Source organism: Psammomys obesus, unplaced genomic scaffold, assembly GCF_907164565.1.
Source record: "Psammomys obesus unplaced genomic scaffold, mPsaObe1.curated_primary_1811, whole genome shotgun sequence".
In the NCBI taxonomy this organism is placed as follows: domain Eukaryota; kingdom Metazoa; phylum Chordata; class Mammalia; order Rodentia; family Muridae; genus Psammomys; species Psammomys obesus.
This window is the reverse complement of record NW_026588752.1, coordinates 10,306,768-10,376,875: the sequence shown is the minus strand read 5'-3', so window position 1 is coordinate 10,376,875 and position 70,108 is coordinate 10,306,768. Positions and strand designations below refer to the sequence as shown.

The 70,108-nt window shown below is 47.9% G+C and overlaps 2 protein-coding genes and 1 non-coding gene across 4 annotated transcripts; 2 read left to right on the top strand and 1 right to left on the bottom strand.

Annotated features, from left to right (window-relative positions):
• Window positions 1–10,491: 10,491 nt before the first annotated feature.
• LOC129674723 (U6 spliceosomal RNA) lies at window positions 10,492–10,598 on the bottom strand. Its single transcript, XR_008719827.1, has one exon. It is a non-coding gene; the product is annotated as a U6 spliceosomal RNA (small nuclear RNA).
• Window positions 10,599–19,085: 8,487 nt separating this feature from the next.
• On the top strand, window positions 19,086–29,769 carry Npm1 (nucleophosmin 1). Of its 2 annotated transcripts, XM_055604728.1 has the most exons (11): window positions 19,086–19,258; window positions 20,740–20,819; window positions 21,314–21,433; window positions 21,630–21,723; window positions 22,130–22,236; window positions 22,341–22,402; window positions 25,633–25,690; window positions 25,929–26,012; window positions 26,589–26,690; window positions 28,519–28,593; window positions 29,416–29,769. In XM_055604728.1, exons 1-11 carry the CDS (start codon window positions 19,201–19,203, stop codon window positions 29,452–29,454), a joined length of 879 nt encoding a protein of 292 aa, XP_055460703.1. In that variant the 5' UTR covers window positions 19,086–19,200; the 3' UTR covers window positions 29,455–29,769. The 2 variants fall into 2 exon arrangements, with proteins under 2 accessions (XP_055460703.1, XP_055460705.1); XM_055604730.1 differs by lacking the exons at window positions 28,519–28,593; window positions 29,416–29,769 and adding an exon at window positions 27,505–27,852.
• Window positions 29,770–35,498: 5,729 nt separating this feature from the next.
• Fgf18 (fibroblast growth factor 18) lies at window positions 35,499–64,947 on the top strand. The gene is made up of 5 exons (XM_055604689.1): window positions 35,499–35,556; window positions 35,730–35,766; window positions 48,713–48,893; window positions 57,379–57,485; window positions 64,295–64,947. The coding sequence occupies exons 1-5, from the start codon at window positions 35,525–35,527 to the stop codon at window positions 64,559–64,561; spliced, it is 624 nt and encodes a 207-aa protein (XP_055460664.1). The 5' UTR covers window positions 35,499–35,524; the 3' UTR covers window positions 64,562–64,947.
• Window positions 64,948–70,108: the final 5,161 nt, after the last annotated feature.

Sequence of the window (70,108 nt, the reverse complement as noted above, 5' to 3'; positions counted from 1 at the left end):
CATGGAACATAGCAAAGCCAGGACAAAAATGGCTGTGTAGTTACCCTGATGTACCTGAGACCAGCTCTCAGAGCTCCCTGCACCATGAACCATGTAAGGTGACTCCCATAAACCAAGGAAGAAGGCCTGGAATTGCTCGAGTCTCGTTCTAAAAATGAGGACCACTTAGTAGCATCCTTCATCTTTGGTCCAAGGCCTGGGTGAGATGGTGGTCATCACCCAGACTCCAGCCCACATAGACAGTGGTAAGAGAACAAGTGTCAGGCAGGTCCCAGAATTTAGATCAACTCTGAGAATCCATAGCTAGATTGAGGTGAGCAAGTTACTATGTAAACCAAAGGAACTGAGTTGCCCTGTAGAGAAAGACAGATCTCATAAACCCGAGTTTTCAAGTGTTGTTACAGCAAAACCCTCAGTGGAGTAGAATGGACCAGAATGTAGCATTAGATCAAACAGGAGTCTTATCCTGAAAAGGGACCATTTCTGGAACCTTCTGCAGGAGAATGTCCTAGGACATACTGTCCCCTTGGGAGCCCCATCTGTGGACTCTCCGCCAAGGGCAAAATCTCATGTTTGAGACACAGCTAGAACAAAGGCCTTCTGCATCAGCCAGCAGGATCTGGTTCTGACAGGGTGAAGCTGGGAAGCTTCTCTCTCGCTGCTGGAGAGAAGCAATGCTAGGAGCAGACTCTTCAGATTTTCTTCAGTGTCTTTGGAGTAACAGGTGACTAATGCTCTGGCCTGGAAGCTTCTGCTAGCCGGGCTGGGAGCTTTCTGTCACTGAAGGAGACTGCTTTTGTCATCTGCCCCAGGTTGTCTCACCAGTCTGACCGTTTCTTTACCTGTCTTTCAAATGAGCATAAGAATAATTTCTTCATGGGGGACTGATGCTGAACAGATGTTCGCAAAACCCCCTCAGGATCGCCATGACAGGTCCCTCAGTAGGACTGAGATCGTGGTTATGTAATAATTTCTCCTTCTGGTTTTGATTAAAAAAATGATACATGCGCATCTATGTGCATGAATGTGTCAGGGCTAATGGGGACATGCGCAGTGGAACTAGCTGCGTACATATGGAGTAGAAGGACGGTGTCCCCAAAGCAATAGCTCAGAAAAATCACATCACACCAGGAAAAATGGTCGGGAGAGACTGTCATTTTGAAAAGTTGAGATGTTTGCGACTTATGGGTACCAGACATTCGCGGTGAAAGAGACCTGTGGCCAGGACAATCAGAGGCTGCGGAGCTTCAGGAACCCTAGAGCATGGTCATGCGATAGTCTCTACTGCCCTCTGCTGTAATTCGGCAAACAAACGCTCCTTCAGGGAGCCGTAAACACTGCGGCTAGGAAGCAAACAGAATCTTCCTCTCTCCTCTCAAGTTTCTACCTGGCTTATTTCACTTACCATGATACCTACCCTTACAGCATAGCAGGGCGACGACTGCTTACAATTTATATATTTCATGAAGACTAAGAGGCAGTTGTTTGACCGCTCCCAGTGCCAGGGACCACCATTGGGCATCATACTGGGCATTGGGTTATTCACTGAATCGTACGATTGTGTATGTGGAATTACTACATGTCAATTTAAAATTTTCTCCGCACGGACAGGCTTGACTTTACTACTGCTCTCAGTTCTGTGGGTCTGGAGCTGTCTTTCTTGCCATCACACAGATGGAGCCAAATAAGAAAAGGATCAAATACTACCACCGAATAGGTTAGGACTTCCGGCCACGCCAACGAAGGCAATCAGGGTCACTTTGTATGCTCCCACACTGCCTGTTCTGGGGTTTTATTCTAAAAATGTCTTTTCCTTCGTTTCCTTTTATTTTCTCACCAAGCCGCAGCGTGCCTGCCTTTGGTCCTACATGGAGCATTCTTAGCTGGCTTTGTCCCTCTGCCTGTGTCTTTCTGTCACACCTGGGTATGGCTCCAAAGACGGAGTGCTTATTTAGCCTGCAAGTGAAAAGGATATTTGCCCATTAATTTCAACTCCAGCACTCCAAACCCCATATAAGGCACAGTTAATATAATCTCACTTCAGATGACACTCGGAGGAGCGGGAAGACAATTTGTGGGGGGAAAGGAATAAGAGGCAGCGCACATTTACCACGAATGTTAATATTTACTCCTGCACACTCGGTATCCGGGAGACCGTACAGTCACTAAGTGGGGATTACATCGTCAATTAAGTAGTGGCAGCTGGGGACCCAGTGATGTTTCACAGAGGGAAACTGCCGAAATCATACTTTAAGGAGAATAATTTTTTTAAAAGCTACAAAAAAATTGAAAGAGAAGCCCCAGGGAAAAAAATAGAGGGAACATTTCTGTTTAGGGAATCTTAATATTTTGGCTGAACACATTATGTAAAATTAAATACTATTTTAAACCAAGGAGATATGATATCTAATTAAGTTTTTGTGGTTGATGAGCTTAGAGAGGATTGTGAGCGTTACATCCATTGAAGTGCAAGAAGTGGAAAAATTAAATAACACTGTTCTGTACTGACTTCAGCCAGACACGCAGGCAGACTTCCGTGTTCCGCCTTCAGTCTGGCCCTCCTTATGGCTCACTGAAGACAAGGAAGATGGGCGTGAGAATGTGCACAGTGAGCGCACGAGACCTCAGGACAACCCAGTGGACATCCAGGTTGTCAGCCTCATTTCCGAGCTGTGACTATAGACTTCAGGGGCCAAGGGACTGTCATCCCACGTCATGCCAGAAGAAGAACATCAAAAGAACAAAACCACGGGCTCCCAGATGTTTTGTCGCTCCTGCCCAGAATGTTGTTGGCAGGACGGTACCAAGGGAAACCAACTTCTTTTGTGATGAATCAGTTGCCAGACAGTACTAAGGTTAAAGGCTCTTGGGGTTGTAGACCTTTAATGGGGAGGGGGGAGTGTTATGCAAACACCAAAGGTATAGTTAAAAGAGGTGTTGGCTTTTTAAAAATTATTTATTGAGATGTTGTCTTTCAAAAAGGAATGATCTCATCAATGCACGCTTAGTCACTTTATACAATAACTTTTGAAGAGTAGAAATCAAGGCCGGGTGGTGATGGCATGTGCCTTTAATCCCAGCACTGGTAAGGCAGAGACAGGCAGATCTCTGGGAGTTCAAGGCCAGCCTGGTCTACAGAGCTGAGCTCTAGGACAGCCAGGACTACACAGAGAAATCCTGTCTGTAAAACAAAACAAAAAGAGTAGAGATCAAGAAACTAGCATGAGGGGCTGGAAAAACGGCTTGAAGGTTAAGAACGTTTTCTGTTCTTACAGAGGACCAGGGTTCACATATGGTGAACCCACATGGTGGCTCACAGCCATGCATAACTCCAGGCAACCCAAAACCCTCTTCTGACCTTCTTGAGCACCAAGTACATATATGGTACATATACATACACGTGGGCAAAATGTTCATGCACATTAAAACAAATGAAGATAATTTTTTTTTTAAATAGGGAGAGAAATCACCATGCACCAGCCCCATAGGACTTACCCGTTCTTTCAGATGCTTAGAAGGCTAAGGCAGGAGGACAACTCGAGCCCAGCAGCTTTATACCAGCCTGCGGCCGCAGCACCGTGGCTCACACTTCTAATCCTAGCCTCCGGGAGAGAGGCAGGTGGATATCTGTGAGTTCCAAGCCGTCCAGGACTGTAAAGAGAGACTCTTTCAAAACAAATCAAGAACAAAAAGATCAGAAAAGAAAGAAGGGTGGGAGGGAGAGAGAGAAGGGGGAAGGAAGGGAAGACGGGGAATTACTACACACTTTGAAGTAATTTTTACCTTGAACAGTAAACTGAGTAAAACTGAAGTACCAACACAGACGAGACACTGCTCTGTGGACGCACAGTAAATATTCTGATGATAGCTCATTCACTTTTCCCTTTGGCACCATTGTACAGGAAGCATAATAAAAGAGCTAACTCATCTTTTAAAAGTTTTAACTTGGGGCCTAGAAAAACGGCTCAGCAATCAAGAGCACTAGCTGTTCTTGTAGAAGACCCTGGTTTGATTTCCAGCACCAATATGGCTGCTCACAATCACCTGTAACTCCAATCTCAGGGCATCTGATCCCTTCTTCCGACCTTCGAAAGTACCAAACACTCACATGGTGCAATATGGACATGCAGACAAAAACCCATACATATAAAATGAAAATAGTCCTTTTAAAAAAAATTAGCATCCGGGTGAGGTGGTGCACGCCTGTAATCCCAGCACACAGGGAGGCAGAGGCAGGAGGAGCTCTGTGAGTTCTAGGCCAGCCTGGTCTGCAAAGCGAGTTCCAGGACAGCCGAGGCCACACAGTGAAACCTTGTCTCAAAATCACCCACACACACACACACCAAAAAACAAAACAAAACAAACACAACAACAACCAAAATTTGCTCTCTAGCTCCTAATGTAAAAAAGCAGGGCCATCCATATTTAATATTTGAGGGAAAAGAGGAATTCTCAGAACATGATTCACACGTGGACTTAAAAGAAATTATCTGAAATTAGTATATTCAAATTATATCTTGACAGTGAGGAAGTTGTTTGAGCAGTTACAAATGAGGAGTGAGCCCCGGGCAGCCCCCGGCTCATTCGTGGCCCATTTTATCCCAAAATTGCCGTGTGTGAGAAGGGGTGTAAGAATAGATGGCCAGGGCAGGCAAGTATCTCTGCCAGGCACTCAGAAGTAGGACTCTAGAAATGCCAGTCACTTAACAAATTGCACCATTAAAAGTCATAATAGGTCTAAAAGCCATTCTTGAAAGAACTTACAAAGTAATTTGACCTACATAATCGCCTTGTTAAATTCATTTGATATCATGAGACAGTTGGTGAAATATGCATGGTGCATTATATTAAAGAGAAGAGTACCCTTCAATTGGTATCTGATGTGCACTTTGCAAACGTAGCTATTAGTTGCCTATAAAACTCCTAGACATGATTTGATTTGATTTGATTTGATTACCGTTGGATCATTTTACTTTGTAACGTATAGGGGGAGGGACGTTGCAGGCCTGGCGCTGCTTACTAGGAAATATTTAACGAAGAATGTTTTATTTATTAGCATAAAGAGACACTGTGGGTTCCTGGGTGATCAAAGTGATGATACAGCTGCCACACTCGTCAAAAATACAGCTGTAATCCAATAGCAAGGCGACAGTCAGTCTCCGAGTTGAGCTATGCCTCGGCCAACCGGCTCTGAAAGCAGGACGTTGCCTCCTTAAAGCGATCTTCACAGATCTCTCTAATTGCACATTATCAAAAACAAACAGCCACAGCAGTGAGCCCGCGGAGCGGCTTCCCAGTCATGAACTTACTTTCTATTTGCAGGGACACACACCCCTAGCTTTTTATCTTTGTATTTCCAACATTCCACATCAATATCCAAGAGTGGTATTTAATGTCTCTAATCTACGTGGACCACACATTTTTTCTTTTTCTTACTTGAAGAGCAGAGAAAAGAGATTCAGGCGATGTGGTACATGAGAAGAATTGATGGGGGGGGGGGGATCCAGCGGCCACGCGTCCGTCGCGGGGGCCCTGACGTGAGCTGCAGGTTTAAGTTAGGGAAGAACAAGGGCAGGAAGAGGACTGCACAGGAAAACAGCTGATGGGGGGTAGGGTGGGGAGATGGGGAGTGAGGGGGGGACAGTGTTTATCTAAGGAGGATAGCTAACGGACTGGAGGGGCCGAGGCCAGAGGGTTGGGCATCTGCTGTCGCACGGCACTACACGGTATGGCCTTGTCTCGGGAACCAAAAGAGGACGAAAAAATTAGGAAAGGAAATTAAGGGGGAAATTCAATAAAGGGGCCAAAGACAGACAGGAGGCACTTAGCTGCGTCGCTAAGTGCAGTGTTTGGCAAATACGGCCATCCCATTTAAGACAGAAAGCCAAAAGGTGAAAGAAGAAAAGGAACCTGTTTTTAAATGTCGACTTGAACGTGATCGTTAGTTTGTACTCTGTGCTCCTTTGCTTTGGGCCAATCAAGTCCCACGAGTAACCTGCATGCTGGGTGGGACGTGAAATTTGCTGTTCTCGGTGGCTAAAGAAAGCCTTTAGTGTGTATTTTCATCTATTTTTAAGAATTTTATCAGCACTTGGGAGGCAGAGGCAAGCGGATCTGGGTTCCAGGCCAGCCTGGTCTACAGGGTGAGTTCCAGGACAGTTAGGGTTACACAGAGAAACCCTGTCTTACAAAACAGCAACAAAAACCCAACAACAACAAATCACCTTTTAGAAGAGTGTATCTGACCATAGTTTCACACGGAGATAGGAAACGTCCACTGCATAAAACAGCAGTTTGTTGCTCGCTCCTTTAAATAACGGGTTTGTAAGCATGAGCCACAAAGTAAGTAATTTGTTCTTTACCCTTCTCTACTGTGTTCTTTGCCGTTTAGGATAAAGCTAGTGCTATTTCAAGGGGAAGCACTGTCGGTCCCGATTTACTTTAATTCCGCGGCAGGATATGCTTCAGACCCCTTCTCAATTACCTGAATACTGGAACGCGTCCGGCTGGTCAAAAAAACCTTTGCGGGCTCAGAAGCCGGTTAGCTCTACAGCGCCCTCTGCTGTGAGTCCCGGACTTTACCTCTTTTTCTAACAGTGTGGCCCGCAGAAGGGCAGGCCGTCATCTTTTTAGGATGCAGAACCTGAACCCTGACAGGGAACCCACGTCCAAGCCAAATTGGAGGTCCCCTGACTGAGCCCCCAGGATTTTCTATCCTCCCTTCCGTCTGCCTGCTTCCGACATGTACTGGGCCTTTTACATGTAAGGCTTCCAGATCTGATCCCCAGCCCAGTCAGGACTTCCATCTCCTGGATGTCCAGTCTCTATGAGGGGATCACCATCGTTCCGTTGTTCAGCCCACACCTCGGAGCTGTGATTCCTCTCTTTCATGTGACAGGAAGAAGACATTTCCCAAATCGGTATGAAGGACTGAAGAAGCAGGAAGGGAAGGCAGGATGCATTTACTGCTGAGACGCGCTGATTAAAAAGAGCGCGAGCATGCTCTCTCCGGTGGGTACACGGAGGGCCTAGGACGAGCTTGTACTGTCCCAGACTCTCTTGGAGGGGTGGGATAAATCGCCTTTTGACGACCCTCAGCCTCTATCTGTCAGATCACACTCCTCCGACACACTCCCCCTCCTTCCCCACGCTCTGGCCTGAGTACTTCATGGCTCTGCAATAGAGAAGGATTGCTCTCTGTCCTCCAACCTGCCTTTGTAGGGCATTTCATGGTGTGACCCACCGCTTCAGAAGGGGCATCTGTGCTGTAACTCTATAGTATCACTCACCATCGGCAAATTTTCCCTTGTTCTTGGAGACCCTAATCTCCATCCATTAAACATGCTAATTAAAAAAAAAAAAAGTGACATACACAAGCTGGGTGGTGGCACACGCCTTTAATCCCTGCACTTGGGAGGCAGAGGCAGGCAAATCTCTGAGTTCAAGGACAGCCTGGTCTACAGAATGAGTTCCAGGACAGCCAGGGCTACAGAGAGAAACTCTGTCTTGAAAAACCAAAAAAGAAAAAAGAAGAAAAAAGAAGAAAAAAGAAGAAAGAAGAAGAAGAAGAAGAAGAAGAAGAAGAAGAAGAAGAAGAAGAAGAAGAAGAAGAAGAAATGGCGTTTGCAATTTTCTAAACAACCTTGGCTACATCAGTGAAAGCAGATATTCTAACTTAAAATACAAAGACACACATTTGAGTGGGCGCGGTGGTGCAAGCCTGTAATGCCAGCATCAGGGAAACAGAGCCAGGCTGATCACTGTGAAAATAAAATGAAAATAAAATGAAAATAGTCCTTTTAAAAAAAATTAGCATCCGGGTGAGGTGGTGCACGCCTGTAATCCCAGCACACAGGGAGGCAGAGGCAGGAGGAGCTCTGTGAGTTCTAGGCCAGCCTGGTCTACAAAGCAAGTCCTGGACAGCCAAGGTTGCACAGAGAAACCCTGTCTCGAAAATACAAACCAAACAAAATAAAACAACAACAAACAAACAAAAAAACCAATTCATTTATCAGGACCCGTTTATTGGGTTACTCCTAGCTCAGTCCCACCCACCTTGGAGAGATTGTGTTGTACTTCCTAGTTAAGTTTTAATACACGGAAGAAGTAAGCTACAGTCGCAGAGGACGGCAGCCTACCAGACACAGCCCTACGTATACACCCCCTGGGTACCAGCATCCCAGTGGCCCGTTGATAGTCACCACAGACAAACCCATTGTGCCCGAGAAAAGGGCAGAAGGAGGTTGACAGGTGCCATGCCAGTGTGGCAACCAAGATTCGTGAAAACCCAAGAATGCAAATAGGAACAGTGGAAGTCAGAAGAGGCGCTCTTTGCTTCCTGTTTCCTCTTGAACTGCGGCTGTGACTCTCAGTGATTCCACTGAGCCTTGGGATCCAGGAGCGCAAGATAGGTTAAGGACCAAAGTTCAGATGGTAGGAATCCTGGTTACATACTGGCCATTGCTCTGTGCGATCTTAGAGGACGCTGCTCTAGCTCATGGAGACACTATTGCCTAGCTGGAAATGTAAATGAATCTTCCAAAGCCATTTCAAATTCTGTGAAGGCACACGATTTAACCAGTGAATTCTGTGGCAGGAATCCATACCTATAAAGGCAGAGGCAATGCATTGTGGACTACTGAGAGTGAAATCCATGGAGGGAGAGGTTTGCAGACATACAGTGGGTAAGGAAGGCAACTCTAGCCACAAAGTATCTGCTGCAATCAGAACGGGTCACCATCTCCTCTGATGTGGAAGTGATCCTCTGAAAACAGTCACCTTTGGGCTGGTTGAGCCCCTGGGCTGTCCTGGAGGCCTGTGGTTGATCTTTGGGCTGGCCTGTGTGAGTTCATATTGCTAAGTTTTGCAAATCTTCCATTTCTGCCACTGTACTTTTTTTTTTCTTTTCAAGAATTTTGGAGGCAGGCCGGGCTTAGTGATGCACACCTGTAATCCCAGCACTCAGGAGGCAGAGGCAGGCAGATCTCTGTGAGTTCAAGGTCAGCCTGGTCTACAAAGTCCAAAGCAGCCAGGGCTTGTTACACAGAGAAATACTGTCTTGAAAAACAAAACAAAGAGCAACAATCAATAAATGGGACCTCATGAAACTAAAAAGCTTCTGTAAAGCAAAAGATAGTCATCAGAACAAACGACAGCCTACAGACTGGGAAAGGATCTTCACCAACCCTATATCTGACAGATATAGGGTTATAGGCTAATATCCAGAATATATAAAGAACTAAAGAAGTTAAAAAGCAATAAATCAAGTAATCCAATTAAAAAATGGGATACAGAGCTAAACAGAGAATTCTCTGTAGAGGAATATAGAATGGTAGAGAAACACTTAAAGAGATGCTCAACTTCCTTAGCCATCAGGGAGATGCAAATCAAAACGACCCTGAGATTTCACCTTACACCCATCAAAATAGCTAAAATCAAAAACTCAAATGACAACACATGCTGGAGAGGTTGTGGAGAAAGGGGAACCCTCTTCCATTGCTGGTGGGAATGCAAACTTGTACAACCACTTTGGAAATCAGTCTGCCGCTTTCTCAGACAATTAGGAATAGTGCCACCTCAAGATCCAGCCATACCACTCCTAGTCATATACCCAAAATTTGCTCAAGTACACAACAAGGACATTTGCTCAACCATGTTTGTAGCAGCTTTATTCATAATAACCAGAACCTGGAAACAACCCAGATGCCCATCAATGGAGGAATGGATACAGAAATTGTGGTACTTTTACACAGTGGAATACTACTAAGCAATTAAAAAGAAGGAAATCATGAAATTTGCAGGCAAATGGTGGCATCTAGAAAAGATCATTCTGAGTGAGGTATCCCAGAAGGAGAAAGACAGACACGGTATATACTCACTTATAAGTGGGTAGTATACCTAGGATAAACATACTGAAATCTGTACTCTAAAGAAGATAAACAAAAAGGAGGACCCGGGGTAAGATGATCAATTGTCACGTAGATAGACAAATGGGATGGGCATTGTATGTAGGAGAAAACAAGTAACAGGACAGGAGCCTACTCCAGAGGGCCTCTGAAAGATTCTACAGTGTATCAAAGCAGATACTAAGACTCATAACCAAACCTTCAGCAGAGTGCAGGGAAGCATATGAAAGAAGGGGGAGTTAGTATGACCTGGAGAGGACAGGAGCTCCACAAGGACCAAATATATCTGGGCACAGGGGTCTTTTCTGAGACTGACGTCAAAGGAGGTCACATGATGATTAAGATTCTTTTCTGCTGATTCTGCTCTTTGGTAAGCAGTCACACAAAATGCAAGGACCTTCATATTCTGCATCTGCTCAGAGGGGTCTGTTACAGACTCATTACCCAGAGTTCCTTGGTACCTATTTTCTAGTGATGTGTGTTCCAGGTCCTGCACATTGGGCAACTAATTAGTAGCCATGAATCACTCACTTTTTGGTTTTTGTTTTTAATTATTTTTATTTATTAATTTTACACACAGGTCATAACAAATATGGAATGCGTCACGAATTTGCGTGTCATCCCTGCGCAGGAGCCATGCTAATCTTCTCTGTATCGTTCCAATTTTAGTATTTGTGCTGCCGAAGCGAGCACTCACTTTTTGTTGGCAGAATGAATATCCATCATGGTGCTCAGAGTTCTGTCACTGAGAGTGTGTCCCTTTGCGTGGTCCCTTGGGATAACAGTGAGATGTAACAGTTATCTATTGCTAGACAGTCACTGCAAACTTAGTAGCTCAAAGTAGCAATGGTGTGTTTTGCCTGTGCGTTTGTCTCTGTGGCAGAGACAGCACAACTCTGTTCTATGTGGTGTCTGCTGGGAAACATGATCCAGGGGCTGAAGGATGGACTTTCAGATGGTTTCAATTATTTTGGCTCATGATTTGAGGGTAGAGTCCCTCATGATAGGAAAGGCGTGTGGAAGGGGAGGTTCATGGCTGTGATGGTAGGAGGGAGGCTGTTTGCTCATGCGTGGGTAGACCAGAAAGCAAAGTTGGAACACACGTGAGGCTGGGAAAAGAAGCCACAGAATCATCCCCGCAGCTCACACAGGACTGACAAGAGCCGGTAACCCCACAGTCAGAATGGGTACACCTTATCCCAAGCAGAGAGCTCAGAAGGGTTCAACAGAACAGTAGGGCATGGAATTGTCTCCGGATTATTGGCTGCTTTAAATCTATCCTCAAAGTACGACTCACTCCAAATTTCTAATTCATGTGTTAGAACAAAACCTAAGAGCAGGAGATGGAGAAGATAACTCAGCTCTCACTGAGGACCCGGGTTCACTTCCCAGCACCCATAGTCTGTATCTTCAGTTCCAGCGGACATGTCGCCCTCTTCTGGTCTTCACAGGAACTGCACGCACATGGTGCACAGTCATAAATGCCTGCAAAACTCCCACACCCATAAAACATACATTAAAAAAAAAAAAAAAAGCTCCACTAGCAGTTTTGAAACATAAGACTATTAAGAACAAATAATCTAGGGGCTGGGGAGATGGCTTAGCACTGTCTGCTCTTCCAGAAGTCCTGAGTTCAATTTCAGGTAACCACATGGTGGCTCATAACCATTTATAATGTGATCTGATGCCCTCTTCTGGCATGCAGGTGTACTTGCAGATAGAGCACTCATCTACGTACAATAACTAAATAAACCTTAAAAAAAAAAAAAAAAGAACTGATACTCTAGCATTCAATAACCAACCTCTCTCTTTTCGGTACAAGAGACTGACCCAGGGCCTCACACATGCTACGCAAATGCTTTACCTCTGAAGTAGAGCTCCAGCTCAAGTCCCTCTCTTTCTCTTTCTGAGCCAGGGTTTCTCTGTGTAGCACTAGTTGTCCCGAAAACCCAGTCTGTAGACCAGGGAGTAAAAGCACGTAGCACCATGCCCAGCTCTGAGCCTAAATCTTTAGAAAAAAAAAAAATCTCTAATGAAAGGAAACAAAAGAAAGGATAAAACCATATTTCAGATAATAGCCATATTTTTGTAAACTTGATGAGATTGAATATCCAAGCTCCAGGAAACTCTGAGACAGAAGAACCAGGAAGGGAAGTATAAAGTCTATTGGCATCTACTTCTTAAAGTCGGGTGAAGAAAAATTCCTTTCCTTCCTCCCTGTCCTCCTGGTCCCCACCTCTTTCGACAAGGTCTCATAGCCCAGGCTTATCCTGAATTCTGATTCTTCTGCCTCCATTTTCTCAAGAACTGAGATTATAGGCACATCAACCACATTAGTCTAGGTGAGAAAAACAAACAAACAAAACCTTACCTTAAACCCGGAAACCGTGTCTGATCCCAGGACTCCAGGGGCAGGAGGATTGTGCTAAGCAGAGAGTCGGGTCTCAACAGCCATGGGGGAGGGCATGAAGGATACAATGTAAAGAGAAGATGCAGGCTGGGAGCGTGGGTCCCTGCAGAGCCCGTGTTTGCCTGACCTGTGGGGCCAGGCCTGGGGTGAATACCCAACGCAGGAAAAATAAAACCAAACAGAAGCAAACCGCAAGCAAAAACTCCAAAACTTCCAAATCAAAGCAGACTTCCTGCTTGAAAATAAAAGCAAAAGCAAACTCTGGGGATAGTGTAGTGACTTTAAAGAAAAATTTTCGCTTTTTTTTTTTTTTTTTTAAAAAAAAAGAGAAATTTTTTATTCTTTATTTTTTATCTTATTTATTTTATTTTTTTTTGTCTTTTGGTTTAGCAAAGATATGTTGGTTGTGACATTAAAAGCATCGTCCATCAGAAGGTTATACTGTGAGACTCACTACAGCTTCTACAAGATGTTTTTTTCTGCTTTGTTTTTTTTATTTTCATTTTTATTTTCTTTTGAGGGGGAGGTTGCAAGGGCAGAGGGTGTTAGTATTTATTTAAAAATGATGCCATGCACACAACAGATATTGTATGAAAGAGACTTTTATTGGATGGAGGTGGAAGAAGAGAGAGGAAAAGGAGACATGGGGGGGCTCCCAGGAAAGAAAGGGAGGCAGAGAGAACAGAGAGCAAGAGAGAGGCAAGGTGGCGGGTTGGTCCTTTTATAGCTTGTGTGTGAGCAACTCAACCTGGTGGGCTACACATGAAGACACTGAAGAGTTTAAGTTAGCCTGGGTATAACTCCATTTTGAAATGAGGAGCCATCTTGACCGGGAGCTGAACTCAGGTACCAGGAAATATAACAGAATATGCACTTGGCAGAAAACAAAGCTAACTCTCCTAGCAACAGCCTTCAGGAAATATCACAGAATAAATACTTCATAGAAAATAGAGACAATCTCCCTGGCAATAATCAATGAGAATTGGTTGGGAATCGGCTGGGGAAATTCTCCCCAATGTTTCAGATATAGTTTAGAAGAATAGCAGTTGTGATCTTATGCTTTAGGCAATTGTGATTATGTGCCTCAGAGAAGGTCACTTCACCCCTCTAATTTTTATCTAATCTTGTAAGGTAAAGGCACGTGATCCCCCTGCTTGCTGTCATGGAAACCCCATGCTCACAGACTTTCCCTTTAAAAACCCTACTCACTCAGAGTTCAGGGTCCCACTTCTCTACTGCTGTGTCAGTGAGACTTGTGTCCCAAGTTCAAGTTCGATCGCTCTCGTAATAAAGCTCTCTTGCTCTTTCATTGAGTCCTCTCCTGGTGGTCTCTGAGGGTCCGGTGAATCTGGCATTACAACACCATAGGTTACTAGGCAACCCAGAAGCAGGCTGCCTATACACTAACAGAGGGTGGATACAAAGGGAGGGGGAGAGAGTGGGATTGGGGTGCATGATGTGACACTCATGAAGAAGCAATAGAAAGATTAAAAAAATAAAGCATGGTCCATTTAGTACGAAATGATAAGTAGGGCTTGAGCACAAAGTTTCCAAGACTAGGCATAGTAGCACAAATCTGAAGTTCCAATACTGGGAGGCAGAGATAGGAGGGTCAAGGCCATTTCAAGTCTAGCAGGAGCTACACAGAGAATTCCAGGCCAGTCAGGACTATATACCCTATCTCAAACAAGATGAAAGAAACCCCAGCCAGGGGGTTTCTTTAATCCTTTAATCCCAGCCCTCAGGAGGCAAAGGCAGGTGGATCTCTGTGAGTTCCAGGCCAGCCTGGTCTATGGAGGGAGATCCAGGCCAGCCAAGGCTACACACAGAAACCCTATTTTGAAAAGCCAACCTGGACTCAATTTGTAGACCAAGATGGCCTCAAATTCACAAAGATCCGCCTGCCTCTGCCTCCTAGGGCTGGGATTAAAGGTGTGCACCACCATGCCTGAGCTTTTTTTTTTTTTTTTTTTTAATACAGGATCTTTCTACGTAGCCCAGGCTCACCATCTTGAAACACGGAGCCTGCCTGTGTCCTGAGCGCTGGGGTTAAAGGTGTGCACCACCACACCTTGCTCTTTACAAGGTATTGTTAATAAAAAGAAGAAAGACAAAAGATGGCAAAAGGATAAAATGAAGCTGGGTGTGGTGGCACACGCCTATAGTCCCAGGGTGTCAGAGGCAGGCGGATCCCTGTGAGTTCAGGCCTGGCATACAAAGCAAGTTCAGGACAGCCAAGGCTACACAGAGAAACCCTAGCTTGAAAAACCAAAATAAATGAATAAATAAATAAATAAAATGACAAGTTACAGGCTGGGAGAGAGTACTTACAAACTACAGAAATGAAAAAAGACTTGACCCAGAATAGGTAAATTCCTCCCCTAATTTAGCATAAGATGAAAAAAATAAAACAGGGTTGTGGGGGGTTGGGGAGGTGGAGACAGCGGCAGGCCTGCTGGAACACACTTCACCAAGCAGACTATGGGAGGTTGGGGGCTGGCTGGCTGTGCCAGCAGGAGCACCTGTGACTGACTCCCCAGTAGCTTGGGCATGAGCAGCTGAACATAAAACCTCATGTGTACCTCTTACCCCAGTACTGTGGGGGTGTAGTTCCAGTTAGTGAAAGACTTTGTCTCAAGAGGATAAGGGAGAAGGTAAAAGAGTGGGACACTGAGAGTCCTCCTTTGGCCACATCTGTGCATGTACCACACACGCACACACACCACTCACTTTTTAGAAGAATGTGATCTATACAGACAGTAAAAAAGCAGTGGAAGAGTCCAACCAGAGTCAGTGATCAAAAACGTATGAATTAGAGCACACCCAGGAGCTTTTCCAGAATAAGACTGCTCCTCTTCCTCCTCCTCCTCCTCCTCCTCCTCTTCCTCCTCCTCCTCCTCCTCTTCATCTTGTTTTTTTTTTTGAGACAGGGTTTCTGGCTATCCTGGTGCTCACTCTGTAGAGCAGGCTGGCCTCACACTCACAGAGATCCCCCTGCCTCTGCCTCCTGAGTGCCACCTCAGACACTCGTTTCCAGTAGGATTCCCAACTGTCTCTGCTCTGTTAACTGTGTGCCCTTTGCTGTGCAGAACCTTTTTATTTTGATGCAAACTCATTTGTCAATTATGTACAATTCTGTTTTTGAGATTACAGCATTTGAATCTGTGTTCAGATATGCATAAGGACGAGTGAACAAAAATACTAAGGCACAATTTTTTTTTTTTTTTTTTTTTGAGACAAGATCTCACTATGTAGCCTTGGCTGGCCTGGAACTATGTAGAACAGGCTGGCCTCAAACTCATAAAGCTCTGAGGAGCTCTAATAGGAGAAAAACTATTTTTTAGGCCAATTTTAGGCCACTAACAGAGACATGAACAATTGAATTATAGCGTGACCATATTGGTTACAAATGTGTGATAAATGCCCAGAACAACATACTGAGTTGTGGTGGTGCAAACCTGTAATTCTAGCACATGGGAGGGGATGGCAGGCTCAAGGTCATCTTCTATGACACAGGAAGTTAGAGGCCAGCCTGGGATTCAGGACACCTTGTTGCAACAATCCAACCAAGAATAAAATGAGAGGTTCAAAAACTTAAGAGTTAGTTCCTGGGACTGGGGCAAAATCACCAGACCACAGTGCTTTCAAAGCAGGGGTCCAGCAGTCCCCCGCCCAGATTAACCTTAGGGTTTGACTAGGGTCAAGTTGCCCCTAAGAAAGCCCCTGGAATGTGTTAACTCCTCCTCCCCCTTGCTACAGCCTAACCTGCACGTAACAGGGCAGTACAGGGGTGGGGGAGAGGGTCAGGTGTCCCCCAGGTAGCCAGATCTGACCATTTGCCGTTTTTTTTGGCGCCTAAAAACAAACCAATCATTTTAAAGGTCAGCTCCCCTGGAGACCCTTTTACCCAATCCTGTAACGCAGAGACTTGCACTTTGCTGCTTGCGTGGTTTTTTTTTGTTTTTTTTTTCCTTTTAAAAACCCTGTTCTCCCGGAGTTGGGGATCGCTTGCCCCTTTTTCTTGTAAAGGGCAGCCACCCAGCTCGAGTTTTTATAATAAAGGACCCTCGTGTGTTTTACATCTGACTCAAAGTCTGTCTGTCTTTTGGGGGGACTCACGATCTGGGTATTTAAAAAATCTAAAGTAAATAAATAGTAAGAGCAAGCTGAACAGTACTCAACCATATTAAGACACACACACAAAGCTTCTAACCCTCTTTTTCTATACCTTACACCTCTTAAAAAGAAGTCTGGGAGAATATTTCCACAATTATTTATTGTGGTCAGTCCTAGGGAATGAAAATGAGGAGACAGGAAGGAGTGGATTTTTTTTTTTTCAATTTGCAAGGCCTATATAATTTCAATGAAAAGGACAGTAAACATACATTTATGGTTTTCTTAAAAAAATACAGGTTTTTAAGCCTGTAGGTGGTGAACGCCTATAATCTCAGCACTCAGCAGAGGCAGGCGGGTCTCTGTGAGTCTGAGGGAAGTCTGGTTTACAAAGTGAGTTCAGGACAGCCAAGGCTATACAGAGAAACCCTATCTCAAAAACCAAACCAACCAATCAACCAACCAAAACAATGCAAGGGACAAGTAAGTATCAAAGCTGGGTGTGGAGTGCACACCTTTAATCCCAGCACTTGGGAGGCAGAGGCTGGCAGATCTCTCTGAGTTTGAGGCCAGCCTGGTCTAGAAAGCAAATCCAGGACAGCCAAGTCTACACAGGGAAACCCTGTCTCGAAAAAACAAAACCATACCAAACCAAACCAAAAAAAAAAAAAAAAAAAAAAACAAACCAAAAACCCCAAACCAAACCAAACAATCTTTTATTGTAATATAGTGTATGGGGTCTTGATTAGGTTGATTTTCTCTGCCAGTTAAAGAATTAAAGGCAGGAAAAGGTTGAAGCAAAAAAGGTAGAGCAGAGAAATCTCAGGCACCACAGACACAATCAGCAGTAGGAAGGCATATACTGGGATGGGGGAGCACACACACACAACGAAAAAACCCTCTGCAAAGCCAGAAACTCTAGCCTCTTCTCAAAGGCTCTGGTTTTAAAAATCCTCTGCAGAGTTTTCCTCTTGGTCAGTTTGAATACAGGATGGTGACAATCCTGAGCAGGCCTTGAACTTGCAGAGCCATCCATCAGTGGGAGGCCTTTTGTTTCAAGTTCAGAGGTTGAAGAAAACTGGAGATTTGCCACCTTTATTATCTAGCCTTGGCCCCTCTCCCTATCTATCTGCCAAACAGGGAGAGTCTGTAACTTCTAATCTCTTAGTCCCACAAGTTTTTATTTAGGCAAGATGCCTGAAATGCTACAACAAATGAGTTTATGTTAGTGATAGCTCCCGAGTGGCTGTCTCCCCACGAGCTGCATTTATCTATTTATTTTGACAGGGTTTATCTGTGTTGCCCTGGGTGTCCGGGCACAGTGGCCTTGAACTCAGAGAACCACCCGACTCTCCCTCCAGAGTGCTGGGATTAAACTCGCACAAGGTGCATTTAAATAAAATCTAGAATCTAGAAAGAAGCACTTCCAATTTTGACCTGCACAAGCTCAAGGAACATCACCACCACTTCCTCCTGCACCGAGTCTCAATGCTTTCTCATCTTGAATGGCATTCTGTTCACCTGTGGTTTTCCTTGCTCTTTTCCACTGTAAACCCTCCACTCCCACCAAATCCATCTATGTTTTTTGTTTTTTGGGTTTTTTTTTACACAGACAAAACTTCCAAGTTTCAAGATTTTCTCTAGCACTGGGCCCCATTCACAAATCAACGCTGATTTTTTTTTTTTTTCCAAATTTAGGATTTGATTAAAACTGGCTCACGTGCATTATCCAATTGTCTTTACAATCGGACAGTCTTTGGAGTAGAGTCTAGGAGCGCCGGTAGCACCATTACTTACGTTCCTCCCAATAATCCTTAAATTTGCTAGCTATGTTGAGATAAAAATGTTTAGGGCTGCTCTCCAAAAGCACTCTACGAGGAGCGGTGTTTGTCAGGATGCAGTCTAAAACGCTCCTTTCCAGCCAAAGGTTCGTATTAAGGCTCATGTGTTTCTTACAAGTCATAAGCCTTCGTTTGGAATAAAGATGGCCTGCGTTTTCTCAACTCTGCACTCCCTAAACCTTTTGAAAGATGCGTTTTGGAGGTGACTGCCTCGGTCCCCCTCTGGTCCCCAAATGACGTAAAGCTGAAATTTTTGACTTTGGAAATGCTGCCTCAGAAAAAGAGGTATAAAAGCACGGACAAGTGGCCTGGTAACCTGTTCCTCTACTTAATGACCCATCCACTCTGCCTTTGGCTCCCGAAGCTCTACAGGAAAAGGATCAGGCCTTTGAGCTAGTCAAATTCTGAGGCTCCGGGCCTGCAGGAAAGCGGAGGGTGGAGAAAAGCAAAAGCGGCTGCTCCCTGGTTCCCTGCCCGCAGCCGCCATCTTTTAGGGTGGGCTGCGCAGGCACGGGGCCGGCGGGCAGAGGCCGAGAAGACGTGGAAGCGTTGTTGGGCAGGATTCCGGTTACAAAGAGAAAGCGCGCCTGCGCTCGGGAGACCGCGGCGAAGGAGCGGGGCCCTGGTGGTGGGCGCGTGCGCAGTGAGAGCCCGCCAAGCACCTGGAGGAGGTGGGGGCGAGGTAGAGCGGCGTGGTGTGGCAGAGCGCTTGCGCAAGAACGCGACGGTGCGGGAAGTAGGGGGCGATCCGGAGGATGCTCGCGGAGTCGGAACTGGACGAGATCTCGCGAGATCTCCTGCGGCCATATATACGTGCGGCGAGCCCGCGTCCTTTCCTTGGCGTGATTCCGTCCTGCGTGTCTGTTCCGGGGAGCAGTACGTGGTTTTCTCCGTCCGACTTCTCCTACACCGAAGTGCGCGCCTCCGCCTCATGGAAGACTCGATGGACATGGACATGAGCCCTCTTAGGCCTCAGAACTACCTTTTCGGTAACTGCCTGGCAGGGAGGGGTTGGCCCGGGCCTGGTGGTTTGCGGGGGGGGGGGAGTCTAGCCAAGGCCTGTTGTGTGGAGAACGCGGCGTGGGTGGAGGCCGGGGGACTGGGAGGACCCTTCTGGGCCGCCGAAGCCGGGAGGAAGGAGCGGCCCGAAGGCTGGAGAGCCGCCGTAACTTGGGGCGGGAGCGGCCCAGCCTCGAGCCTCGGGCGTTGGTGGATCCATCGGCCGAGGGTGCGACCTTGCTTGCGGCGCGAGGTGGGGCTGCGGCGACACTTGCTCCTCGGGGTGAAAGAGTCCACAGGGTCTGGTTCCAGGCAGCTGTTTTTTTCAGCGTTGATTACCAAGGCGGCTGGCCCAAAAGAATGGGGCCTGCAGAGCAAGGCCTGCATCGCCCTACTGGGGTGATACAAATGTAGTCCGTAGGGCTCTCCAGGTACTGCGGAGCACACACCTTTGGGCATCCGAGGAGTTAATCCAGTAATGCAGCCAGGGCCGAGCAGGCCCCCTAAGGAGGTAGCCGCAACCTCTGGGAGCACGTGGTTGCCACGTGGTTGGGGGGTAGGGAGGGGGTGTGGGCTCTACATCCGGGCTCTACTTGTCTTGTCAACCCTGAGCCTTGGGGTCCTGTGGCTTAGATAAGAGTGCTGGGTGGGTAATACTGACGGAAGCGGGGGGTGCCATCCCGGTTTGGAATGTCCTTTGTTCAGATTTTTGAACATCCACCGGGATGGTAGGGATTTTAGAACCCCTCTTCAGCCTCTGGTAGGTGGAGTCAGCCCACGCTGCGGATGACCGTGCTGATGGTCCATGCGACTTAATGTTAAGAGTACCACTAAATCTAAATCGTCTGTGTCTCTAGAACTACTTTTGTTGTTAGGACAGGGAGAGGAGGATTTAGCAGGCTGAGGGCTCACATTGGCACCAAAGCATCTGGTAATCCCCAGCTAACGTCTTGGTCCCACAAACTCAGGTGTTTGGCATTCAGTGACTCAAGTTTCAGATTATTAACCATGCTGAGGTTTGTTAAATCAGTAGTGGACTCTGGAGTAACTGTTCAGTGGTTATTAAATGAATCGCATAAATGGTAGTTTAAAGGAATTTCCCCGTCAATAGAGTTCTTACTAAACATGAAGGCTTTGTATCTACATAGATAACATACTAAGCTATGTCTATTGATGTGAACATTCTCATTTGCATTACTTCCCTTTGAAACATGGGTTTGGGTTGGCTTTTATTTAAAAGACATAATTTGTATGTTGGATTTAGCTTCAGCCACTAGGTTTGGTTCCAGTGTTAAGTCATTTGAGTTTGTTGTGAAAATGGCAATGGTGCCTAATTGTAGTTGGTAATGAAATATGAGAAAATGGAAACATTTATGGGTTTTATTTTAATTATATAGAACTGATTCCACAGAAAGAATGTAAATTTGGGGTCTTGATGTACCTCTTGCTAGGTTTGCTTTTTCTTTTACAGGTTGTGAACTAAAGGCTGACAAAGATTATCACTTTAAAGTGGATAATGATGAAAATGAACACCAGCTATCATTAAGAACGGTAATTTTCAAAGTACTAACATTAAAAGTTTTAGCCCTGTAGCTCAGCAGTTAAGAGTTCTTCTTCCAGAGGTCCTGAGTTTAATTCTCAGTAACCACATGATGGCTCACAACCATCTATATTGGGATCTGATGCCCCCTTCTGGCATGCAGGTGTACATTCATGCAGATAGAGCACTCATGTAAAATCGTTAGAAAAAATTTCAGCCATTTAGTTGTTAACTGAATTAGGAGTTACAGATAGTATGTACATGCTGGTTAAAAAGAAGTGGGCATCTTTGCGTACCTGGTCACTGTATTTGAAGCTGTGCGGGACTGATCTTTCGAGTCTGCCGGCTTTCTTCATTTACTGAATTGTATTTTTTTAGGAACATACATTTCTATGCATTTCTCAAGGTTAAGTATGAGGTGGTTAAGTTTTCCATCAGTAGTGGTGAAATGCTAATTAAATTTTAAGTGATGTTCATAAAGGCTGAGCATTATCTTTGTTTTCAGGTCAGTTTAGGGGCAGGGGCAAAAGACGAATTACACATCGTAGAGGCAGAAGCAATGAACTACGAAGGCAGTCCAATTAAAGTAACACTGGCAACTTTGAAAATGTCTGTACAACCAACAGTAAGTATTTTTCTAAACATTTTGTGTTGGTAACTTAGGTTACACAGAAGTGTCTCAAAGGTACATCTGTTGCTAAATTGATTATTTCTGCTGTTTACCTAAATGGGTTTGTTGTTTATTGTATAACTTTGGTGATAACTAGTGTGAAACAAAACTCATAGCAATGCTTAGTGATTTAAAATTGCTTTATTTATAGGTTTCCCTTGGGGGCTTTGAAATTACACCACCTGTGGTCTTAAGGTTGAAGTGTGGATCAGGACCTGTGCACATTAGTGGGCAGCACCTCGTAGGTATGTGGTTTTCATTTTAGTTTCCTATGTCTTTGGCTTAGTTCCCCGTATAGGCTGGACCTTGATTTTTAACATTTAGGTGTTGGCACATGTGCCACGGTGTGTATCCAGGTCAGATCGGTGCCTGCCACCGTGTGGGTCTTGATTCCAGCGCTGATGTGGTTTATTCAGAAGAGCCTCAGGATGGCTCCTTCTGGACCTCCAATCTGGACTTGATAAAGCATGTTTTACTACGAATTGTATTGTACTGAAATGAGACTCCAGTAATGTGGACCTAGAAAGGTGTAATTTTTTTGTTCTTAAAACAGCAAACATTCTTAAGTTCTTCATTTGCTGCCTTTAATAAAATCTTAAAAATACTACTTTTGAGTGCTTGTCAACAGTAGTATATCCTATTTTATGTTAGCTGTAGAGGAAGATGCAGAGTCAGAAGATGAAGATGAGGAAGACGTAAAACTCCTAAGTATGTCTGGAAAGCGATCTGCGCCTGGAGGTGGTAACAAGGTTCCACAGGTAAGTATGTGGTTTTTATTGTAAATTGTATTTTCTGGCTTGTAGTTTGGTTGGTCACCGAGGGTTGGCTGTTGTTCATGAATGTATATTTTTCTTTCCTTAAGAAAAAAGTAAAACTTGATGAAGAAGATGAGGATGATGATGAGGATGATGAGGATGATGAAGAGTAAGTATTAAGTATGATTTTATAAATTTGCTATTAGATGTACTACAAAGGGATTTAGGATTTAATTTGCCAGTGGGCTCTGGCAAAAGTGATTAAAGGATAGTAGTTGATTAAAAGATTTTGGCCTGTGATGCATTTTCCTTACATTACTGTTCTAACTGGGGCATTGATTTAAAATATGGTTAGAGATAATTTTATGTGTTTATTTGAGCAAGATGCATCAGTAAACAAATGTGAATTGTGGAATTATTCTGACTTAACAGGCCCTTATCTTGTTAGTTGTGGGATTGTTCATCTGTATTGAAAAAGCATGTTACAGGAGGGAGGGTGGTACTGAGGAGACAAGGGAGGGGCTTATAATTGGAATGTAAAGTGAATATAAGTTAAAGAAAACATTAGGAAATAAGGGAAACTTCCAGGAAATCAAACTTGGGAATTGATCTTGATATGTTGATCACTTCATACATAATAGTAAGGGACAGATAGTAGATTTGAAAAATTTCAGTTTGTTTCCACTGGTGAGATAATGTTCAACATTAGACTTTCCATGAAAGTAATGGCTGAGGGTTTATTAGTTAAGTTGGAGAGTTAGACCATGATAGAGCTGGACTAGATAGAGGTGATGTCCCACACCTGTAATCCCAGCACCTCAGGAGGCAGACAGAGCTCTGAGGTCAAGGCTAGCCTGGTCTACAAAGCAAGTCAAGGACTGCCAAGAGAAACTGTCTCAAAAGAAATGAAAAACCATTGCCAGAAGTTCTGGAACTCAGTGAAATCAGTGGTGTTAGACATGGATTCAGTGAAGTTGGGCATGAATTCAAATCCTGGGTCAGATACTCAAATTGTATTGAAGATTGACTTCCTTATATTAATACAGTTATAAATTTGGGGAGTGGCAATATCATTAGCAGATAACAAATGGTTATATTACAAATAATTTGCCATTTATAGAAAGGATTTTGACTATTTTGCTATTGGAGGAGGATCTAGAGCAGTCCCCTGTGGAATTATTTATAAACTAATAACATACTGTTATGAACTGGGTAATGAATGCTACATTATTTACTAAATGACAGGTAATACTTAAATTTCCTAGTGATAGAGCTTTCTTAGTCTTCAGAATAAATAATTTTTAGGTACTACATGGCTATTTTAATATTACATAGTTAAGGATAGAGGAAAAGATAGCAGAAAAGAAATATAAAAATTGGCATTGTTTCTGGTACAGAGAAAGTTAAGTATTCATGGAATGGGTTGTAAGGCTAGTATTATACTAGCAGATAGTGTTAAAAATCAAGTGCACTGGGTTTGTATGGGTCTTTGACATGATATAAATCCTGACAAGACAGTTTTCCCCATGGAATTTGTAGTTTCTTTGCGAGACTAGTGTGGAAAATACTGTGGCCACTGTTGGTTGACTTTGGGTTAAACTCAGTATGAATAGTTAAACTTCATGTGCTTTATATATATATATATATATATTTAATGTAAGCACACAATGCCTGAAGAATATTTTGTCCTTTGTATTGCTCTTAAAGCAAGTGCCATGTGTCTCCAGATCATAATCTCAGATCTAGATTGTGAAGTGAGAGGCAGAAGCAGTACCTTTTGAGATGTTAAGTAACACTCAAGTAGTTGGAGGTGGATTGTTCTGTTAATTGCAATCTGGCAGCTTAATTCTAATGGCACATGGATCTTTAGGAAGAGCCAATAAAATAAGCCTTGCCAAACACTACACACATTGGAATGAAGAGTTGGAAGACCAGAAGGAGCTTTGATTGTCTCAGTGAGAAACATTAGGACACAGAATTAGAACAAGTTTAAAATTTTTGCTGCTTTTAACAAGATGCATAGAATTCTTTTGCATTAGAGATGCTTGTATTGTTACTGTATTTTAAAACATTTCACCAGCCCTAAAAGGCTTAACTCACATTGTTCATATTCCTTAAGCTTTATAGCTAACTACTTTGAGAAATTTGTAGATTTATTGCCAATTCAAAGTATTTTCCATAATTGAATCCTGTTCATTTGTGTCTCACTTTACTGATTTAGACAAGGTTTATCCCTATACTCAGTATTTTTGGGCGAGAAATCTTGGGATATGCTATTGCTGTGGGCGTTGAATATAGGAGCTCTTCCTAGTGATATATAATGTGTGAAGTACTGTCTTCAACATGTTTGGTTTATAGTCTGTAGATTATGTTTTGGGGAAGTGTTCAGATTATACACATAGACAAGCATCTTTACCCTGGTGGGGTCTATCATAAAGTTACTTCTGCCCTAGAAGGATTTCTCTGTATCACAGGCTGTCTTGGCCAGCTTGAACTCCTACCTTCGGGGCACTGAGACTAAACATACATCACTAAAGTTAATTTTCAAAAAGCCTAGTCTGGTCCAAAATTTACAAACTTGTCAATCTGCCAGGAAAATTTGTTTGCTTTTGTATCTGATTACTTGAGACCCAAGATGTTACATAGACAATTCGGGTTTCTTTCTCCAGAGAATTCTTTACTACTGTAGGTTCCTTGAGCACCTACAAATATTAGTGTCAATATCTACAAATTAGTATATTTTTATGTGGAGTATTGGCATTTTAACTAACTGCTGATTTAATTGAAGCTATTCACAACTAACATTGCAAAATTAATCAACTACATTTTATAATCCTTTGTAACAATAGTTAATTTGAATAGGAGCAAAAGCATAGCATTTATCTATTTGAATAGCCAGCTGATTTTACTGTGGGAGATAATGGCTGTCCTGGACTTAATTCTGTAGATCAGAGGGCCTCAATTCAGACCTGCCTGCTTTCCTGAGTTTTAGGGTTAAAGGCATGTGCTACCACTGCTCACCTGATTTTACTTTTTTTTTAAATTTTTTATTACACTTTATTCATTTTGTATCCCCCCATAAGCCCCTCCCTCCTCTCCTCCCGATCCCACCCTCCCCTTTCTGCATGCATGCCACTCCCCAAGTCCACTGATAGGGGAGGTTCTCCTATTCTTTCTGATCTTAGTCTATCAGTTCTCATCAAAAGTGGCTGCATTGTCCTCTTGATTTTACTTTTTTTAATGGTTGAGTAACATTGTTACGTTAAGTTCTTAAATTTCTTGATCCATTCAAATACTGGTGCTGATTTACTATTAGGATTATGTGCTACAGTGGATGAATATGGCTTCAAATTGACCACAAATTTACATTCTAAGTTTCTCGGCTTATTTCATTTATAGTGATGATGATGATGATTTTGATGAGGAGGAAGCTGAAGAAAAAGTTCCAGTGAAGAAAGTGAGTACATAACGTAACATTAAGTTGTCAAAATGACTAATAAGAGGATATGAAAATTCCTTAATAGTGAAAACTAAGTTGATCTCATTAAATTGGTTCTGTGCTAGAAAAACCGGGAACATCATTCTGTTTCCCACAATGTTAGTTGCTTACTTACCTTGGTTAAGGGCAGTTTACTCTGTATTGGTGTCTGTTTTGGATAGAAGGCATACTGACTAAGATCATTCTGCAATTTCAGTCTGCACGAGATACACCAGCAAAAAATGCACAAAAATCAAACCAAAATGGAAAAGACTTAAAACCATCAACACCAAGATCAAAGGTAAGTCATTGGTGACCGAATTAGGAAAAGCAGTAAATTCTCTGTGAAAGCTAGTCTGCTCAAATTTGGTAGGTGTTTGAGGAACTTAACCCTGGCTACCTAATAGATTATAGTGGACATTAAAATAGCTCATTTCTGGTCTGGGCTCTAGGCATCAGTCTGTAGTTTACTTCTCATTTTGTAGACTTTTGGATTCTGAGCTTTGTGCTTTATAACTGTAACTTTCATGATTGTATGTAGAGGTCAGGAGTTGGTTAGCTCAAGGTGTTTGGCAGCAAGATGCCTTTACCCTAACCTTTAAACATTTCTCCTGATTGTTTGAGTAATTTTTTTTTTAAAGACAGTGGTATTTCTGAGAGTCAACTCTAGCCCAGACTGGCTTTCTGAGTAGCTATAATCATCCCTCAGCTTTTCAGGGCTGAGATAATAGGCATGAGCTAATCTGGAAAAAAAACTTGAAATATTGTGTCAGTTTATATTAGCAACTTCTCCATGCTTTGTGAGATTGTAAGAATATTTGAGAAATCTTGGTAATTGTTACTAAGAACAATATTTACTACTTCTTAACTTTTCCAGGGTCAAGAGTCCTTCAAAAAACAGGAAAAAACTCCTAAAACACCAAAAGGACCTAGTTCTGTAGAAGACATTAAGGCAAAAATGCAAGCAAGTATAGAAAAAGTAAGTAAAGCTACCTTGGAATAAATTGGTCTTTCTTAATACTTTAAATTGTACCAAATGGGGGTTTGAATAAAAAAGGTTATAAAAGTAGATGTATTTACAATCTTGTATTTATAAATTAATTATTCCAATAAAAATGTACAAGGATGCATTCTGATCTTAGAACTTCAGCACTTGAGAACGAACATTGTTTTCTGAGAATATGCTGAAAAGCCAGCAGAGGGCGTTTGATTTTTTTTTTTTCCAAGTAAAATTTTCTTTTTAAGAAAGAGGACTAAGTTATGAGATTAACTGAGGGTAAAAAGGATCACCTTTAAGTATTTCGCAGTGATTTGGATAATTTCTGTGCCCTGTATATACCAAAGCATCCTAAGTCCATGACCTGGAATTCATTTGTATGTGGCTAATCTTAAGTTTATCTTGTTTGGCCATTTGCCTGGGACTAAAACTTCTGGGGTTTTAGAAAATGGAATAATCATTTCAAATGGTTTTTGGAAAGTTAAAGATCCTCTCCATTGTGATTCTAACATGCTAGTTATTGGGAACAAGTGTGGAATAAGGGAATTGCCCGATCTTCCATGTTTTTTCTATATGTAGGCTCACATTGCTCCAGAAGATTTTCTTCCTTTGTGCAGCCACGAATGGAGTGGAATTTAGCACATTAGTGCCAGCGCATATATTTCTTTATTAAAACTGTAAACTTAACTAAATTTCCTAGTGTCACTGATTTATTTTTTATCCCTTGCATACACTGCTAAAATGATGCCCCTCCCCCCCATTTTAATGTGGTCCTATCTCCTTGGTTTAATTGCAGGCGCATTGAACATTCCTGGGCACTACTGGTAAATTAAGCCCAAAGATGGGGAAAGATGAAAAGGAGAGAAACAAATATAGTCCATACTGAGTATCATCAACAATCCAGACTGAAGTCTTCTATTTTAATCTCAATCCCCTTTCCTGATTGGCCATCCATTCCCCCTTGCACGCTGGAAGCAATTTCTTGTTTTCCGATAGCATTTTTCTTTTTCCTGTGATGCAGAGAACTTTACTGCTTTCTACTACTTGTGCAAATGCCTCATCTCTTTGACCATGTTTTAATATCTTTGTATCCTTAGCTGCTCAATAAATTTTTAAATGAACCAAATAAGGATGTATGTGAGACTATTTTAAAATTACTGTAGTGACTTGTTTTCTAGGTGATAAGAGGCAGTTGAGTACATTAGTATTCTAGATCTTGGAAATTGGAAGCCTAGGTCTTACTAAATGCATAAAAATGCAACAAAGCTAAAATTTAGTTAGCAAAAGGTGATAGGTTTTACCTGAGGGATAATTATAGTAGCAGTTACTTTATGCTGATTACTGGTCTAAAACTCGGGGGCCACCTTGCAGGTTTGCTGATGTTGTGCTTCACATGCAAAATCTGTGCTGCAGTTAATAAAGGGAAGCTACTGTTAGCTGTAGACCCTTCAGCTGGACATGGAGAAGTGTTAACGCTGTCCTAGAGTTTTGGATTGAATTTGGTTTGTTACTTAAAGTGATAAAACTTCCTGCATAACATGGTTAGACACCGAAGTTGCTGCATTGGCGTGCCTATAGAGTCTTTTGTAGTATAAATGGTTGTGTGGAGGAATTGGACTTTCAATGATGAAAAACCGTGATTTTAATGTGCTGCCTGTTAGGTCTGTTTGGGCCTCAGTGATACTGGTATTTTAATAGAGAAGTTGAATGGACAATGAACAAATTAAGTTCATGCAAATCTTTGGGAATTCTTTATTGGTGTCTCCAGCAATTTGTATACTTAACCTTAATAATGCTTTTTTCTCAATAGGGTGTTTCTCTTCCCAAAGTGGAAGCCAAGTTCATTAATTACGTGAAGAATTGCTTCCGAATGACTGACCAGGAGGTAACTGAATTTTCTGTGAACATGACCAAATCCAAATTTTTATTGTGATTTATTACTTTTTTTTTTTTTTTTTAACTTTTAGTCTCTTAAGTTGGCTCCTTGTAAAAGGTTCCTAACCACAGACAGTACTTAAATACATGGAAAGAATTTAATTGGCAGTCTGGGCAGATAATTTTTCTAGTGCACATTCTTCCCAGCTTTTAAATAGTTGGTAAATTATTTCTTGGTTACAGAACTTAGTTTTATTCTTGGTAGTGTGTTGGCTAAGGATGTAGGCTGTGGCTTTTCTTTGCTCCATTTGGCTCCTCTACACAGTCTGATACTTGCTCTGTTGGGAGTGGTAGGTAGTACCTTCTCCCAGTAGTGAAGAAGGACTATTTAATAGAATCAAACTAGGTGTGTTAAAAAGCTCTTTACATGTGAGGCTTTATGTAAATATCAGAAAAATGTTTTATGTTGGTAGAACCACTTGGGCCATAGCAATGGCAAAGGACTGCCAGTGTTTTCCCAGTGATAATGTATTAAGTTTCTATTGATCACAGTTGTAAAAGGGAAATATAAGAGTTGAATGAGCACTGTTAGATATTCTGTATGAACAGATGCTTTAATAGGTTTTATCATTATCAGCCAGTATCTCCTGACTTATATATTTGATCTTTAAGTTAGAAAAATTGGGGCAGTTAACTTTTATAAAGCATTATTAAAAGGCATTCAATTAACAGTAGTGCCTATTAAGGAACCTGCTTGCCTTGAGTTGACATTCTGAACTTTTAGTAGAATGAAGAAATGAAATTTAACTGAATTCTTTTTTTTCTTTTGCAGGCTATTCAAGATCTTTGGCAGTGGAGGAAGTCTCTTTAAGAAAATGGTTTAAACAGTTTGAACTATTCCGTCTTACTTCATTTCTGTAACAGTTGATATCTATCTGGCTGTCCTTTTTATAATGCAAAGTGAGAACTTTCCCTACTGTGTTTGATAAATGTTGTCCAGGTTCAATTGCCAAGAATGTGTTGTCTAAAATGCCTGTTTAGTTTTCAAGGATGGAACTCCACCCTTTACTTGGTTTGAAGTATGTATGGAATGTTATGCTAGGACATAGTAATAGTGGTGGTCAGATGTGGAAATGGTAGGGAGACAAATATACATGTGAAATAAACTCAGTATTTTAATAAAGTAGCACTGTTTTTATTTGCTTATTTAACTGTTTCAGGCTTTGAAATTAAATGTCAGTACCCTCATCCTACATGAGTGTTCCTGCCCTTTTTCCCCTCTAGCTGTTACTGCTCATACATTTCCATTTATGTAAGCCTTCAGTCATGGATGATTTAGGAGCTAGTACTTAAAAACACCCCTTTGAGACTCTCTGATCTAAGTTGGACATAACCATTGTGGTTCATTCGTCTGGGTTTGCTGTGGTACATTAACACAGAATTGTGACACTGGGAGAATACCTGAAAACAAATGTCTTCCTTGTACTTATTTTAGCCTTTCTGTTTGGAGATTCTTTAACTTAAGTGGTTCTTAATGTCTGAACCTGTTGGGAATTGAGATTCTCAGGTGGAGGGTCATACGAGGTGGGTTGAATATGGTGCTGTCTGTTTCCCAGTCATTTATGTTTGATGTAACTTCAAGTCAGGAGCTTCACAACCTCAGTTGGGGAACTTTCATAGATATAGGTACACAGCAGGAATAAAAGTCAAGACTTTAAAATTTGGCAAATAAAATAAAAGTGAAATTTGCATATTAACGATGTGTTTGAGTTGCAAAAGAGCACCTGGCTAACCTGTCAGTTGTAAGGTGATCACAAGTGTTAGGGACACCATTTTGCAAATGGTAAAAGTATGTGTGAGACCCTTCAGAGAAGCCTGGGGACAGAACTAATCCCAAAGCAAACTTGAGTTACTAGGATGACAAGGACATTTAAACCACTAATGCATAGAAACAGCTTTGTGCAGTTAGACCTTTAGTATGGACATAGTTCTGGCTTAGTTGGCCATGGGATGGTATGTGTAATACGGGCTGAGCATTGAGGTAGCTGCATGACAGGATGTGAATGTTGGTTTTGTAGAATGTGAACTTGTATGTTGCTGACTAGCCCAAACAGCTTACTGGACTGGGATTCGGGTAGTGCCTCATACAAACTGATAGGCAGTGTTGTATTTTCAGAAGTGGAGTTAACATTTGCCTTTTGAAGTCTTCGTGAAAGGAGAGGTCTTGGGTTTTGAAGGTTTGTCCCATGCATATGAGAGCTGTTTCCATGGTTGTGAGCCACTATATGGTTGCCGGGAGTTGGACTCAGGACCCAGTATTAACCACTGAGCTATCTCTCCAGACTGAGCTTCCGAAGCTGCTTTTTTGTTTAAAATTATACTAGATAGAAGGAACACCAAACACCCTATTTAGTGAGGCCGGTTGTCCTCTTAGTTCTACACAAGATGCTCCTAACTGCTGACTAATGAAAAATTACCCAAGGTGAACGTATATAAAACATTTTATAAAATCTTATGAAAAGGTAAAGGAGATTCCTGTGTAAAAAGTTCATTCCTGGGTAGTCAGCTGGATGGCTGGATCTGTAACTTGTGCAGTACAAGCTGTTGGTATAAATGACCTGTGCAGGAACTGTTCTAGTAAAACAGCCTTGGTTGAAGCACAAGCTGAGTTATTAATCATGCAAAGGAACAAGAGTGGCTTGGTAAGTGTTAACCAACAACTGCTAGTACCATGACTTGAGGCAAGGACTTACTAATAAGCATTTTTAGGGTGTGGGGCTCAAAGTGGGTTCTGGATTCTTGAAATACAGAGTTAAAAGTTTCGGGTTATCACCCAAATAAATTCTGACGGAGATTTCAACGGTTGACTGTTTTGAGAAAGCCTGAGTTTGATCTGCTTAGTTGCACATTATTATGACATTGCTAGTGAAATAGGTGTAGGTGCCTGGGCAGAGTGTTAATTTCAGGTCTGTTGGTGTTTTGCCTGTGTCTATGTCCAGTATGTGGGTGTTGGAACTGGAATTACTGGAAGCGGATAGTTGTAAGCTGCTATGTGGGTGCTAGGAATTGAACACGGGTTCTCTGGGAGAGCAGCCAGTGCTCTTAACCACTGAGCTATCTCCACTCCATTCTTCATGCTGTTTCACAGACTCCAGGAGTGTTCCTAGTCAGGTTGCTTGTTTCAATTTTGCTTTCACTTAAGAAATGAGAATGTAAACTTTCAAACTCATACCATATATCCACAGTTCTGCAAGTATTTGGGGATTGGCCAGTGAAGCAGTGCTTACCATTTCATTGTGTATGCAGTTCACATTCTCTAAATTTACGACCCTATAGTAAGGAGTTGAATGAAAGGACAGGTCCACCACATAAGGAGTCCTTAACAGACTCAAGTGCGCCTGTTCGATTGTTCCAGTTCATGTTCTGTTGTATTGAGCATTTCAGCTAGTTCCTCGTGTACTACTCTTGCTATGCCTCCCCTTTATTTCTTAGAAGTGCCTGGGTTTTGACCCTGAGTTGGAAAGCTCTTCAGTGGTCAAGTGTGGGGTGATGTTGGAATGTAGCAGCAGATGACTAAAACCGGAAGAGGAGAGAATCTTGTCCTAGGGACCATTGTTGGAGGTGGGGAGATTACCTAATGAGAGATGATGTTTGCACATTTGACAAGTGAGTTTGTCAAAACTGATGTGTTAAGATGAATACAAACCTTTAACAATGTTGGCTACAAGGCGCTGGACCTGGTAATACCTGCTTGTCACCAAGAACTTTATGCTTTAGTCACTTGTCAAACACACCTGGAATGACCCTTTGTATGGTTGGCTGCATTCTACAATTTGCAAAGTTCTTCCAGACCATCTGCATTATTTTTTCTTCAGAACACTGCTTCAAAGAAGGCAACTTACTGATAATTGCTCATCTTCACTCACTGAGAATATAATTTGTGTGGTGTGTGCATTCATGTATGTGTGCATATGTGTTAGAGCTTACATGTGGAAGTCAAGACAACTTGGGTATATACTGCCATTACATGGGTTTCAGGGAATCCCATGTTTGGCATCATCTCAACTGCCACACACCACCACCACCAAATTAGTTTGGAGCTAGGTACCTTGTCTCAGCTAGGACTGAACACAGAAGGACCTCAGACAGCAGTGGACTACGTTACATTAGCACTGAAGCACTATTCTTAACACTGCAGAAGTCATCTAAGGTTGATGGACATACATGTGTGTAACTGAAGCGACTTCAGGTGGATTGGGAATGGGAGGATCGAGGTGGCTGTGTTTGAGGTGAACATACTGTAAAGAACCGTCTTGTCTGTACTTAGTGAAACTGAGAGATGTGAAAAGGCTGGAATGAATTCGTTGACGGCTGAAGTGTGTGCCACATCTCATTGCAGCTGAGTTGTTAGCTGGTTTTTGTAGGCAAAGAAGAACATTCAAGTCTAGGGCTTGATTTTTAAAGAACTGTGTCTCGTGTGCTGGCACCCAAGCACTCAGCTGCCTAGCCATCCTCTCCAGACCTCACTCCCTTTTGTTTTGAGGCAGGGTCTAAGGTAGCACCCAGGTGGGGCTCTGGGTGGCGGAGCCCAAGCATAAGCCTTTTATCCTGTTTTTTTTTTTTTTTTTTTTTTTTCCTCTTCTTCTTTTTAGGGGGTGTTGGGAATTGAACTGTGGGTCTTTCCACTGAGCTACATCCCTAGCACCAGGACTTGTGATTTTTAGATTTATGCTCTTAGAACACCACTCACTAGAGTTTTGGGGTCTTGTGTTATGAGGTCATCATAGTGTTGTAGGTGGAACAATAATTAGCCATTGCATTCAAAGGTAATGAAAAATAGTAGCAAAATGCAGATAGGAAAGAATGATTCTCAGGCAGAAGATGAATGAAACCTTTCAGCAGATAGAGAACCCCCATCTCTAAGTAAGGCCAAAGGCTTATCTAGTTGTGGTTTGTCACTTCACCCTGGATTGACTGGTTCATTCCAGAATCTAGGAAGCTAGCAATAACTTTGCTAGACTATTTCTGGCAGTCCAGACAATCTACATAAAATCAGCCTAGCGTCATGCAAGAACTATCTCAAGGTACTCGATTGTGCAAAGGTTTTCAGGATTTGTTTTTAATACTGTCTCTTTAGCCTCAACTTTGAAAAGGAATTGAAAGTAGCTTCCAGGGAGGTCTGGTACTTGGAACAAATACTATGTTTCTATAACTTCAGGAATAACACCGCTGAGCAGCACCCTCTTCACCGTAGCTCCACGGAGAGGGGAATAGCAACCACAGCTACCGACACAAGGCTCTAAACCAAATAATCTGAATTCCTGAGTTCTGCATTTTGAGCTTGTTCTCTAGTTTCTTGCCCACCGTGACCTGTTTGTCTTAGCACCAGTCCAAAGCAGAGCAACTTGGCTGACCCAGACTTTAGACAGAATGTGGCAGGCCTCGGACAACAATATCTACATTTTGGGGTTAATGGAAGGACAGAAAAAGTTCAGGGTGGGTGACCAAGGGCAGGAAAACAAGCTTAGTGTGCGAACCTAAGAGGCCCTGGAGTGAGCGCTGACCATAGTCCTGGCTACTCTCAGGCATGTGGCCGGTCAGGGCTGGGGTTACAGCGACACTTTGGTGCCGCTAGGTGGTAGCCGTGTGCTTCCAGAAACCAGGTCACCTACTAGCGAACACAGCTGGAATCCCTAGAAGCGACCTTAGAGTCCCAGAGCGGGGGAAGGGAAAGAGACGCCCCTGAGCCCTTCCTATCTTCCACGGCAGGAGCGGGAAGAGAAGGCTTCGCTTGGGTGTCGGTCCCGTGGTGTCGGTGGTGGTGGGGAGCGTCTGGAAAAAGCCACTGTCTTCCGTGGCCTCGGGGCAAGGGTAAAGGACTCCTTTCAGTTGAGGCATCCCACCGGGCGGCCCTCAGCCTTGCTTCCAAACACTAGTGGATGTGAATGCGAACGGCAAATGTGAGGGAGGGGGAACGCTCTGCTCCTAATTGGATTCTTTGGGAATCCCGCCTGCTCCATTCGGCCAATATTAGCGTTGTGGCGCAGAGCTTCGACGGCTTCCAGCTCTCCTCAGCTCCAGATTCGTGGGTTCTGCCCTGCTGAACGGCCAGTCCCATCGCCGACAGCCCAAGTGCCTCCCCTCCAACCCTGAGCCGCCAGAAGGAGGAGGAGGCGGTGGAGAAGCCGCGGCAGGCAGGGCAGGCAGGCGAGCAGGCAGTGCTGGCTTTGATGTGGGCGCGGCGCACCCAGCCGCGCTGAGCGCCCGTCCGGCCGCGCCCCGAGGGGGGAGACCCCGGGCCCCGCATCCTCATTGTGCCGGCGCGGGCCCGGACCCGCCCCCGGCCCCCCGCCCCCTCGCCGCCCGCGCGTAGAAAACGCCCCGGCCGCCGCCAGCGGTGGGAGGCGGCGATGCGCACGGCCGGAGAGACACGGAGGAGGAGACATGAGCCGGCGGGCGCCCAGACGGAGCGGCCGTGACGCGTTCGCACTGCAGCCGCGCGCCCCAGCCCCGGAGCGCTGACCCCGGCCCCGCCAGCCTCGCGCCCTGGCCGCGGCGCCCCAGCCGCAGCCCCCGCCGTGCATGCCTCCCCTGGACTGAGCCGGCAGCCCGCGTCCCGCGAACGCCCAGACGGCCCTCCCGCCCGCCTCGGGCCAGCTTCCCCGCACCGGCCGAGCGTCTTCCCGCACCGCGGTCTCCCCGCAGCCCCCGCGCCGGCTCGGAGGGCGCAGCGCTCGGGAGGAGCCGCGCGGGGCGCTGATGCCGCAGGGCGCGCCGCGGAGCGCCCCGGAGCAGCAGAGTCTGCAGAAGCAGCCGGCGAGGAGGGAGCAGCAGCAGCGGCGGCGGCGGCGGCGGCGGCGGCGGAGGCGCCCGGTCCCGGCCGCGCGGAGCGGACATGTGCAGGCTGGGCTAGGAGCCGCCGCCTCCCCCCCCGCCCCGCGATGTATTCAGCGCCCTCCGCCTGCACTTGCCTGTAAGCACCCGCCCGGCCCTGGCCGCCCCGCCTGGATGCCTGTCCCTGTGCGTGTGGCTCTGTCTGTCTGCTCGCCCGTCTGCTCGCGTGACTTTCTCCCTGCCTGTCTGTCTGTCCGTCTGCGCCCCCTCCCTCGGGTCCTACTGACCGCCTCTCCCTCTTTCTCCCCGCAGGTGTTTACACTTTCTACTGCTGTGCTTCCAGGTTCAGGTACGTGGGCTCCTGAGAGTCCTGTCGTCGCCCCCCATCCCCCGCGCGCTCTTCCTTGAGGTGCGGGCCGACCCCCCTTCCTGGGACCGCGCCCCCTCTCGGTGCCCCACCCCTCCTGGGCAGCGAGCCCAGTGCACCTGTTCCCAGGGTGCGGAAGGGCGGCTTCGCGCGCGCCCTGCGCTGGCGGTGGCGGGCCAAGGGCTAGGGGCTGCTGCGTGGCTCCAGCCAGTGCGGGCTGTCGCGGCCGCGGTTGGTCTCGGTGGCGAGAGCCCAAGAGTCCAAGGGCTCAGCCCAAGTGATGTGCGGGACTCCAACCCGCGACCGCAGCTGGCGAAGGGTAGGGACCCAGGGGCTTTTTCTGCCCCTTTTCTGTCCCTTTACAGCCTGCTTGTGTCTGCAGACAAAAAGGTTGTTTTCAACTGAGTGGATTTTGAGTCCAGAGAGAGAGCTTTAGTTGTAAATTACTCTGTAGGTGGGAGGGGAGAGGGAGAGGGAGAGGGAGAGGGAGAGGGAGAGGGAGAGAGAGAGAGAGAGAGAGAGAGAGAGAGAGAGAGAGAGAGGAGACTGCTCCCCATCCTGCCGCGCTCTATTCCACATGTCCTTGCCCAAGGTGGTGCAGCCCAGGGCTTGTTGCCTGCCTGGTCCCCGTTCGCTCTCTGTGAATCAGAAGAGGGCTTGGCGCTCAGCCTGGAAAGCACTTGCTAAAATCTGATCTGTTACTTCAGCAGCTTTCAGACTCGGGAAGGTCTTGGCACACAGACAGTTGGAATGCTCTGGCTTCCAAAGCCGTGGAAATGAAGGAAAGGAGGGGGGGGGGGGGTAGGGAGTCGACTTCAACCCCGATTAGAACCAGATCAGGGCTGCCTCAGCATGGTGTGGGTGGGGGGTGGCAGAGGGGAATAGGAAACACCAGCTGCCCAATACCTCCACCTACCTACAGCGACAAGGGAGGGGACTCAGGATAAACTGGACATAGGCCAAAAGAGGGCTTTCTGTCCCCTCCCCCTCCCCGTGAAAGGCAGGTGTCCTAGCAGGGCTAATGGGAAGATGCTTGGTCGTAGCCTTTTGAGTTCTGGAGCTGTCTGGAGTTTTCTGGTCTAAGGAAGCTCCTGTGTGTAGCCGCTGCTGTGGTTCCTAGCCTGATTGGTGGGTCTTCTGCCTTTCTTCTCTCTGTGGAGAAGACTGTTCCTTGGGGCAGGCATGGAGCTCAGGGCAACCAGTTGAGACTCGGGGCTGGAAGGCTAGATGGAGGACAGACTGATGGCTCTTTCCTTCTGTTGGCCAGGCTGGGGTCCCCAGTGACTCCTTGAATCAATACAACTGGAGTCAGTAACTTAACACTGGCTGTTTGCCAAAACAGATGTGACCCTGTGTGGTGAAGGGGGGGGGGAAGAGGGGGGGAGGGAATGGCCGATGTTAGAGAAAAGGCCAGTGCCAGGCATGGGCTGCCTAGTCTGTCTGCAGCTGAGTCCCCAGGCAGAGGGCAGGTTCCAGGGTCACTCCAGGGGGTCTGCTTGTCTGGCTGGCCTGAGCCTGGGCAGGAGCTGAGGAAATGGGTGTGGAGGCAGAAAGGAACCCTTGGATCTAGCTGCCCAAGCCTTCACATGCTTGCTGCTCTCAGTTCTTCTTTAAGTAGGGCCGGGAGGGGCTGCCGGGTGGTCTTTTGTGTTCTCTGATGAGAGTGTGAGGGAGGGAGTCTGGACTCTCCTCCCACCTCTACCTCCCCGCCAGCACTAAGCCAGCATCTTTAAGAAAGAGCTGGGTGGTCCGCTTGGGTTAGGTCAAGAGGCAGAATCCATGCAGGTGAGGGAGCCTCCTCTTTTCCACCCCCCTTCCTCTTGCCCCTTTGTCCCTTCCAGCCCCTCCATGTCTGAACTGCATAGGGCTGGTGTTTTTAACCCCTGGTCTGTAGTCTTGGCATTGGCTGGGGGGTGTCCTTGAAAACCACTCAGGAAACACTGTGCAAATTTGTGTGTGTCTGGAAGAAGACTCAGAGTAATCCTTAGACTTTTTTTTTTTTTTTTTTTTTTTTAAGTACCCAGGATTCCTAAAAGGTAAATAAATAAAGACTGGGGAGAACGATTAGCAGGCTGACATTCACTTTTACAGTTCAGAGACTAAGAGCATGGTCCTCAGTGGTTAGAGATGAAGATGGCTTTAGAGGTGTGGGTTGCCTGGAGTCTGCAGTCAGAGGCAAGTTTGTGTGATGCTGGGAAAGCAGGTGTAGTCCTGGGCAGGGCGCAGGGGAGCGTCTACAGTTGGAATGTCTTTGGTGCAAGCAGACCAGAAGGCCTTCCTAAGTGGAGGAAGGGCTCTGCAGTAGGTAGGTGATCTCTGTCTGGACACCAGCTTCATCTTGCCCTGTCTGTGGTCTGCAGTAGTTTTAGTTTCATTTGTGAAAGTGGCCCTTAAGTTGAAGTGCTGTGTGATAGGGGCAGAGGAAACGTTGCTGATTATCACCCACTCAGGGAGGCATACTGACCAACTAAAAAACCAGTTTGCTTCCATCTTTACTATTTTGGGGGATTGGTGTACAGTTTTAGCAATGGAATTTCTGGGTGTCTCCCCTCCTCCCAGCCCTCAGTCACCAGGCCCCAAATGGATTCCCCCACCAAGTCAGGTTTTCATGAGCACGCTCAATGCCGGATACTGTCCTCCGCCCACCACCAGTGTGGTGAGCCCCGCCTTCACCCACGGGCCACCCTGGGAAGTGGGAAGCTGGGAATTTAATAAAACCCCTTCATCCTTTCTCCACACGGCTCGGGACACCGCAGATAGCTCCAATCAGAAGAATTTTAAAAATTTCCGAGGGGAGCAGGCAGCGTGACTGGTAAATTGCTTTTCTGCACTTGGCTGAGCTCTGACAATGACACCGGGCCGGGCTTTTCAGGAAGCTCTGCCGGCACCTGCCTGACATTGTTCCTGCCGCCAGGCTCCACTAGGTCCTTGCCTTCCTCAGACAGGCTAGCATAAGGCGGGCCAGAGCAAGGGGGGTGGGGGGGGGAGGCTTCCTCCAGCCTCTTGTCCCTCCTGCCAGCCCCTTGTTCTTCCCACAGAGCTACTTCCGTCTCACCAGGAGGTGTTGGAGTCTGGAGTTCCCTTCATACTCAGGCTTGACCACCAGAGCCTAGACTCCTTACTGAGGCTTAGACCCTTCCGTTATGCCGGCCAGGTTGTAGAGGCCAGGGGACAGTGTCCTTTGAGAGGATGGAAAGCTGTCCTGTTGGATGGTGCTTTTAATAATTTGTTTATTTGTATTTGATGTACATTTGGTGTTCTGCCTGTACTCACGTCTCTGTGAGAGTGTCAGGTCCCCTGGAACTGGAGTTACAGACAGTTGTGAGGTGCCATGTGGGTGCTGGGAATTGAACCGGGGTTCTTTGGGAGAACATCCTGTGCTCTTAACCGCTGAGCCATCTCTCCAGCCCCTGGATGGCGCTTTTAATATCTCAAAGCAACATCACTCACTGGTCCAGTCTATTGCATTTCCATTCAACACTTAGCCTGCTTTTTCTTGGCCCTGGGAGTGAGACCTAGACAGTCCCTAGCCTCAGAGGGGCACACTGCTAGGTGCTCCTGGCATTGTGGCATTTCTTCCACTTCCTGGGAAGAGGCTTGCCTAGGTGCAAAAGAGACTGCTCCTTAGAATTTAAGACGTCTCGTGTAGGGAAGCTGTTCTAATCCTTCCAGCTTTCTACAAGGAGGCTGAGGAGGATGGAGTCATATTCCCGCATACACACAACTAGGTAGGAAAGGATTTGTTCAGGGCCCTGGCTACAAGCCGAAGAATCTGGATTTAAGATCTTGTATTAAGTCTATCTCTTCCAGAAGGAATCCTCAAATTTGCTAGTAGGGGAAAGAGTCCCAGGAGGCGTGCTGGGGTCCTTAGTGGGAAGTCCTGTTTAGATTCTCACAAGGGTGACTCTAGTGGGCGACAGCTGCCCCGCCCCACCTCCGTCCCTGTCAGGAAGCCCCACGCTCCTGGGAAAGTGCTGCTCTATGAGGGCCCCAGAGCTAGAGGGGGGTGCTTTGGGGGTGTGTTGTGTGTCATAGGAGACTTAATGCTTTCTCCAAGCCTCCTTCCCAGGGCAGAGAGAGGGGAGGGGTGGGGCATGCTGCCAGCATTCCTGCAGCCAGGGAAGGTCACCCACTTGCTTTGAGATAAGGAGGTGGATTCTTTAAATTTCTGGTGGTTGGCACAGCCAGTGTCAGTGGGCTGGGGGCAGTCTGTCAGAGTCACAGGTGTAGCCTCCTCCCTTACACTGGGACAGCTCTGTGGGTCTGTAGGCCCCCAAAGGGAGGCCTGAAGGGGAACAGGGAGGAGCCATCTATCCCCTTTTGTGGTTTTCTTTTTTTTTTTTTTTTTTGGTGTGAAAAGTTTTATTTCTGACTTGGCTGTGTAGCAGAAAACTTGACCTTGCTACAGAAGGGGGCCACCCCCCAGGCTGCGGACAACAGCTCAAGCCGGCTGTTTTCCCTGGGTGTCTCTGTCTTACGCTATTCAAGTAGTAGCTCATAGCTGGCTTGGGATTAGGGAGTGCTGTAGAGGAAGAACAAGGCCCCCAGGGGCACACAGTCACTGGCCTCTGGTCACACAGTAAGAGGGAAGCAGAGCTGTGGCTGTGACTCTGGATGCCGGACTCTGGGGCCCAGGTTAAAAGGCCTCCCGAGGGCTTGACATGCAGAGAGCCTGGCTCAGACTGTGGATCTGCCTTCTGTTTGCTGTGTGACCTTGGGGCAAGTTACTTAACCTCCCCGGGGCTTAGCGTCTGTATGTGTAAACTGACAAAAATACCACCCTCTCCTCCTAAGAAACAAACAAAAACCCCAGTGAAGTGGTTGCTGTCTTCTAAGGGGGGTAGACGGCATTTCTAGGCTTGCTTGCTGTGTCTCTGGTCCTAGGACTGTTCTCGCCTGCCTCTGTCTCACCTGTCAGGTATATTATCAAGTACTGCTTCCTCCTGGTGTGTGTGTGTGTGTGTGTGTGTGTGTGTGATGAACAAGGGCTGTTGTGATGGTCCTGTGTGTGTCCTTTGCTGTTGACTCCGATGCTGTTGGCATAACTGCTCAAGGGCCCGTGGCAGAACCCTGGGTAAAGGGCACACGGACATCTTTGCTCATAGGCCAGGGCTGGAGGAGAGGCACCTGGTTTTAGGATGATCTTAGGCCTGCTGCCACACCCTGGGCCTGAGTGTGGGAATTCGCTCTGGAACATCACTGAGTAAGTGGCCCCTCAGGCTGTGGTCTGGCTGGTTGGTAGTTCTTAGGCTCTGACATCTAAGTGGTATTTGAAATGTTGCCGTGTTGATGATGTGGCCAGAGACGTTGCACTGGTCGGCTGAGGGCCACCAGACAAAGACTCCAAGGTTGAGTCATTAATCTTTACCTTCACTCAGTCAACCCTGGAGATTTTGCTCTACCTCAGTGGTTTTCAGCCTGTGGGTCATGACCCCATTGATAAACCAATATCTGAAAAAAAAAAAAAAAGAAAAAGAAATTATTAATTATTCACATTACAGTTCATAACAGTAGCAAAATTAGTTATGAAGTAGCAACGAACTAATTTTATGGTTGGGGGTCACCACTACATGAGGAACTGTATTAAAGCAGCATCAGGAAGATTGAGAACCGCTGCTCTACTGGATTTATCCAGCTGGGTAGGAGCAGGGCATCGGAAGTATCCATGGGACCCCATGCACAGGTGCTGGCATCAGAGAGGCCTCGGTTTCAGTTTTATGGCTCTTTAGCCCATGATCTGTACCGTCAACCACCTGCTCCTCTGTTTCCCGTATATCTGTAGAGTCGGCTAACGTGAAATACTCCCTTTAGGGTCAGTGAGAGCTAAATAAGAGTTATTATATATAGAGAGAAGCCAACACGCAACAAGTAAATGAACACTTGTAATTGCCTGGTCAATTATATGCTGTGTCCTGGTACACCATGTGCTGCCATGTGCTAGAAAGAGCAAGGAAAGCCGTGCCCCTCGGAGGAGAGACAGCAGGTATTCTTGTCCGTTGGTGGTGGAGGTTTAAACTTAGGCCGGCATGTTATTCCATATTCAGGAAGGTGCATGGCTTTGGGCAAGACCCTAAACCTATTGGAGTCACTGCTTCCTCATCATTTATAAACAGGGATTAATTACCCTATTTCCAGGGCTTTGAACATGGCAGCACTCGCCTGTAACTCAACATTGGGGAAACTGAGGCAGGATGGTGAATCAGCCCGGAGTATATAGTGAGAGCCTGTTTCAAAAGCCAAAATGACCACAACAGAAATCCTCATGCATTCCCCAGACTCACTGATAGGAATAATGAAGATTGTATCTTGGACCATGTATTCAGTAGACTCTCAAGGACGGTACTGTTCTTTACTGCCAAACAACTAATGAGCATTTATGGAATACCTGATGTATGCCTACCCAACCCCCCCCCCCCCCAGCTGGGTTTGTTCTTCAAGGCTTCAGCCTTCCTGTAGTGTACTATATGAGGAGGTGAGCACTTTGGGTTGCTTCTACCCGTGCCCCACCGTCTGCCCTGGGATCCCACGGTACCTGGTCCCTGTCTTTGACCAACCCCATTCTTTGCTAGAATTCACCGAGACAGGAAAGAGCCTGGGGTAGACTCTCAGCCCACTGCTCACACCCTGGCTTGGACACTCGCTGTGTGACAGGGAGGATGGTGTAGCCCCTCTGTACTCATCATTAATGGAGCAGGGTGCAGCCTCATCCCTGGGGTTGCAGGGAGGGGGACTGTGATTCCCTGGGGGAGCCCTTGGCCTGCCGCCAGGCTCTTTGCAGATGTTAAGTGAATCAGAGCTCCAACTCTCAGCGGTGGATGCCTTGAGGCCTGCTTGCCCACCAAGCTTGCACTTATCCTTACAAATCCGGGGGAGGGCAGACCACGGCTGCAAACTCTGGGTACTGGCTGGACCCTCTCAGCTCAGTGAGCAGAGGGCTTGGGGACCTGGAACGGGGCTTGAGTTCCTGTGTCCATTACCTCTGTGCCAGGTGCAGGGCTGCTAAGGGTCCATACAGCTGTCTGAGCCCTCAGGTAACAGGTACTGAGAGATAATGGTGGAGAACAGAGCTTGAAGGACAGTGGGTTCTGTGGTGAGGGACCCTAAAACTGGACCTGGGTCAGAGCAGTTGGCCAGAGGAAGAGTGTTCTGTGAACGGGCAGGCGAGTGTGTATGTAAGGTCACCGAGGTGCTTGGAACAGGCCACCTCCTGGACATAGGGAAGAGCATCGTGTATTCAGTGTGCTGCCGACCCTGTTGTGATTGCTGGCATCATGCTCAGGAGTGGGCTGATGGAAGAGGTCCTCATGGGCTCTGGACACCAGAAACAAAGGAGATTTTTTTTTTTCATCTCCTGGGATCAATGACTACCTCTGCCTGCGACTTCAGGGAGATGGAGTGATACTGAGAGGCTAGCAGGGGGAAGGAGAAGGGAAAAAGACCTCAAGTCTTCACAAGCCCTGTCTCTATTCAGGCTGGCTCCCGGACTGACTATCTGCTCCATATTGACAATCTGTATGGAGAAGGCTGATGTATGGGGAGAGAGAGGCTGGACCTTGGGCCCCGCCCCCATTCTGCCGTGCCCCGCCCATGCTGATGGCTTGGCCCTGCCAATCAATACATTGATGGCCCTGAGAGCTTAATGGACAGGCTGGGGGGTGGGGAAAGGCCCTCGGCGGACTCACTGTCTATCCAGGCTGTAGTGTATCGGATGTGGGGAGCATGATGGGAGAGGCCATAAGCTTAGGCTGTCAGGAGGATGGGGCCTTGAAGGGGCTGGGAGGGGCTGCCTTATTCCCCTTTGCAGGAAGAGGGCACTTGGAGGAAACTAATGCTTCAGAGCTGAATGTGTTCTGATCTTGAATCTGCCATGTCCTTCCTGGGCACCTTGGCAAGTCTCTTGTCCTCTTTGTGTCTACCCGTGTCACTGGGAACACAGGGATGGTATAGTTTACACTTGCTCAGGTTGGGTGAGGAGTAAGCTCACTGCTTAGTATATGCCTGGGAATTCACAGCCAGTGTGAGTTTCACTGATGGAGCTGGCAGCTGACTCCAGGCTGGAGTCCAGGCTGCCTTCGAGGAAGCATTTGGAAGGCTGTGTTTTGGAGTGGAGAAGGGAGCTGACTTCACTGGGGTCTACTCTTAGAAGGCCTGAAATCTTGGGTTCCAACCCAGAATTTGGAAGAGCTCTAAAAGCTCTGTTCTCCTGCTACTGCTTGAAGCCTGTGGGTCGTCCTTCTTGGGACCAGGGAGACCCTTCATCTCTGGCAGGAAGCCTGGAGATGGACATGGATAACATGAGGCTTTAAGACTCTAGGGTAGGTAAGGCAGATCAGCGGGAAGTAGCAGATACAGCGTGGACACCTCGATCAAAGAATGGTATGAAGTTTCATCATACTCCTGACTCATAGCAGCGCTGAACTAGAAACATAGTTGTTCATGTCTAGAATTTTCCGTTTAATATTTTTAGTCCCTCATTGACTAGGCACAGCTGAAACCCATGATAATGGACACTGTTGGGAAGGAGGTGGGGGAAAGCAAGAGGAAATGGTTACAGGTGTGAATGCAGTGTCTGGGAGCTCTAACTCTAGACTCAGGGGAAATTATGTTTGCACTTTAAGTCCTCTCTCCTCTAACTCGGCGACATAGGATGAATGATGCTACCGCCCCCTGGCCTCACTTTCCCCAACTTTAACATGGGACGATCATCATTTCTCTTTATGACATCACTCTGGTGATGGTATAGGATAAGTCACCCACAGTTGGAATTTAAAAAAAAAAAACAAAACATGGCTGTTGGTGTGGAGAGGCAGCTCAGTGAATGAAACGTTTTCTGTGCAAGCGCGAGGACCTGAGTTTGAATCCCCAGAAGCCACATAAAATTGGGCATGGCAGTGTGTGTCTGTAATTTCAGTGCTTCTGTGGCAGGACAGTAGAGTGGGGGGATCTCCAAAGCTCATGAGCCAGATAACCTGGTGTATACAGCAGAGGATAATAACAGAATCCTGCCTCAAGAGGTAAGAGGCAAGGACTGACACCCAAGGTTGTCCTCTGACTTCTACACGTGCAGTTCAGCATTTACACACACACACACACACACACACACACACACACACACACACACCATGGCTGTTTATAAAGCAAATCTTAAAAAAAAAGAAAAGAAAAGAAAAGAATGTGATGGCTGTTGCCACTAATGTAATTTTTCCCAAGGTAAATGCTATAAACAATTCTCATTTTGCAGACAAGAAAACTGAGGGTAAAAAGCTCTAGTAGGTCAGTCATTGTGGTTGGAGCTAGGTAACCTGCAGGTCAAATAGTTCTACTTCTTACTCTGTTGTCGGAGGTTCGTGCTGGTGACCTGGACCTCGATGCTGATCTGTGGGAGATGATAATGTGGTCTGAGGAGAATGGGGATGCTCCCAAACGTGCTTCTCAGAGCCAGAGGACTGAGCCTTCAAGGAAGGCAGTGGTGGGTGGTGGGTGGTGGGTGGCAGGTATCCCTGTGGGATGGGATACTTTGATTGGTCTACGGGAGCTGGCAGAACCCCTTTTCCTACTGGTCAGATTATCGACAAGATGAGGGAGCTGTAGGCTTGGAGTGCAGGCAGGTTTGGACTTCTGGGTGATCCTGAATATTGTGCTTGGATAGTTGGGGCCTGTCAGGTTTCTGAGTAGAAAGGAGCACCCTCCCCTGAACTGCAAGCACTCTAGATGAAGACAGGAGGCAGGCAGGGGCGTGTGGGCTCTGTCTGCCGAGCACCCTGTTGATGTTCTTAGGCTGAGGCTTTGAGAGACCCCAAAATCAGAATGAGATCCGAGCCTATAGAACCCTTGTTGCTCATGTGCAGTTCCTGGACTGGGGAGCAATTATTTCCATCAGAGCCCAATCTTTAGGACAAGGGGAAGGGCCACGTTGGGAGTACTTGTAGTCTTAGGCTGCAATGGACACTAAGAGTTACCCACTATGGAGAGCCCACTTTGACCAGGGATCACTCATAAATGTGGCACTGGGGGAGGTGGGGCCACATTCTCTATGAATCTAGACAATATGCTGTGACTTCTATTACTGTGAGCTTGGAGGTGTGTCTGCCAGGCAGACCGCTCTTTAGACACGATAGCCAAGAGGGCTGCCATTCACTCAGCTAGAAAGTAGAGGCAGTGACTCTCCCAAGGCAAGCTTGCACTGCGTGAGCCTGGTTGCAGAGTCCGGAATTCTGTGTACCCATACCCTGTGGCTCTTGAGAGGTGGTCTCAAGGTCCTGCTTGGGAAATGGGTTCTCTCTCGCTCCCTGGTATTCCATAGCTCTGGAAGCTGATGGAGCTACAACAGGACCGTGCCTAGGGTCTTCTTAGCAAGGCACCTGGAACAAAGCAATGCGAGGCCCCTCTAGGGTGGCAAATCTTGCTTCCCTCTTCTGGGAAGAGAAAAGCTTGATGCTGGCTTCCAGGTATGCCTTATTCTTGGCCAGTCAGTTGGCAAGCATCACTGATTGCTTCCTGGGGACAAGATAATGCCCAGGGGTGAGCCTGATTTATTCGAACTCTGGGGACAATAGCGTGTCCAAATCCTGCAGTGTCGGGAGGGCATCTCTGGAGGAGGCTTCTAATGGCAGGTAGAAGGGGCCGGTGCCCTGAGCCCAGCAAAGGTTTTGATAGGATATCCATCCTTTCTAGAAGACAGGCCCCAGTTTCCTGTAGAGGCCGCCCGCCATTTCCCTAGGGATTGACCTGGCCAGAGCATGGTTGAAGTGGTGGAAGCTAGGCAAGATGGATTATATCCCCACATCCTGGTGCAGGGCCACCCAATAGACCTTGTTGACCCTGGGTCACCCCACTGCTTCTGTCCAGTGCGCCAGGAAGAAAATCATTAATAGAAAGCCAGCTTTTGGGGCAGGGAAGCGCCCCATGGGAACTGGGGGTGAGGAGATTGGCTTGACCTCTAGTCAATAGACTCCTGTGAGAGCAGGAGTGATGGAGGACAGGGATACTGTGCCTACTTTCGGGGAGGGGACAGGACTAAACTGACTCCAGGAATCATTCCAGAAAGGTCAATGGCCCCAAGTGTGGGGTCTTCCAGAAAAAAAAATGCCCTCCAGGTATGGGCCGCCAGGGCCCTGGGCTCTTTCCTCCCTGGATGTCCCGGAAGAGAGGCAGTTCCTGGTACTATGGGCTGGCCGTCTCGCTGGTAGAAATGGAGGGAGGCACATAGTGGTTGCGGAGAGGACATTTGTGAACCTCGATTTCTGCTGAGCTTCACTTTGGAGTCCTGTCAAAAGTCCTGGTGTTTGCTCAGCTGTGGAAGTAGCTGCCCTGTTGCCTTTTGCCATTTAGTCTTCGTAGCAACCCCTGAGGTGGATGCTGTCTTCATCGTGTTCATTGTGAAGAAACTGAGGCACAGTGAGAGGCTGAGAGGCATGCTTGGGCAGCCGGGGTCCAGAGAGCTCTAGTAAAGGTTGAGTGGGTGATGCTTTCCTGGGACTGGGGTCCTGTGTGCTGGCACTGTGCCAGACTTGGTGAGTCCACAGAACAAACCCATGATGCTGACTGTGCTTCGGTACCTGTTCTGGTTTATAAGATGGGATGGGATCTAACTAGCAGGCCCTGGTAAATATTACTCAGTGCTTAATGGCATGGCAGGACTTTATGTGTTCGTTCATTCATTCACTCACTCACTCACTCACTCATCTGTTGAACAAGCGCTTGGGTGTCTGTGCTGCTAGCTCAGGAGAGAGAGAGAGAGAGAGAGAGAGAGAGAGCAAGCACACACTGGCTTCCATGGTACCGCCAGCATATTCAGAGCAGACCAGCAGAAGCTGAGTATGTAGATGGTATATCGAGTCACATGTGCTAGAAAGAACCTCAAGGCAGAGTGGTAGCATGGAGAGTGTCAGGGCTAGGGCCATCCAAGGAGGCCTGTTTGAGGTGATAGTGGGCAGAGACCTGAGGGAAATGAGTGTAGACAGCCGAGAAAGGGCATCAGAGCAGAAGAAAGAGCCCGTGGAAAGGGCCTGAGGTTGGTGTATGCTGAGTATTAGAAAGGTTCCAGAGCCTTTAAAGGTAAAGCAGTATGGCTGTCAAGGAAGAGGAGGAGGAGGAGGAACAAGAGGAGGAGGAGGAGGAGGAGGAGGAGGAGGAGGAGGAGGAGGAGGAAGGAAGCATCAGGGGCTACTGGTCGGGATTGGAAGCCCTAGCAAGGACTGCTGTTTGAGTGTGAGGAATCCCTGAGGAGTGTGCACGGGGAGGATGGGCTTTGTTGAGTGGAGGATGGGTTATTAGCAGGGCAAAAATGGAGGAGGGTGAGCAGGATGGGCACAGACTGTTCAGGTGGGCGGCTGTACTTTTGATGAGGGAAAGGAGCAGTGAATGTGGATGCAACCTAAGAAGGCCTCCCAGTGGATTTAAATGGGAGGCCTTCTTGATGGGATTTAAATGGTGCGAGGTCCATGGACTTACAATGGGGATAGAAACCAGAGGACTGGGACACGGGCCTGGGCCGTGGTATGAGTGTGACGGGTCCCTGTGGAGGTCTGGGGGAGGTGGCATGCTGCACTCCCGCCCACTGGCCAGTACTTGAGATTTCTCATTCCATCCCTTCCTTGCTGTGTGTCCCTGCGTCTCCCGGCAGTCCCATGGATGTCAGATCTCAGCCTAGTTGCTCAGGGGCACCTTGCAGTCCCAGATGCAATTGGGATGGGGGGGAGGGTGTCTCTGTACTGAAAGGGAAACCGAGGCAGAGCAACCTGCATGCGGAGATCACAGAAAACACCAGGTGTGCGCGGGTGCCGAGAGCTATATGCATACCCAGGCCCAACCGTTTCACGGTTTCCCAGCTACCTCGGCTGCGGTGTCTGTGAAGTGGGGCCTGGCCTGAGGGGGGTGCAGAGCAGAGACAGGGCTCTCTCTTACCATTTCCCCTCCCCTTGCATAGGTGTTGGCGGCTGAGGAGAACGTGGACTTCCGCATCCATGTGGAGAACCAGACGCGGGCGCGAGATGATGTGAGTCGGAAGCAGCTGCGCTTGTACCAGCTCTACAGCAGGACCAGCGGGAAGCACATTCAAGTCTTGGGCCGTAGGATCAGTGCCCGTGGCGAGGACGGGGACAAGTATGGTATGTGCCAGACCCTATCCGTACCCCTTGCACACACTCTCCCCAGCCTTGGAGAGTCCCCATTCAGATCCCAGCTCCGTATTGTGCCAGATACATGGTGTTGGACCTAGCAGTAGCCCTCCTGGGCCTCACGTTCCCTGTAAAATGGGGAGGCGTTACTGCCTCTTTAAGAAGCTAGAACTTGATAAAAAGTGTCCCACTAGGTGGTGGCTTAGGCGGGAATATCCAAATGTCAGTGGCTGCACCTTGCACCACAGTTCCCTCTGGCCCAGGCTCAGCTGCTTTGAGGGGTGGAAGCCTCTGGCCATGCTCTCTGGACGCTTTGGAGGCCGTGGGAGTCATCTTCATGAATGCATGTGGGAGTGTGCATCTGTGTGTATGCAAATGTGCACGTGTGTGTGTGTGTGTGTGTGTGTGTGTGTGTGTGTGTGTGTGTTTAAGCTTGAAGCTGTACACCCACAAGACATGCTTACTCACAACTTGGGACCAGGGCCCTGTGATCTTCCCTTGACCTGGGAACAGCTCAGTCTTCCTGGAGGGCTGAGGAAACCTTACACCCCTTCTGTTGCTGCAGAGGCTCAGAAAAGGGACCCTGGGATTCTAAGTCCCAGCCCCTGAAAGCCCTGGGCAATGAACAGAGCAGACATAACTCCACCTCCTTAGCCCTTTGGAGAGCATTCAGCCAAGACAGATGCTAGGCAAACACTTAACACGCAGATATTTTATTTAAAATTGCTAGACAGGAAAGGCTCGGGACTGCCAGGAGGCCTCCTGGTCCTTGGCCATCTCTGGGATGCACCCATCCTCAGTTTCTGCCTACTTGGGCCCAGGTTCTCGAGGTAGTGGCTGGGGACAGGGTCCTGCATGTGTGCCGAGCCTGCCATCCTTGCTAGCCTTTCTGGGATGGTGCCCCGTTGGCCCCTGCCCATTGCCATCAGGACGTGACAACAAGACAAATAATTTCTTGGACCTTTTATCTTGGACACCATTTATTTTCCCACAGCCCCAGGGCAGGACTGACCTCATGGTAGGGCCCTGAGTGAGGCAGCTGCACCACACTGGGGGCTGGGCCAGGCTGGGCGGCCTGGGCTGGATCCTGGGCCCCAGCACCTCCAGGCCAGCTGCCTCCTTCCCTGCTTCTTCCTGCACAGTTATTCCTTATGGATCCTCTTCTTTTCTCCCATTCCTGTTTCGAACCCTTTTCCCTCTTTGTTTTTTGGTTCATCTCCTTCCCCATGGTCTCTTCTCCTCACAGGTTTCAGGCCCCCTGGCTCTTGTGGGGGGCACCCCAGATGCTGGGCTGTGCAGGGCAGACCCAGGTGCTAGTTTTCCGTGGGATCCTCTGCCCAGTGCTGCCAGGAAAGGGGCAGCTGGCTGGCTAGGCGGGAGGAGGTGCCCTCCTGGAGTGTCCCGGGAGCTCACACTGGCCCCTCCAGGCTGGAGAGTACTACGGGGGGGGGGGGGTCAGACTCTGGTTGAGCCATCTGTCCACACCCTGACATAGGAGGCAGGGACTGGGGAGGGAGAGGAGCCATCAGGGTTCACCCTCTTTGTAGAGGCTGTTGGCCTTCTGACTTTTCTCTGCCTCAATTGGGCCACTCTGTGATCTTCTCCCAGCACTCTGCCTTCTCTGTCCCCAGTTCCAGGCTTGGATTAGCCACATGCACTTGGCTTTCTGGGAGAGTGGTCCTGTCTAGATGCCCTCGCAGACTCATGGGTCAGGGGGCAGTCTGAGCCAATGAGGTTCCGACCAGCGCCCAGGTGCTGTTGATGGAAGCCTGCTTTGGGTTTCTAGAATCAGCCTGGCTTGCTGCTCTTCTGTCTTCAAAAACTCTTGGCCCTCTCGAGGAACATGTTTACATGATCTTCCACCCCCCCCCCCAACACCCAGGGCAGCATGGGGCCTTGCAGGCTGCTGCTGTTCCATTTGAATGTCCCATTAGAAACGCAGATGAGTCTGGGAGACCCCATCTGTGAGCCCTGGGAGAGGAAGTGAGACAATGGAGCCCACTGAGGCTTCCAATCTAGATGATCAATACAAATATTATTGGGAGGGTGATTTATGTGACCACGCAGGGCAGGAGGGATGGGCTGCTTCTTTGCACCAGGAGCTGCCTTGTTGGGGGGAGGGGCAGCGGGACACAGGGCACTTCAGAATCTGCTTTGCTGTCTCGGGGCTGGGTCTGGTCCCCAGAGACTTTCGGTACCCACTTGACCACACGGCCTTGTGTCATCTGCTGAGCAAGAAGTATGACAGATGCCAAGTGCACACCTGGAATCTCAGCTCTGGGTCTGTTGTCTAAGACTGGCCTCTGCTGGGTACAGGACCCCTGGTCTGTCTGCCCTCTGATCTTGCTGCTTCTTCATCCTAATACTTTCTGGAAGGTGCTTTGAGCACAGAGCAAGGTTCCATGGAGCAGCTAACATGGCTGAGGCTGAGGTACCTATTCTTATAGCCTGAGTCTCTGAGTCTGACCCCTTGGGCCATTTCCTGTCTACCAGTCCAAAATGTCACTCTATTGTTCAAAGACTTATGCCACTTAGAACCCAAGCCCTTGGATCAGCCAGAGACCTGGGACAGTTCTGCTTGTGAGACACTCCCATCCCCCCACAATCTCAGGGGGCTGTACCACCTCTTCTTGTGCGCTATGCTCAGGAGGTTCTGGGCGCCTGGGGTTATGTGTGCTGTTCCCTCGCCAGAATACAGAGGCAGCCACAGGGAGGTGATCAGGATTGCCACAGTGCAAGGGCACCCCCAGTGTACACCTGAGACTGGGGATAAGCTAGTTGCCCCAGGACATCAGGGCAAGAAGCCTTTTCCATACCCAGGAGGTACCTGGTCCAGTGCTCAGGCAAGCCCTTCTCCCTTCTTCCCATCTGTTTTAGCCTTGAGAAAACTAAGATGAACAGACCTGGCTTCCCCTAAGAGCTCTCTCTTCTGCGATGGAGTCTTTGCATCTCAGCTTAAGCCTCCCATCCTCTCTGTCCTTGTCTCTGTCCCCAGGGAGCAGTGGCCACCCACATCTTGTAGATCCCGTGTTGAAAGGACTGTGTTAGAATTACAGCCAGAATTCAATATAGCTTCTGATCAATCCTATTGATTTCTTTTCTTCCCCTGGTCCTTTCTGGTGAGTCTATGTGGCCTGCAGACCTCCTCAGGGACATATGGAAAAGGGGAATTCCGGGCACTTGAGCATGTATGTGTATCAGCAACAGGGTAATGGCTCCAGAAGGGAGCCCCCGCCTCTCTGCTTCATGTCACCTAGCCCACCTTCAAAGGGAAGGGATAGCTGAAGAGGTGACCTCTGAGTGCTTTTGGAGGCAAGGACATTTTCCCCGTGGGAGGATGTTGTCTGGATAGGAGCCAACAGCTCTGTGGTGTGGGAATGTGTTAGGAAGTCCCTCATGCACTTCTGCAGAGGGCCCTGCCCAGCTTTTTTCTGGTGTGTGTGTGTGTGTGTGCACGCGCGCATTCTGAAAAGCTCCTGAGGGATCTTCCTGGGTACAGGGAGATCTAACCCATATTGGTTTTACTCTCTGACTTGCCTCCCACTGAAGCAGGCTCCCAAGTCCCTCTGCCTCCACTGCCTCTGCCTTCCCCCACCACCTCCTACCCTTGAAACCCAGAGTCTAAAAGCAGAGGCCCTAAGTTGCTTTTGGTGGGGCCAGCGGGGGACCTACACTTCAGTGTCCATCCATCCATCATGGCCGCTAGTCCCTTCTTGCCATTTGAGGCCCACACTGTGTGCCCTCACTCTGCCCATGCAGCTTGGTGAGTTCTAGAGTTGCCACTTGTTTTAACGTTCCCACTGTGTGTTCTGGGCAAGTGACTGCAGCTTTGCCAGCTGAAGGCCTCAGCGTCTTCACGTGTAAACTGCAATCCTGGTCCCTGCTTCACAGGGCTGTGAGACAGTGAGACATTCCGTGTTCAGACTCCCCACGGTACACTTTATGGATATTGGCTGTTATTATTAGTCTCCCTTATTTTTTAGTTCAGGTGAACCTTGAACTTGTGAGTCTCCTGCCTCGACCTCCCAGTCTGGCTACTGGTGCCATGTTTATTTGCCAGTCATTCCAGAGAAGCAGAAGGAAAAAGACAATAGGAAGCTTTCTAGAAAGAGCTTTCTTCCAGCCCTTCACTCGCCTTGGAGGGTTTGGGGAGTCTTCTCCTTTTCTGTCTATGGCCTGAGTCCAGCCCTGGGTCAAAGCAGGAGGGAATAGAGTGATGAAGCACATTGAATAAGAGGCTGATTAAACTTGTCATCACCAACTATGTACTCCGTAGCATGTCCCTTCCCCATCCCGAATCTTCCTTCAGCTCTTGAATCATATTAGTTATTGCCTACCTCACAAGGCTGTCCGTGTGGTATATTTACTATATATATAGTAAGTATATAGTATACTTACTATAATTTAACTAGTGACCACTTACTAGGAGTCAGGCCTGGGCTGGATGTTAAAAAAAAAAAAAAGGCAATGAGGAGTAAGGAGAGCTTTTCCTGTCTTCATGGAGATTACCTGTACGGAAAGGGTGACATTCTGTTATCTTACTGTTATTGTAACAAAATGTCTGAGCTTGTGGTAAGGCAGAATGTCATGGTCTGAGGAGGCTTACCTCGTGATGGCTGGGAAGCAGGAAGAGAGAGACAGGATGGGCATGCTGCCTAACTTCCTCCCACATCTGAAAGGGCCTAGTAATGCTGTAGGTAGGCCACTAAGCCTCCCATGTGGGCCTTGAGGGAACATTTAAGATCCAAATAATAGCAACAAACAGTTTTTTTTAGAATGCTGGAATATTGGGATCAGCAGTTAAGAGCCCTGGCTTCTCTTCCAGAGGACCCAGGTTCAATTCCCAGCACCTACATGGGGTTTACAACTGTCTTGCAGCTCTAGTTTCAGGGAATCCAACACACAGACCCAACAACAATGCACAGAAAAAATAAAAGAGAGTGTTGGAATGTGGCATGTGCTCAGAGAGTGCTGGGTTAGGGAAGGTGGTGCCAACATCAGACAGTACAGTCAGGGAAGGCATCTGCTGTGGTCACTGTTCTATTGCCATGACCAAGGCAACTCTTACTAGAAAGCATTTAACTGGAGGCTTGCCTGCAGTGTTACAGGTTTAGTCCATTATGCTTATGGCAGGCATGCTGGAGAAGTAGTTGAGAGCTACCTCCTGATCTGAAGAGAGAGAAAAAGAGAGAGGCTGGGCCTGGCATGGGCTTTTGAACCCACAAAGCCCACCCACAGTGATACACTTCTGCCAAAAAGGCCACACCTCCTCTAACAAGGCCACACCTCCCAATCCTTCTAATCCTTTCAAATACCATTGCCTGGAGACTAATCATTTCCAACATATGAGCCTATGGGGACCCTTCTTATTCAGACCACAGCATCTCTAAGGAGATGATGTTTGGCCACCTGGGAGATGAGAAGGTTTGGACAAAGCAGCCTCCAGGCAGAAGGAATAGCAAACACAAAGGGCCTGCAGCAGGAGCTAGGTTCAGAGTGTGTCAGAGTAATACCAAGGGAGTCAATGTGCTTGGCAGGTTGAGAGGGAAGTTAGGAAGGAGGGACAACAGGGGGTGAGGGCAGGGGAAGGGGGCAGATGAGGTGAGTTCCAATGAAGAGTTCGGATTTTCTCTAAGTAACATGGCCGTTATTTTACTGATGGAAACAATTTGTCATCTTCAAATTGATATTTTGAAAGGATGCTTCGGGCTGATGTGTGTGTGTGTGTGTGTGTGTGTGTGTGTGTGTAGACTGGTGAGGGCAAGAGTAGTGGAGGGAGGTGGCGGTTGAGCTATACAGGCTGGAGGGGGAGGGGCAGCGAGATAATGTCATCCCCTAGGCCAGCTGCAGGCCCTGCCAATGGAACTGAACCAAGCCGAGGCTTCTGGCTCCTAAGAGCCACATCTTTGGAGCTTGGCTCTCAGAGAAGGGGGTGGAGGGCGAGGAGGACCAGGAAGACTCTGGAGCAAACCTAGCTTGGGTGGAGTCTCTGTCCTCTTTTTCTCCTGCTGCTGCTGGTCTATTACTCCCCAAAGACTTTACATAATTCTGGCCTGGCTCCCTCCTCATTATGTCACCCTCTGAGTGGAGTCTAGGTCACTCTATTGAATGCTGTGGGTAGGAAGAACAGACTGCCAGTGGCTAGGCCCAGACCTTCCCCAGGCTGCATGGAGTTGGCCAAGCCTGTGGCGGAGTTGAACTGAAGCCCTAGCCTCTGCCCCAGGCCCTTTGGATATCCACACCCACCCTGAGGAGTCCGTGTGGGTGGGGTCAGGGTCCTGGTTGCTGAGAGGTGGGGCAATGTTAGGAGTGGCTTTCAGAGCCAGCCAACCCTGCAGTTAGTTCTCCTGCTGGGCTATTGGTGGGCATCTCACTGGCTTACCCTAAAAAGTGAGGAAAAGGGCCTCTTACTTCATGTGTATGTTGGGGTGGGGCTTTAATTGTATTGTGTGGAAGGAGATCTTCTGCACAGAGGAGGACATGTGCTGGGAGGAGGTAGACAGAGCAGCCCCCATCACTGGGTGGCGGTTTCCTGGGCCCTCTCCCCAATGCTTCTTCCATTAATGATACTCTCCCTACTTCCGGTAGAGTCTGGCCTTCTCCCAGGCTTGACTCCCTCCATCTAGGGTTCTAGAAACCTCTTGCACCAGGGAGGAAACTGAGGCTTAGAGAGGGGTGTGGTGATCCACTCAGGGTTCAAGTTACACAGTGTGGGATAGTAACAGGCCAGTGAGCACTCTCAGATGTCCTATCTGGTGTGGGATACCTGTGCCTGGAGAAGGCTGAACGGGTTTAGAGCAGAAGGCAGGGCCTCGGGAAGCAGGCTCCCTTCTGCTCTCATGAGAAGGCACGTGTGGTCTCGGCCTCTGGGCTCCCTTTTCTTTCAGGAAAGGTTCAGCTTTGTAGCTTTTACAAAACTTAAAATGAAGGTCAGTGAGTTTCCCCTCTGGACCTCTAGAACAGGGCACTCTCATGCTGCAGGCCTCCCAGGCCCTGTTGAGGAGTCAGGACAGTTTTCCCATTTCACTGGTGAAGACCCTGTGGCTACCCAAGGCCACACAGAAGTCAGTCAAGTAGAGCCCAGGGATCAAGTCCATATTTAGGCACACCAGACTCCTGCCTTCCCCACATACACGCAGCCCCCATAGAAACTGCTAGAACTTTCTCACATGGGAGGCCTGATCGTTGCTAGGAGGCAGTAGAGCAGGCTGGGGAGCCACTGTGACAGAGTGGAGAAAAGGACAAGGAGTTTGAATGAGGGCAAACAGAGTGCATCAAGACCTTGTTCCTGTTCCTAACTCAGTGTTTCCTTGGGGTGGGGGAAGGCGGAAAAAAGAATGTGCCCCACCTTGCTCCCAGAATTACAAAATTCTTGTTAGGTCTTTAAATTTTATGTAAATTCTTTTTTTTTAAAGTGGGAATCATATTTTAATTAGAAGTGGTGTCAAAGGAGGGCTAGATTAATTATAGAAATCCTAAGTTCCAGGTGGTTTCAATTTTCACAGCAGGGCACCAGGGCCTATATTTGTAAATGTTTTTTATTAAAATCATACCTAGTGTATTTTAGGGGCACCGAGGTACACTCCTTGCGGCTCCACGGATACTGTACTCAGGAATTTGGGGCTATGATTTTGTTATGGAGAAGCAGGTCCCTTGTCACCGAAGTGAAACTTTTTTAGCTGAGGGAGGGGCAGGTGCTGGAAGGGAAGGGTCACAGCCAAAGAAAACAGCCACAGGGAAGGGAAATGGTAATGGAGAATGGGTCGCTGGGGTTCAAGGGCAGAGAGGAGTGAGAGCTCACCTCAAGTCACACTGACTACTATAGGGGAAAATATAGCCTGGCAGAAGGAAGCAGGTCACTGATGCCCTTGTCTGCTAGGGGTTGGGGGAAGCGGTTTTGGACAACCCCCTCCTGATGCTGAGGTAGGCATGGATGGGCTCCAGTCCTGGGTGTGGAGACCTGGGTCCTGATCAGACCTCTGTGCTCTTGAAAGTTAGTTACCCTTTGGTTTTGATGGCTTCAGTCAGGGGGAGGGAGATTCTGAATATGGGGTATGGCACCTTCACCTCCCGTCTTCCGGTGTCACATGGCCAGGGTCAAGGTGCCGAAACTGAATTAGTAGGGGTGACAGATATTTTTGCCCTTGGGGAAAAGGACATTTGACCTAACTTTTGAGCGGAACGGGCGTGAGTTCCCAAAGGCTGTGTGTGTGTGTGTGTTCCCTTGGTTACTTCTTCAGGTATTCTGAATGACTGTTGGTCCCACTTAGGGAGTGGAAAGGAGGGGTTGGGAGGTGCACAACGGGGAAGGGCCACAGACAGACTAGATTATGGGTAAAGAGGGGACAGTGTCCCTCCCCTCTGCTTGACTTTGGGGAAGGGAGGGACCAGGGGTAAGGTCAGAGAGCATGTTTCTGGGTCTTTACCACTGCCTCTGGTTAAAAAGCTTGTCTTACTCTCCTTCTGCCTTTCGAAGCCCAGCTCCTAGTGGAGACAGATACCTTTGGGAGTCAAGTCCGGATCAAGGGCAAGGAGACGGAGTTCTACCTGTGTATGAACCGAAAAGGCAAGCTCGTGGGGAAGGTGAGTGATAACGTCCTGGGTACTTGGTGGGTCCAGTTCGGCCAGATCTGGAAAACTGGCAAAGATACCCAGGGTCCTCTTTGCCCTACCGGGAAACAGGTGTGGCGTGTATCTGGATGAGGGAGAGAAGCACCCGCTGGCCTCTCATCCTGTCACCATGGTTTTTGTTTTGATGCCTGCAGCAGACAGGCTGAGGTATACTTATGGTTGTCACTTGGTGCCACAGAGCCGTGGCTTCCACTGGGGAAGGATGTGGCATCCTGAGGCATCTAGCTCACTGGTGCTCCTGGTGTCTGGGAACAGGGAACCTGCGGCCCCAGAGCTGTGACTGTAGGGAGCATTTTAACAGTCACCTGGAGTTGGTTTGCAGCAGCAGCAGCAGCCACCTCCGGAAGCCTTCACTCCCAGAGCTGGGTTCTAGCAGCTCAGGAAGATTTTTATTACTTTGGAACAGGCCAGAGAGGTGCATGTGACATATTAGAGAGAGAGAGAGAGTGAGTGTGTGTGTGTGTGTGTGTGTGTGTGTGTGTGTGTGTGCACGCAGGTACACTACTTGCTGGGCTTGGATGCTCCCTGAAGACTGCCCTTTATCTCTATATCCTCACGTGAAGGTCATGGGCTTGTTTCTCCCAAGGGTTCAAGAGGAAGATGTCACTCACAGTAGCTCTATAGTGATGTCACCTCTGTGTCCTCTGCTCTCTGTGATGAGTCTCCCAGATTATATGCTTGAACTGAGGGCGCAGTCAGTCTGGACAGGTGGCATGGGCAGTGGACCTCTGCTGAGGAACAGGGTCTCGGGAAATTGGTTTCAGTATGCTTGTCAGGGTCGGTCTTGTTGAGACAGTTCTTGATTTCTTAAGTCCTTAGCTCTGCCCTCTGTCCCCTTATCCTTGGACTGAGGACCAAGGAATTCTCACTTAGATAATGACTGCTTCCTTTAATTGAATTCCTGCTGTCTCCCAGGCATCGGTCAAAGAATAATTGCAGATAATTTTGGCAGGTTGGCACCACTATCATACCCATTTCACAGGTGGAAAAGCTGAGGGTTGTCCACATCTCTGGGCTCTTGTCTCAGGTCCCATACTAGTGCTAGGTAGGATTCAAAGCTGGGCTTGGAGGGGAAAGATTCCAGCCACACACCCATACCAACCCAAGCTGCAAAATAATAGTAATCCCGAAGAGCGTCGGGATGCCCAGGAGTGGTTTCAATTAGTGATTCACTTTCCGTCGGCGGCAGCTCAGGCAGGCCAAGGGGGTCCCTCAGTGGCTGGGACGGCGGGCAGGGGCGGGTGCCTGGTCCCCTGGTCTGGCCTGGCCCATCTTGGCCAGTAGTTTCCTGCGGCTGCAGCCCAGCCCCTTGTCAGGCGCTTTGTTCTCCTGCCCGTCTGGGCCTCCTCCCAGACCAACCTGCTTTGACTTTGAGACTCGGTTTTCCCCCTTGCTCGCTCTGTGCCCAGTGTCCACGCCACCCGGTGCTGCCTTGTGCCGCCTCCCGCCTGCGCTCTTCCCGGCATCCTGACCCCCCAGGAGTGCCATCATAGGGTCAGGAGAGCTCCCAGTCCCCTCTGGCTGCAGCCCTGTCAGCCTCCTGCCGGCTGGCCGCTGAGTCACCGCTTCCACAGGAGCCGGCTCCGATTTCCTGCCCCCTTGCCCTCTCTCCCATCATTAATATTGGTGACGGTTCAGCTGGCTCAAGGCAATGCAGTGAAGCAGGCCTGGTCCCCTGCCTCCATCTCTGAACTCTCCTTCCAGCCCAACTGCTTCCAACACCCTTCTGGGCTCAGAGGCTTGGTGGCCCCCATCCACCTGTGCTGGGTGGGGTGGGAATCATGCTTTTGTTGTGCTGTTGAGGATACCCTCCCTGCTCACCCAGGCTGTGTGGGGGAGTCCCTTCTTTGATGGCTGGGTGTGTCTCCTCCCTGCAACTTAGCCCAACTTAGCCTGCCCTTAGCCCTTTCCAACCCTCCTTGCCTGCTCGGGAGGCTTCAGGCCCCAGCTGATTCTCTCCTTCTCCTGGACCAGCTTAGGGCTCAGGGGGGCTTCTCCACACTCCTGGAAACCTATGCCACAGGCAGCTTCTCTACACTGCTCCCACCCATCCCCTAGAAATGGATTTAGGGCTTTGTGCACGAGCCCTTCTGGCCCTATCCTGCTCTCTGCATGGACCCTTCTTGGCTCATCTTCAGTGGTTGCTAGACTTACCTGACCCCTAGCTAGCTCGCTGCCCTCTCTCAGCTGTCTGTGGCTGCCCTTGCTCACCTCGATGTTCCTTCTTCTCCTCAGGTCTGTATTCTCCTCCCAGCTGGGAGCTCGTGCAGAGCCTGAGGGATGCAGAAGCAGGAAAGAGGCTGGGACACTGGCTCTTTATTCAGCCTCCTGCATGAATGATGCCAGGGAGCCTGGTACTCTGGCCCCCTAGATACCCTGGCCCACTGAATCTTGGGGCCTTGTTTGTAAGGGGGACTCATGCTGGCATTTAAGCAGGCTCTGCCTGACTTGTTAATCTCTTCCTCCTTCCCCTTTGAAGATAGGTTTGTTTTACTTACTTTATTTATTTTTGAGACATAGTCTCCTCCAGCCAAGGCTATTCTGGGACTCTGGAATTCCTTATGTAGCCAAGGATGACCTTGGACTCCTGATCCTCCTGCCTCTACCTCCTGGGTGCAGAGACTAGAAGCATGTGCAACCTCCTCAGGGTGTTGAAAATGCACCCTGAGTTCTGTGCATGTCAGATAGGTACTATATGGGCTGAGCTACACCCTCAGCCTGAAGCCAGGACTTGACACCACTTCCATATCCACAGAAACTTTCTTCTTTCCTGTGCATTATAGGTGCCACCCTTGAACAGGGGTCATGCATTGGGCCCTGAGAACAGCTATTTCATATGCACTAGCTGTTGGCCAGAGTCCTTCCCTCTGTCTGTCTTGGAGCCGTGCATGGCTGTTAGCCTGCTCCTGGCCACTCCTCTGAACCAGATCCACTTGGCCAGAAGGTAGCATGGTCCAGAAAGAATTGCTGAGCATCTCTTCTCCTCACATGCTAATCAGAATTTCCTCATCTGCCCCTGCCTGACCTTTTGGGAGCAATAGGGCCTCAGAATCTTTCTGGGTAGGTGTTTAAGACCATTTTGGTTGCAAGTTACTGAAAACAGAAGGAGATTCCCCTCCTCCCCCACTCCCCCCCCAAAGAGCTTATAAAACAAAACAAAACAACACAACAACAACAACAAAAACAAAAAACAAAACAAACAAACAAACAAACCAAAAACCCATGAAAACCCTCTAGGTGTTAGTTGAGGTGTGATCTAGTGATGTTATCAGAGTTGGAATCACATGGAAAGGCTATGGCTCTTTTTGGAAGTAAGGGGGAGTGGGAGGCGGGAATGGAGGAGAGGACTGATTTTCATGAACCTTCCAAGGCTTGGGAGTGCCAGGTTGCTCTCTAAAAATTGATGCCCCTGCTTGCCTTCCTCAGCAGAGGTGGGGCCCAAGCATTGACTTTTTTTTTTTTTTTTTTTTTTTAATGTAACTATAGGTGACTTAAGGGTCATGGAAGGGGTCAGAAACAGAGACAAGGGTCAGACTCAGGTGCAGCCTGCTGTTAGCCTCTTAGCCTTTCTGGCTGAGTCCATGACAGAGAATCTCTCCTCATCAGAGGCTCCACCACTGGTTCCCAAGAGCCCCTCTGTGCCCTGGGTTGTTGGAACCAGTCCAGAGTCCTCTGAAGTAAACATTGACATGTACTGAGCCTGCATACTTGATTTGTGCCACACTCAACCTTTTACTTTGTGTCCGTCCACCATGGCTCTGTGGGAGGTGAGTTTTGGGGAGGCATCAGTCACTCTGCCTCCTCTCTTCCCTCCAGGGACTTCTCTAGAACTGGATGTGAGGTGAGTGTGCTAGGGACCCGTTTTCTAGTGCCATGACCTTGGGCAAGCTCGTTCGTCTCTTTTAGCTGTTTCCTTTCTCGAGGTAAAGTGAATCTCAGTGGCTTAAAAGGGTGGAATGACATAATGGATGTGGGAATGTCTGGCCTGTGGTCAGCAATCAATAGATACTGAATGAGTGAGTGGGGAGACCAAGTGGATGAATAGAACTCTCAAGCGCTCAGCTTGTTCTGTCTGCTTGAACCTCTGGTCCTCCTGGAGGGACATCTGTGAGACACTGTCAGGGCTTCAGAGACTCTTCACTTTCACCCATCTTGGTAAGGCCCTCGTTTGTTTGAACATAGACCCTGTTTTAGGTTAGGGTCTGTGCTCAGCTCCTAGAGTAAGTCAGCAGCAATCCTGGTGTCAGGGAGCTCCTGGACTGAGGAGGAAGCAGGTGGATGTAGAATTATTCTGCTGAGAGCATGGAGTAGGAGAGAAGTAGGGAGCCAGGGACTTCCAGATATGGAGTGTGTGAACAAGGAAAATTCTAAGCATGGATGTTCAGTACCTCTCTAAAACCTACTTCAAAGGGCTAAGAAACTGGGCTCTGGGTTGGTTCTAATACATCAGGGTGCAGAGGGGGCTCTTGGGACCCAGCGGTGAAACATCTGATGAACAGAGATTCTCCACTATGGACTCAGCCAGAAAGGCTAAGAGGCTAACAGCAGGCTACACCTGAGCTTGACCATTGCCTCTTGATGAAGTGAAGGAATTGCCCATAGAGATGAGCAGCCATCAAGGCATGCTTCCCAGAGGTAGTAGTTGCAGAGATGAGCTTTGAAGGGCAGAGACAGAATGGTGGTGTCTGACTTTTGTTCAGGCTGCTTTGGCTTTGGTGAAGATCATGCAGAGTTAGACGAGGAACTTCTAGACCTTTCCACGGGAGACTGGAAACCCAGAGATCTCTTGCTGCAGCCTGCCTTACGTGTGTTTTCTGCCTTCTTTTCTAACAGTCTTACTTCAGTGGCTACCCAAGCTTTCCTCTGGGTATGGCGTGTGTCTTGAACCTGCCCTCTGTCTGTCCTTCAGCCGTCTCAAAAGAGGGCATTTCTCAGCCTTTCTGCAGAGTTCAGCACTCTGTCTGCAGGGAGTAGGCTTGCCCTCCTCTCAAAGGTGAATGTCCCTGGAAGCCCGGGCCAGTTTTCCACTTCAAACAAAGGGCTGGAACCCACACCTCAGTCTCCACACACAGCCAGACCGCTGGGCTTCCAACTTGGCTGGGAAGCCGTCCGGAACGAGGAGTGGGCCCGGCCTAAATTTGGAGATGTTAGCTGGAAACTTGCGCTGCTAAGCCAGCCCATCCAACTCTGTGTTTCCCACTCTCTCCCATCGAGCAATCATGGCTCCAGAAGGAGGCTGCGAGCCTGTGTCCCCATCTTTGGTTCAGGGCAGTCCCAGCAGAGCCACCTGATCTTGCGAGACCCCTTGGAGAGTCCCCTGGAGAGTGTCAGACTCCTTCCCAAGTGTCATTCGTCTTGTGTATTGATGACACAGACCTAAGTCATTGTACTCTTTTGCCTGGTGAGGAATTTGAGGTTTGGAGCAAGGACTTGGCCAGCCTGAGGTCACAGGATGTACTAGAGTTCATTTGGCTTTTGGCTCCAGAGTCAGTGCCCTTTGACACCTAGTCTCTCGAGACATCTGCTCAGGAAACTGAGACCCCAGAGCCCCTTTACACAGCCTGTGGAGTTTGGCTGTGCTCTGCCTTATTTTTGGAGGCTCCCAGCTTGCTTCATACCAAGTACTGAAGCACGCCACATCCCACATCGAGTGCAGTTTGTGTTGAACTGTGTCGCAGAAGAGTCGAGTAGCTGACTTAACGTCAGATTTTGTGCAGATCTGCCAGGACCCATTTCTCTTACAAACGATAGACTAAAACATCAGCTGAGTTAGAGGAAATGAGACATTGTTGGCCCACACGGCGGTGAGGTAACGTGAACTTCAGATGCAGCTGCATCTGGAGCCCGAGAGATGTGACCAGGCCCTGGTTGTTTCCTTCATTCTCCTGCTTGGCCTCGCTTCCTCGTGGCTGGCATCGCTGCCCAGCAGGCTTCCCTTCCTGTTGGTAAAATGGCTTCCCTCATTTCAGCCTTACAAACACCTCAAGTGTAAAACCTATTTTCTTTTTTGTTTGTTTTATTTTGGGCACTGGTGGCTGACTCCCCCTCCCCCCATTGCACACTGATTGGTGGGCTTGGGTCACATTTGATTGGCTAGATCTAGGTCTCTTGCTCAGATAGGGTTGATACGGAGCCTGTATCTATTTTGAAGGAGGAGAGTAAGGTTGGAATGGATTTCTGCAAGACACGGGGACTTTGCTCCCTGAGTGGAAGATGGAGGAAGATGTAGGGGCCTATGACAAAGGGCTATTTGTATATCAGGAAGTAGATATTAGACCCTCTCTGCTGTGCTGTCCCAGCCTCAACCATGAACCCTGTGCACTCTCCACAGGGCTGTGCTCCTCCAATTTCTTTTATTTTCCTCTATTTTCTCCTCTTGGCAAAGGCTTCCTGCTGGGCTTTAGTCAGGCTCCTGAATACTCTAAAATTTCTCCTAGGCCCATCTCTATAATGCTTGTTTTAAGCAGAACTCTTCTTGATATCTGCTCACCCACCATGTCCACCAGGCTTATGCCTGTCTTCAGCCTCTTCCCCTGGCAGTTTACTCTTGTGCCTTCCGTGCTTTGTGGCTGTCAACGATATTTTGCTGGTGCCTATGAGGTTGGGAGCTGAGCAAAGCTTTCCTAAACTTGGGGGGACCTTGGTGCAGTGGGCCCCCAGTACCCAGCCATCACTGTGGTTGTGAGTCATGTTTGCTGTGGCACGCTTACCAGAGGTCACTGACCCGACTTTATCTGACACCCCTTCTCTCTCTCCCGCAGCCTGATGGCAGTAGCAAGGAGTGCGTGTTCATTGAGAAGGTTCTGGAAAACAACTACACAGCCCTGATGTCAGCCAAGTACTCGGGCTGGTACGTGGGCTTCACCAAGAAGGGGCGACCTCGCAAGGGTCCCAAGACCCGGGAGAACCAGCAAGATGTGCACTTCATGAAGCGTTACCCCAAGGGGCAGACAGAGCTGCAGAAGCCCTTCAAGTACACCACAGTCACCAAGCGTTCCCGGCGGATCCGCCCCACTCACCCCGGCTAGGTCTGGCCAAACTCACCCCCAGAGAACTACATCAGAGGAATATTTTTACATGAAAAAAATAAGGAAGAATCTCTATTTTTGTACATTGTGTTTAAAAGAAGACAAAAACTGAACCTAAAGTCTTTGGGGGGGAGGGGCAATAGGATTCCACTGTTGACCTGAACCCCACGACAAAGTACTCACGCAAGGGGACTGCTGTCAACCCATAGGTGCTTGCCTCTCTCGAGGGGGCAGTCCAAAACTCATCCCCCAGAGGAGGACTTGAATGAGAAAACTGACGCTGCGAGAAACCAAAGTCCTTTCCCCAAAGGTTCTAAAAGCAAACAAAACAAAACAAAACAAAACAAACAAACAAACAAACAAAAAAACAAAATGAAAAAAAAAAAAAAAAAAAACCAAAAAAACAAAATGAAAAAAAAAAAAAAGAAAGTCGAGCCCTTCCTCCCACCCTAGTCCCCCTCTCAACTCCTCCTCCTGCCCTAGACTCCAACAAGAATCGCTCTCTGGTTTGCAGTCATTTATTTATTGTCCACTGCAAGCTGTCCCGCGACACCGCGCAGGGAAGGCGCCCCGAGAATTCTCCGCGCCTCGATCTTCCGACGACAGACGCCTCGTCCAATCATGGTGGCCTGCCTTGCCTGCGGTTCTGGAGGATGCTGCTATGGACCTTCCGTGACTCACGTGACCTAGTACACCAATGATAAGGGAATATTTTAAAACCAGCTATATTATATATATTATATATATAAGCTATTTATTTCACCTCTCTGTATATTGCAGTTTCATGAACCAAGTATTACTGCCTCAACAATTAAAAACAACCCACAAATTATTTAAAAAAAAAATGGTGAGGAGTGTGGTGGCTGGGGGTGGGGCTCCGGTAGCGTGTTCTCTTCATGCTTCCTTCCTCTTGGTCTTTGTGTTGAGGGCTGGGGCCATGATCATTCATTCATTCACTCTTCATTCAAAACCATGGCTGTGTGCTCAGGGAACTATTCTAGGCACTAACTCGGCAACTTTGAGCAGATGAGGATCACTTCTTCAAAGGAATTGGCTCTCCAGTGTCCCTGATGTAGTGATTGACTCAGAAATATGTTCATAGGCCTTTACATATCCTTCATGCTAGAATTTACCTCAGCCTACAGGGAACTTCCCTGTTAGTGATTCACATTCATTGCTTTATTGATCCACTCACCATTGATAAACTGCTCTTGCTGGGAATACATCCCAATCTGTGAATTGCACAGTGTTTGGTCAAGCCGAGGCTGGATTTCTGGAGTTCCGTCCCTGGAGTTTCTCTCCTGTGCTGTGAGTTTGGGTTATGCCTTGATGGCTTGTGAGGACCAACTCTTCCATGGTGACCCCAGAGCTGGAGGCAGACAAGGCTCCTGGGAGCCTGTTTTCCTGAGACTTGGGTTGAGGGTGCTGGGGTGTGCATCCATTCCCTTTCCCTCCTCTGCCTTCAGTCCAGGGAGGTGGGAGGGGGCCCTGGGACCCTTTGTTGTCACACACCCCCTCCTTTGAGACGACTCCTGCAAAGGTTGCTGAGAGTGGTGCCACCTGTGGAGGGGATTTGGAGGGGAAGTCTTCTAGCCCCAGGAGGGCCTTGGGTGACTTCTGAAAGCTTGCCCTGAACTCTGGACAAGCAGATTTGCATTGTCATCTCCCTGCCACCTTTACCTGCTTCCACAGCCACTTGGCTCTCCCTCCTGTCGTGCACAGCTTGTGTCCTGCAGAATAAGAAGGCGAGTGGGCTCAGGAAGAGTAATGGAGTCAGGGTCTGGAGGCAGCCGGACTCCGCCTCCAGTTTCTGTTTGGAGTGAGATAGACAAGGCCTTTTGCTTTACAGAAGAAAAATGGCAGGCTCCAGCTTAAGGCTGCTCTAGAGTAACTTGGGCTCCCACAGGCTCTGACTGCCCAGAAACAGCATGTATAACACACACACACACACACACACATACACACACACACACACACACCACAAAAAAACATGCATAGATGGCTCGGGCCTCTATACTTGGTCCCCAGGCTACACTGCCTCCATTTCAGGCTCACTGGGCCTGAGGTGGGAAGATGCAGGCAGATGTGGTCCAGCTCTAGACAGCACGTTCTGTACATTTCCAGAGTTAGGAGAGATATGCGAATGATAAGAATGGTGAGCTGGCAAGAAGGCTTCCCTGCCACGGATGCTGTCTTCTCAGGAATGTTTACTCTGAGGAGGAGGCCAGGATGGGCTTCCACACTCCGACTGTGCAGGGAACCTCAAGAATCAGTCACCGCATTTAGAACCTAGGCTGTCCACCAGGGCCCTCCCCCAGCAGCCTTTTTGATGGGCATTCCTGACTATACTTTACCGATCTGGATCAAAGAGGAGTCACTTGCTTGAGGTTACACAGTTAGGAAGCAGAGACGCTAGGATTTGGGTCCAGCCCTGTCCATCTATAATGCCATAGCTTGACCCCCAAAGCTGGATGCTTGGAGCTGTCCATATTTGTCAAAGTTCTAGTGTCCTCATAACTCTAGACCCCTAATTCAGCCTTTGTGGGGAGCAGAGCGTGCCCTAAGTGTGTGACATCCTCAAGTGGATGTGTGCCGTTGACATGAACCAGCCGCGTCAAAGACCAAAACCTCAGACTCATGGGAAATCGGCAATGCCTTCCCCTTAGGTGAGGCTCAAGGCGCAGCAAAGCCTTTCTTTGGTGTAAGTGTGGCTGTTGATGGTGTGTGCGGAAATGCCCACTGCAGAGTTTATTGTCTGAAGACTGCCCTGTAGACAGCCACTACCCTACAGACAGAGACTACCCTACAGACAGACTGCCCTGTAGAGACTGCCCCTGCAGACCAGCTAACCTCGCCTCCCTGTTCAACTGTATACAATAAACAAGCCGAGCTTCCAGAGTCACAGCTTCTCCATCTGAGAGCCCAGACCACCTGATCCCAGCTTTTCTCTTGTGTCCGTGTTTTGTCATTTCTTCACTCCCTGCCACCTCAGTTAAGTGACTCTCTGGAGCCCCGAGGGCTGCAATAAGCCTGGGTGCTCCCACTTGATGGAGCAAAGAGGTACAGACCCTGTGTGCAGCTTCCCCGTGCTTGCTAAGTTATTGCTCCTCCTGTTTTCTGGATGGGACCTACCGCCAGTGTGTCTTCAACGCATCCCCTCTGCCTGGCCCTTTGACCTCAGGCAAGTCATATTCTTTTTAGGGTGGTATCTTTCATGTCCCAGCTGTTTTGACTGTTTTGGCTCAGGGGACATGACAAAGGAGGTAGTGGGAGTTCTTGCCCTGAGTGTGGGAGTTAGGATGCTCTCAGCCTCGGGCAGCTAGACACTCTTAGATCCCTTCTGAACTGTTTCTACGATCTTAAGTGGCAGATGGGGAGGGCTTTCTGGTGGGGACACTGGCTCTTTGCCCTACACTCACAGTGGGTGTGTGTACCTGGGCATTAGGTAGCAGTACAAAGGGGTCTGGGCATAGCATTTCAAGTTGATGGCAGGAGGTATGGAGGAGCACCAAATCTGGGACAGAGTGCGTTTGGGGTCAAGGTGCTTTCTTCATCTACCCAGGGGTACTGTCTAGATGAAGTCTCCCTGCTGGCTCTGTAGCAGCACATGAGCTCTTGGTATCTCGGCTGTTACCACATCAAGCAAGGCATCCGGGTCTCTTCTGTAGATGGGAAAACAGATCAGAGTAGAATGGTATTGTTTCCAGGACCCATGTGAGGCAGTAACTGAGCTGAGATTTGAACCCATGTCTCTGGGATCCCCGATCCCATGTCTCACTCACTTCTCACTTAAGCTTCTTCCCATTCTCCTCCACCTTTGCTGGGGGTGGAGCTGAGGATAGAACCAGAGCCTGGGGCAAGAGACTGGTCTGGTGGAGGGGGCCAGCTTAAGACTTGAGCTGGAAACCAAGGATGCTCTCCTGGCTATGGAGCCAGCTGGAGCTTTGCCAGGTCAGACCAGGATTCCAGAGGCTTAAAATCCCTGTAAACAGGCATGTCCCTCCCTTGCAGGTGGGGAATGAGGCTTCCAGAGAAACAGTAGTGAATTAGGTGCTAAAGATGTCCAGGCAGTGCCCCAACCAGGCAATTAGCTCAAGGTCTGCTGCAGACATTAGGCGGAATCGGGGACCAGATGGCTTCCAGGCTCAGCTTTGCGTGCTGTCCTGGGACAGGACTCGCTTGGCCTTCTGGCTGAGGTTTCCAGCTCTGGCCAGGAGGGAAGGTGGAAGGTAGCCTTGAGTGTGGCCTCCTGCTGGGAAATTAAGCAGGCATTCCCTGTCTCTGGGCACTGTGCAGGCCTCATTAGCACGTTTAGAATTTCTGTCCGAGGCACTGCAGAGGGGGCTCCTATCACCACCTGCGGCTGAGGGTTTGCTTGGTCCACCCCGTACAGGCTGAGGTGTCATCATCCTGCAGCATCTTCACGTGGCCTTCTCTGACTTTTCTCACTCATTTCTCTCCAGTTCTCCAACTTGCTTCTTACCAAGGAGGGATGCTTGCTTGCTTGCTGGAGGTGATTTGCTTGGTTTCCCAACCCCTCCAAGTGTTTATTAAGCCAGAGAGAAGTTTCCACTCCCCTCTTCCACGGCAACAAGTTGGTGATTTTCCTGCTTTACCAAAGGATAAAGGATCAGAGAGGCAAAGAGACTCATCCAGGGTCACACAGTTGCTAAGGGGTGGGGGTGGGGGATGAAAAACAGGATTTGAACTTAATGCCTATTAGGTTAAAGAGCTTTAACTATCCCCCACACTCCCACATCTGTCACGCTGTGATGTTTGAGGTTCTTTGGGCTCCAGGTGCTAGCTAGAAACACCGGAAGTCAAGAAAGGACTTTATTAGTATGTGTGATAGAGATGTGAGCTGGCAGCTGGCTTCAGGTAAAACTTGGTCCAGGAACCCATTTTACTCACCCTCCATTCTGCTGTGCTTGCTTTGATTCTCAGGAAGAGGTTTCTTGTCCTTCTTGCCTTCTGTCCAACTAAATTAATGACATAATCACCCTCAGAGGCTCCAGCAAATGTCCTACTGACTCTGATCAGGTGAACCTCACTCTTGCACAGTTTTACACCAGTCACCAGGGACACAGAAGCTGATGTACCCAGAATTAGATCTGGGGCCTGTCCACAGATCTGGGTTGGTACAGGGAAAAGCCAGTTCCACTCAGCTATAATCTCTGAGAGTGGGACATGGGTCACAGACATGATATAACAGGGGAAAAGGCAGTTGCTGCCTGGGGTCCTCAGCTCAGGCACATTACAAGTCCGGGAGACACGTGGTTGCTGGGACGCACCAACAGGCTCAGCTTCAGAAGGTCTGGGGCTTTACTCTACACTGGGCTCCCTGGAATCCAAAAGCGAGGGTCAGGCACGCTGCTGAGAAGCATATCAGTCAATAGAAAGCACAGTGTGATAAGGGCTACCATGGGAAGGACTGCACAGATGCAGTCAGAGAAGCCTGCCTGGAGGAAGCTACATTCAAGCTGAAGAGGGCAAATGCAGGAAGGGAGAAAAGAGGCGGGCGTCTCCTAGGAGGATCTTGCATTGGAA

Coding starts and splice junctions, on each gene's coding strand:
- Npm1 (XM_055604728.1), top strand. CDS start 19,201: ATGGAAGACTCGATGGACATGGACATGAGCCCTCTTAGGCCTCAGAAC. Junction 21,724..22,129: donor TAGTGGGCAGCACCTCGTAG/GTATGTGGTTTT, acceptor ATTTTATGTTAG/CTGTAGAGGAAGATGCAGAG. Junction 26,013..26,588: donor CATCAACACCAAGATCAAAG/GTAAGTCATTGG, acceptor TAACTTTTCCAG/GGTCAAGAGTCCTTCAAAAA.
- Fgf18 (XM_055604689.1), top strand. CDS start 35,525: ATGTATTCAGCGCCCTCCGCCTGCACTTGCCT. Junction 48,894..57,378: donor CGAGGACGGGGACAAGTATG/GTATGTGCCAGA, acceptor TGCCTTTCGAAG/CCCAGCTCCTAGTGGAGACA. Junction 57,486..64,294: donor AAGGCAAGCTCGTGGGGAAG/GTGAGTGATAAC, acceptor TCTCTCCCGCAG/CCTGATGGCAGTAGCAAGGA.